We start from the raw sequence: 72,089 nt of genomic DNA, 5'->3' as shown, positions 1-72,089 counted from the left end.
GTCGATTGGGCTCCAGTATCAAGTCATAATTTAAAATAGCTTTGGAAAACTTGAGATGAAATAAGGCAAAAGGGATTGATACGATGCCAACGCAGTTTCTAAAATCGTTGTGGTAAATGGCAACCAAACTACTACTCTAACTGGTGTGTAGAATCGACGAGATTAGTGACAAAGCATCAGACTTCCGTAAAAATATCGAAGTGATTCAGAAGATAGCAAGAGCAGTTAAGTGAGAGAACTGTTACTCTGTCAGCTTGTTAAGCTTGCTGACAACATTACTATGCAGAAGAATTGAACATAAAATTGAGGTTCTATTAGATGATGATCAGTTTCGCTTCAGGAAAGGTAAACACATTAGAGAGTTAGCCATGACGATGCGCTCGAGAATGGAAGCTAGACTGAAGAAAAATCAAGACATCGTCGTCAGGATTTGTCGACCTGGAAACAGCGTTCGGTAGTATAAAATACTGCAAAATTTTTGAAATTCTGAGAAAAACAAGTATACTATATGTATAAGAACCAAGAGGGAACAACGTGAATGGAATATCAAGAATAAGGGTGTAAGACACAGATGCAGTGTTTCGCCTCTACTGTTCTATGTATACGTCGAGTAAACGACAGAATTTGAGGAATGATTCAAGAATGAGATTAAAATTCACGTTGAAAGAATATCAGCGACAAGATCTGCAGATAGGAGTGCTGCCCTTAGTGATGGTGAATAGGAATTACAGGATCTGTTGAATGGAATGGTCAAAGGAAAACAGAATATGGGTTTAGAGTAAACCGGAGATTGCGAAAGTAATGACAAGTATAATAAACGAGGATAGGGAGTAGCTTAACATCAAAATTGCTGATCACGATACAGATGAAGTCAAGGAATTACGCTACCTTGGAAGTACAATAACCCACGGCGGGTGAGGCATGGAAGACTTACAGGCAGACTACAAGAGGGAAAGAGGGTATTCATGGCCAAAGAACTTTACTAGTATCAAAAAAAAGTGTTAACTTATGGACGAAAAATACTGAGAATGTACGATCAGAGCACAGCAGTGTATGGCATTGAAACAGCAGCGGAAGAGAATCGAAGCGTTCGACATGGGTCGCTACAAAATATTTTTTTTAAATTTAGGGAACTGAAGAGGTAGGGTATGAGCAGGTTCTCTGCAAAATCGACGAAGAAATGAATATGCGGAAAACGCTGACAAGAAGAAGAGAGTTTTAAGACATAGGGAAATAATTTATTTGGTACTAGACGGAACTGTAGCGAGTAAAAACTGTAGAAGGCATAGATAAACAACTGAGGACGTTGAGTCAAGTACTATACTGAGATGAAGAGGTTGGCACAGGAGAGGAATTCGTGTCGGGTCGTATCAAACCAATCAGAAGACTAGTGGCCAAAAACGGGGCCTGGGAACAAACATCTCAGGAACCGCACAGCTGACCGGCTGTTTGCATGCTACAGTGGTGAGCATCAAGGGAAAGTGGTTGAAGGACGGCAACAAGAGTTGGAAGTCTACGCTTCATCACAGACCGTGGACATCGAAAGCTTGTCCACTCTGTTAAGCAGGGTAGGCGGCGACCTGTGCCGAATCTTAGGACGGAATACAATGCCAGTGTAGGCACAAGAGTTTCTAAGCATACTGTTCGCGGCGAATTTTCGAACATGTGACTCTAGAGCAGACGACCACTATGTGTTACCACGTTACTACAGCGACATCGTTAGTTAACATCGCCTGGTCGTTTGACTCACGTGATGTTTTATGTCAGATCGAAAGCTGTGCCCAGATACGCCGTCACCCAGGAAAGAAGACTGCATCATGCCACTTTCGCCGACAGGTAAAGGATCTCAGTGTGTGCTCTATGTGCGAACATTATGAAAAACAGCTGTATTCGCCCATACTTGATGTCTTCCCGGAGGAGGATGCCATTTCCATCTGGACAACTGTCTGTGTAACAAGGTCAGAATCGTACTACCGTGATTTGAAGAGCATGTTACTGAACTCACGTTGACGTCTTGGCCACAACATTCGCTTGATCTGGATCCGATAGAACACATCCGGGAAAATATCGAGCGCCAACTCCACGCTCAAAGAACATCGGTCCGTAATATACGTGAACTGTGTGGTGCATATGTAGACGTATTTTCGAAAATCTACCAAGGACTTGTAAGTCTCTGTCATACAGAATCGCTGCAATATTGCTTCATTACATAAATACCACGGCATACTAAAGATGGACAAAAATGCTGTCAATCAGGTGATCATCACATTTTTGCTCGTAAAGGTATGTACATTTCTCTATAAATTATTAATACAGGAACTGATACATTGAAGCATTTAAACTGAATATTTTTAAAATACAGGAAGTGGACGACAGTTTCTTTTTTAAATCTAACGACACAGTTTTTATACTGGGTGGCCAGAAACAGTATGAGAAGCTTATACGGGTGTTGAAGAGTATGTTGTTCTGAGAAATAAGTGTTATAAAAAAATCAATACGTTGCGTTTCTTACTAGTTGATTAGCATTGAAGTTAGCGAAACACGCCGTTGCGCTTGCAACTTCAAGTGGCCTGCCAGATACAACAAGTGTTAGTTGTTCTCATGGGGTAGACGACGTCGCACGAGAATGCTCAGCTTTTACCTCGTGTTGGATCCTTATTACCGTAGCATGCCCAAAATTCGTATCGCTCTCTTGTTCGGTTTGTGGAAACCAAACGGAGAACACGTTTGGCGACACTACCTGTGCTGCTTGAATTTGCGAGCGCAATGCCCTGATTGGCTGATTTCAATGTTGGTTAACTCGGAAACTTCGCCGCATATCGCATTTTTTTCTTAACAGTTATTTCCCATCACAGCCTGCCTTTTAAAATCCTTACAGGTTTTTCAGACTGTTTCTGACCACCTTCATATTGCACGCGCAGAATCGTGACAGCAAAACCAATTTTCGTTGTTACAGCATAATGTTTAGGCAAAATAGTAATAGAGTCACAAGGCGATTTGTGAAAAAGTTTCTCCGAAAGGTATTAACAGTGGAAAAAGGTAGTCAACATCACAACCAACGTGCCAGCATGTAATTTCAACAATGACCTAACATGCATGATGGAAATTATGAATGTGGTCGACACTGAGATTGAACCACCTGTTACAACTTCTGCACAAAAGCGGATGAAGAGCGTATAGAGCGAGCAGAGAAGCGAATGGCAGAAGCTGACATGACCACAAGGTCACCATGGTTACAAAGAAAATGGAGGAGCTTTTGGACCCAGAAAGATTGCTAAGTGGTCCATGTATCGCTGAGTACAGATATGTTTAACTGAACTACGAATAATGTAACCCACAACTTGAAACGTGTTTTTCTCCAAACCATATTTTTCAGATTGCCGGGGAAACATAACTTGAGAATGGTACTTAAGGTTCTGATTGGAATTTGATGTCAGCTTTCTAAAGTTAATACTCTGTCACCGTACGTAGCCCTTTTGCGATAAGTTCAAAAATTTATCTTCGGCGCACGCTTTTGTCTCGACTTCCTGGACGACGGAAATGTCATTTGTTTCAAAACGCCAGTATTCTGTTGAACTTAATTGTTTTCAATTATACAATGTATGCAGATAGAGAATATATCGAAAATGACATACACAATTCTTTCTTTTCTTTCGCTATCCGTCACAACTACCATAACAGTCATTCCCTAGCGGCCACTAGTTTCGGACCGACATGTCCTTTTTCAGACCAAGGCCTTAGACGTACCGTAAGTAAAAGTATACAGTTCCCACCAATGTAGTGTAAGTAAAGAAATATTCATTGTTGGTCATAGTTCGACTGGAACGATATCAAATTGTATACCAACAAGAAGTTATCATTTTGTATTTCTCTAATCATTATCAGTGAAGGATACTGAATATTTGTTTACTCACACGTATATTGGTGGGAACTATATGATTACATTTACGTCTAAGAATGCAGTTGAAAATGTTCCAAAACCAGTAACTACAAAGAATTTACCCTTTCGCCACTGCGACCGATAGTGGGAGAAAATAAAAATATAATACCGAAGTTGTTGCTCTTGCCCTCCATCAGTACGTTGGCAGTTCATAAATTATAAAAAATGGTTTTGTTACAGCTCCAAAAGGAGCGCTTCAGGAATTCTCGCCAGTGAGGAATGTTTCGGTTGAAAGGGGTATTTCCACAGAGTGTAGCGATTACAAGGAGAGTCCGAGTGCACACAAAAATGATTCCTTAAAGACAAGAGTGTAATAAATAAAACTATATCATCGGATTTACCATTACATTTCGTTTTTCTTTAAAAAAGTCATTAAAATCATCTTTTTTGATGCATTCAAAGAGGGCTACCCCATTAACTCAGCAGTAACATCCTGCTGGCATATGAAAAGGTAATTTAATGACTGTGCAACTACACCCGTTTCAGTTATATTTCATGATTTGCCTTAGAGTATTTTTAAGTTTACAGACTGTTGATATTTCTACATGTATGACTTGAAAAATGTAGAAAATGTCTGCCGCAACTCCGCCGCTTCTTGGGTAGCGCTGTATATCTATAAGCCGAGTTGGAAGTTTTCGCACCGTTAAGGCACAGTTTTAATTCAGCTGACACTAAATGTTACTTTACAACTTCCGAGCATTGCATTTCTTGAAATGAGTGAGAGACAACTTTTATTTATACTGGTTTCGGTATTTTACCGTTATCTCGGTATGAATAAAATCCGTTATAATCACAATTATGCAGTATCATTTAACAATATGAAGCCATGTAATGTATGCCCTGTATACATATTTAAAGAAAACTGACAGTTTTCTTGGCAGGAAAGATTATGTGGACCATTGGAATTCACGCTCACTACTCTCAGTTTTCGTGAGAACATTTGTTGCAATTCTTTAACTTTTTTCTTTTATCTTACTATAATTCATACCATTTGTCCTTCTTAGGCTCCTTTATCTTAATTGCAAGTGTAATAAAGGGAGTAGGGGAAAACGGTTTTAAGTGAATATATTAAGCGCTCTAGACGTTTTTAGTCACACAAGTCGACAATGTTTTCAGGAATTTCATTTCCCGTTTTATTGTTTTTAAGAAATTGTGCACTTAGTTTTGCAACATTTACAGAAAATGAATGTGTCAAAGGATGGAGAAAGCTTTGGAAAAGATGTGGGATAAAACATTTGGGGACGAGGACCCCGAACCAAGAATTTGGAAAGGGAGGGAGGAAGCTTGGAAAGGGGTGCGATTATTGAAGGCCTGATACGGAATAGAAGAGCAGTATTCTGTTAAAGACTGGAAAGAGAGGCATACTAACATAATTTCAGATGACGGAGAAACAAACACACTGTTGACACGTCTCCTATGAAAGAAGAGATGCTGCAGTATATTTTACGACATATCAGAAACATCCCAAAACTGGATCCCAGCGATCTGACTGGAGATTACACGCGAAGTCGGTCTCCGCCGCAGACTATAGTTTCCAGCTAAGCTGCGCGCGAGATTGTTAGGTCTGTAAATTGTTATCTCGATACGGCCAGTGGCTTCGCTTCTTGCCACCGCCCCCGCCTCCCACGCACAGTGCGACGCCTGCCGATGGCGCCGGCGTCGCCGAGTTAGCGACCGTAAACAAGCGCATCACGTCGGGCCACTCGTAAACACTGGGCGCTGTTGCCGGAAACCTGTTGGCCTGCGCCGCGTGTTTTGTGGTCGTCATAAACTTTGTTACAGCCGATGGATTTAGTGGCTGCCGGCGCGCCGTTTCTCTCACTGTGCTCCGTGTGGGGTGTCGCCGCACCGCCGACTCCTGCTCGGACGCGCCAGTCGTCGTCTGTCGCCGGAAGGGGCGAGGACACTCCATCCAAACTACCCTCCTCACTCGTCTCCGACCCTCGTTATTGTTACTGGATTTTCTCCACTTCATCTCACTTTCGATTCGCCAGGATAAAGTAAGATACTTCTTTGTCACTTTCAAACAACGATGCGCTGCATCATCATGTTCTTCTACACCACATCAACACCACATTCTAAAGACGGGAAAATACGTCTGTGTAGCGCAGCAAGCGTGAGCTCCATGTGCGATTCAGGACGGTAGGAATATTTCGAAATAACTCGTCCGATTTCACAATATCTTCTACACAGAATGAACATAGAGGGTGACGCGTAAGTCCCTGTTTCCTAGACTTTTTTTCTTGTTTGATCCATACCACCACTCTGAAAGTCTGTCGGTGGTGTTTTTCTCCGCCCTATTAGCTACTGGTCATGACTTGAACCACTCAGTAGAATCGGTGTGAATTTTAAAAAAATCAACTCAATTAAAATTTTACCGTGATAGTGGACATACACTCAGTTAACTGAGAAAGTCATCAGCAGGTGTCAGGCAGTCACAAAAACGGAGGGTGGTTCCACATCATATTAACGTCCAACAAATGGGTTTTCGAATACTTTTGATCAGGCAGTGCATTAGGAGAAAAGCAGAAGTCAATCATTCTTTCGAACAGAGTTGTGAATCATGCCAAAATAAGTATATTAATACGAAGCTCAGAATTACTATTAAACTCTAATATCCACATCCTGGGCACGAAACTGCACGACATGTGGAACTGTACGTACTTTCCACTCCCTCTCTCATGCGCAGATGAACTTCTGTGAAGTTTGGAAAGTATGAGGGAAATACTGGCAGGACTTAATCTGTAAGGCAGTATTCTATGTCAAGTCTGAATGGCTGAATCGGAGAGGTCATTGTCCTCGATAGCCGAGGTTAGAGCTTGGAGTCCGAGTACGGCACACTGTTTCAATCAGCCAGGATATTTTGAAACAGCACAGAATCAATTTTTCTTTTGTCATCAGTCTTCTGACTGGTTTGATGTGGAACGCCACGAATTCTTCTCCTGTGCTAACCTCTTCATCTCAGAGTAACACTTGTAACCTACGTCCTCAATTATTTGCTGGATGTATTTATTCCACTCTCTGTCTTCCTCTACAGTTTTTGCCCTCTACAGCTCCCTATAGTACCATGGAAGTCATTCTCCCATGGTTTAACGGATGTCCTATCATCCTGTCGCTTCTCCTTATCAGTGTCTTCCACATATTCCTTTCCTCTCAGATTCTGCGCAGAACATCCCCATTCCTTACCTTATCAGTCCACCTAATTTTCAACATTCATCTGTAGCACCGCATCTCAAACGCGTCGAATCTCTTCTGTTCCCGTTTTCCCACCGTGCATGTTTCACTACTATAGAGTGCTCTATTCCAGACGTACATTCTCAAAAATTTCTTCCTCAAATTAAGGCCGATATTTTATCTTAGTAGACTTCTCTTGGCCAGCAATGCCCTTTTTGCCATTGCTAGTCCGCTTTTGGTGTCCTTCTTGCTCCGTCCGTCATTGTTTAATTTACTACCTAGGTAGCAGAATTCCTTAACTTCATATACTCCGTGACCATCAATCCTGATGTTTTCTCGCTGTTCTCATTTCTGCTACTTCTCATTACCTTCGTCTTTCCTCGATTTATTCTCAATCCATACTCTATACTCATTAGACCATTCCGTTCAGCAGATCATGTCATTCTTCTTCACCTTCACTCAGGATAGTAATGTTATCAGCGAATCGTATCACTGATGTTCTTTCACCTTGAATTTTAAATCCACTCCTGAGCCTTTCTTTTATTTCCATCATTGCTTCCTCGATGTACAAATTGAACAGTAGGGGTGACAGGCTACATCCTTGTCTTACACCCTTTATAATACGGGCATTTCTTTCTTGGTCTTCCACTCTTATAATTCCCACTTGGCTGTTGTACACATTGTATATGACCCGTCTCTCCCTATAGCTTACCCCAACTTTTCTCTGAATTGCGAACATCTTGCGCCATTTTACATTGTCGAACTCTTTTTCCAGGTCGAGAAATCCTATGAAGGTGTCTTGGTGTTTCTTTAGTCTTGCTTCCATTAATAACCGCAACGTCAGAATTGCCTCTCTCGCGCCTTTAAGGTCACTGAAGCCAAACTGATAGTCATCTAGCGCATCCTCAATTTTCTTTTCCATTCTTCTGTATATTATTCATGTAAGCAACTTGGATGCATGAGCTGTTAAGCTAAAGTGCGGTAATAGTCGAACTTTCCAGCTCTTGCCGTCTTCGAAACTGTGTGGATGATGCTTTTCGGAAAGTCAAGTTGTATGTCGCTAGACTCATACATTTTACACACCAGCGTGAATAATCGTTTTGTTGCCACATCCCCCAATGATTTTAGAAATTCCGATGGAGTGTTATCTATCCCTTCTGCATTATTTGATATTAAGACCTCCTAAACCCTTTTAAAATTTGATTCAAATACTGGATCTCCTATCTCTTTTGAGTCGACTCCTGTTTCTTCTTCTAACACATCAGAAAAATCTTTCCCTCATAGAGGCTTTCAATGTATTTCCATCTATGCGCTCTCTGCTCTACATTTAACTGTGGAATTCGCGTTGCACTCTTTACCAGCCTTACTTTTAATGTCCTGTATGCTGAGTCTGTCCTCCTGACAATAATTTCTTTTTCGATTTGTTCACATTTTTCATGCAACTATTTTGTCTTAACTTCCCTGCACTTCCTGTTTATTTCATTCCTCAGTGACTTGTACTACTGTATTCCTGAGTTTCCCGGAACAGTTTTGCTCTCCCTACTTTCATCGATCAATTTAAGTATTTCTTCTGTTACCTATGGTTTCTTCGCAGTTACCTTCTTCGTACCTACGTTTTCCTTCCCAACTTCTATGATGGCCCTTTTTAGAGACGCCCATTTCTCTTCAACTGTACTGCCTACTCAGCTATTCCTTATGGCTGTATCTATAGCCTTAGAGAACTTCAACCGTATCTCGTGATTCCTTAGTGCTTCCGCATCCCACTTTCTTGCGTATTGATTCTTCCTGACTAATGTCTTAAACTTCAGCCTACTCTTCTTCACTACTGTATTGTAATCTGACTCCATATCTGCTCCTGGGTACGCCTTACAATCCAGTAGCTGATTACAGAATATCTATCTGACCATGATGTAAACTAACTGAAATCTTCCCGTATCAAACGGCCTTTTCCAAGCATACCTCCTCCTCTTGTGATTCTTGAACAGAGTATTCGCTATTAATAGATGAAAATTGTTTCAAAACTCAGTCTTTCTCCTCTCTCATTCCTTCTCCCAAGCCCATGTGCTCCTGTAACCTTTCCTTCTACTCCTTCCCTACAACTGAATTCCAGTCTCCCATGACTATTTGATTTTCGTATCCCTTCACATACTATATTACCCTTTCAGTATCCTCATACACTTTCTCTATTTCTTCATCTTCGGCATGTATACATGAACTGTCGTTGTCGTTGTTGGTTTGGTGTCGATTCTGATAAGAACAATCCTATCACTGAACTGTTGACAGTATCACACTCTCTACCCTACCTTCCTATTCATAAACAATCCTACTCCCGTTATACCATTTTCTGCTGCTATTGATATTACCCTATACTCATCTGACCAGAAATCCTTGTCATCTTTCCCCTTCACTTCATTGACTCCTACTATATCTAGATTGAGCATTTCCCTTTTCAGATTTTATAGATTTTCTACCACGTTCAAACTTCTGACAGTCCACGCCCACACCCCGACGTTATCCTTCCGTTGATTATTCAATCATTTTCTCATGGTAACCTCGCCCTTGGCAGACCCCTCCCGGAGATCGTAACGGGGGACTATCCCGGAATATTTTGCCAATGGAGAGATCGTCATGGCACTTCTTCAATTACAGGCCACATGGCACGTTCCTTTAATGCAGTGATTTCCATTGCCTTCTGCATCCTCAAGCCGTTGTTCATTGCTGAGTCTTCCGCCTTTAGAGGTAGTTTTCCACCTCTTGGGCAAGAGAGTACCCTTCACTTCTGTCCACTCATCCGCCCTCTTTGACAAGGCCGTTGGCAGAATGAGGGGTGACTGCTTATGCCGGAAGTCTTTGGTAGCCAATGCTGATTATTAATCAAAATTTGAGCAGCGGCGGGATTTGAAGCGAGGACTGGAGAAGTTTTGATAACGAATCAAAGACGCTACCCATAGACCACCCCTAGACAATCCAGTTAAGGCTGGAAAATACACTCGGGGTTGTGTCAATCCCCAACACTGTGGAAAAACCATTTCTCTGCATCATACTTTCTTGTAAGATGTATTAACTGAATTTGGAATGGTGAATAAGGACAAACATCAGCTGTAGAATGGAATGACAACAGTTAAAATTAATGCCGGCCCAGGATTCGAGTCCCGATTTCTCGCTTATGGCGATCGGTTGCTTTACCACTCATCGTTCATCCGTTCACTCAGTTTTGTTTTATCACAGCGGGCAGCTAACCTTCTCAACGAACACGCTGAACTACCGTGCTGCCAATATCATTCGGCTATCTGTGCACGACGCATGGTCAGACCCAAATCTCCTTACGTCGTCAATCATGCGTCTACGACTTGTACTCGTACGTCCATTCATATATTCCCATACAGGTCAGACGTTGTATTTGAAAGTTACTTGCTCAGTGTAGGTAGATAAATACGATATTGCAGTGCGTGTGTTATTCTGGTTACGATGCAAAGTTCCTTTCAGCATGCATGCATGTCGAGAGGAACTTTGCATCGTAATCAGAATAACACAGGCACTGCAATATCGTATTTCTTTGTAAGAGTCCCAGTCAGCTTCGGTGAAGTTTAGAAGGCAGAAGAGATTAGCAGATGCGAAACTGTGAGAGTGGGTCAAAACTTGTGCCTAGGTAGCTCCGACGTTAGGAGCACTACGCACAGAGGCCAGCACCCAGTTATAATCACCCAAAACGTTCAGAAACAGCATGCACTCAGATGAAGAGTAAAATCATTGCATATGTCATTGTGGAAACTATACATGGGTAGGTCTGAGGGTAGGGGTAAAGCATCTCGTCAGAAAACAAGATTCGCACCATAAAGCTTATAAGCCAATTAACATCATGCTATAAGCTGCCAGGTGCTAATAATGAGTCTATAATCTTGTCTAGACGAAAGAAATTGAAGAATGTAACTCTTAAAAAATTCAGGACGTTCGTGTAGCGCATCAGTAGCCATATCCCAACATGAGGAGAAAATGAAATAAACATGGTGACAACAGATGTAGGTGGTATTGGAACAAAAAATAAATTATTTGGAAAAAATGTTGAATGAATAACAATTAACAACTTCAATATCTGTATGAAGCACTACATTATTTTGAGAACTATAATCACTTAAAAGATCGCAGTTGCATATTAGGGGAATGTTGAGAAGAAAATTAGTGATCGCCACTCAATAGAATCAAAGTGCACTCATAATTGAAAAGAGAAAATTTTCCTAGAAGTAGAATCCAAGAAGACTGCACGAATCTGTTAGCAGGGAAATTATAATTTTTAATTCAATAGAATAGCAAGTGATATCTGCAGTGCAGAATGATCACCTTTACCACCTCACAAAATGTGTCATTAGAAAGCGATGAAGCTCATATGAACAGGACTGACGCCTGCCCAGAAACATTGTGTTTTGTGAGATATAGCCCATTAGCTTCACGTCAAATTAAGGTACGGCAGAGATGTAAAACATGATAACTAGGAAGCAAATGCCAATATAAATGTCATTGTTGCAATAAATGATTGGGCTATGGGTTATCGGTTAATATCGTGAAATTTTGGTTTGTAGTGGACATGTCGCTATTACAGTGATGGGTTTATAATACTGTAAGTTTATGTCCTATCATGTGATTTGTGGGTGGAGTATTTTAATTGGATTCTTTGACTAAATGAATAGGGCCCAGTATTTCTGACATACGTAAATGGTAATCGATCAAATTAATGATGAAGAAATTCATCTAACTACGAAATTCGACAAATATCTCAATGATGTCAGTTTATGACCCACGTACACTTGACAGCACAAAAAGTGGGCCACCCCTGAATTCCAAAGTGTACGCTGCACCTGACTGTATGCAACCAACATAGCATAGCTGTGTCACAGATCCTCTAACCATCAGCAGTACAGTCGTTTGGCTAGATAGAACGGGCACCACAAGAAACTGCTAGAGAACATTCCTGCTAACGGCAGTCAGTCCAGATGTAAACCAGTACCATCATACAACAAATATTAGAAAACATTTTATTAGATAAAAGACAGTCCTTAAGGCTTGCAAATTAAACTTTATTACAATAGTGCAGCCCTCCCGCCGAATGTTCGATTTCTCCCTCCGGCATGGGTGTGCGTGTTGTTCTTATCGTAAGTTAGTTTGAGTTAGCTTAAGTAGTGTGTAAGTCCAGGGACCGACGACCTCAGTAGTTTGGTTCCTTAGGAATTCACACACATTTGAACATTTCATTACACTGTAGGAGTCTTATTATATTCATTAAATTACATGATGAGTTGTTATTCATGGTCTGAATTTGAACCCACTATTAACGAAAGGAATCTTGCTTGTCTGATCGAGACTCAACTAGGCATAAAGACACGTAAAATATCACCAGTATCAATTTACAAGGCCGAATGTCGAGGCTGGAAAGAACTGACAATACGTTGTGTACTGAACCAGGAACTCCAACGAAGCTTGTCTTCCCCTTGAGAAGTAACCTTGAAAAGTGTGTAATAGAGTGCAACGCACGAGTGTGAAACACCATGTAGTAAAGTTGCAGTGATGGATGAGGAGTAGAGCCCAGTACCAATATGGATTGTTTACTAAGTGCAAGTAGATGTTAGATATTAAACACGTTCACCAACAGTGTGGTATAGGAACCTGAAATGATGAAGCAAATGATTTTTCCCTGGCAGGGATTCGAACCCAGCACCTTTCGTTATTGTCTAATAGTTACGAATAGACATGAAATAAAACTTCCTGGCAGATTAAAACTGTGTACCTGACCGAGACTCGAACTCGGGACCTTTGCCTTTCGCGGGCAAGTGCTCTACCAACTGAGCTACCCAAGCACGACTCACGCCCCGTCCTCACAGCTTTACTTCTGCCAGTACCTCGTCTCCTACCTTCGGTCCGGCACACAGTTTTAATCTGCCAGGAAGTTTCATATCAGCGCACACTCCGCTGCAGAGTGAAAATCTCATTCTGGAGACATGAAATATTTATTGTTTCTTCAGTAGTAGCGAGATGTGCATTTTCCGCTAGTGGTAGCGCAACGACTAGTTATGTGCTTCCTGGGACAGTAAACCGTGCGTAGCGTCATTCTTAACCCTACAAAAAGAGGTGTCGACTATCAGATCCTTTTTCAATAGTAGTTAGGATTACGCCATTCATAGAGATCTGGAGGAGTTTGGCGTCGTGAAGAAACAACGAAATGACGCGACAGTATCATCTTGAAGGGTTCAAATCCTGGGGAAAACTGGAATCGAAACTCTAATCCCAGTCCAGTTCCAATAAACATATACACTCCTGGAAATGGAAAAAAGAACACATTGACACCGGTGTGTCAGACCCACCATACTTGCTCCGGACACTGCGAGAGGGCTGTACAAGCAATGATCACACGCACGGCACAGCGGACTCACCAGGAACCGCGGTGTTGGCCGTCGAATGGCGCTAGTTGCGCAGCATTTGTGCACCGCCGCCGTCAGTGTCAGCCAGTTTGCCGTGGCATACGGAGCTCCATCGCAGTCTTTACCACTGGTAGCATGCCGCGACAGCGTGGACGTGAACCGTATGTGCAGTTGACGGACTTTGAGCGAGGGCGTATAGTGGGCATGCGGGAGGCCGGGTGGACGTACCGCCGAATTGCTCAACACGTGGGGCGTGAGGTCTCCACAGTACATCGATGTTGTCGCCAGTGGTCGGCGGAAGGTGCACGTGCCCGTCGACCTGAGACCGGACCGCAGCGACGCACGGATGCACGCCAAGACCGTAGGATCCTACGCAGTGCCCTAGGGGACCGCACCGCCACTTCCCAGCAAATTAGGGACACTGTTGCTCCTGGGGTATCGGCGAGGACCATTCGCAACCGTCTCTATGAAGCTGGGCTACGGTCCCGCACTCCGTTAGGCCGTCTTCCGCTCACGCCCCAACATCGTGCAGCCCGCCTCCAGTGGTGTCGCGACAGGCGTGAATGGAGGGACGAATGGAGACGTGTCGTCTTCAGCGATGAGAGTCGCTTCTGCCTTGGTGCCAATGATGGTCGTATGCGTGTTTGGCGCCGTGCAGGTGAGCGCCACAATCAGGACTGCATACGACCGAGGCACACAGGGCCAACACCCGGCATCATGGTGTGGGGAGCGATCTCCTACACTGGCCGTACACCACTGGTGATCGTCGAGGGGACACTGAATAGTGCACGGTACATCCAAACCGTCATCGAACCCATCGTTCTACCATTCCTAGACCGGCAAGGGAACTTGCTGTTCCAACAGGACAATGCACGTCCGCATGTATCCCGTGCCACCCAACGTGCCCTAGAAGGTGTAAGTCAACTACCCTGGCCAGCAAGATCTCCGGATCTGTCCCCCATTGAGCATGTTTGGGACTGGATGAAGCGTCGTCTCACGCGGTCTGCACGTCCAGCACGAACGCTGGTCCAACTGAGGCGCCAGGTGGAAATGGCATGGCAAGCCGTTCGACAGGACTACATCCAGCATCGCTACGATCGTCTCCATGGGAGAATAGCAGCCTTCATTGCTGCGAAAGGTACTAGTACCGACATTGTGCATGCTCTGTTGCCTGTGTCTATGTGCCTGTGGTTCTGTCAGTGTGATCATGTGATGTATCTGACCCCAGGAATGTGTCAATAAAGTTTCCCCTTCCTGGGACAATGAATTCACGGTGTTCTTATTTCAATTTCCAGGAGTGTATTTGATAAGTGGATGACACGCCGAAATGGAATTTATTCAGGATCTTTAGATAGTATAGCACAAATACATCAAGTGAGTCTTTCAAGATCACAGCGTCACCAGGCATATTCCACCATGTTCTCGAGTCCCTGCCATAGTGGTTTCAGGGAGATTTTGTTTGTCCAGGCAATGTCTTTCTTGACTGGGCTGACAATTTAGGAGCGCATCTTGTCTATTAACAATGCAATGGCTTAATTACATTTATTACGACATCATAATGAGTATTCTAGTATTTAAGTATTATTGCTTTCATTGCTAGGGAGAAGAAAGTTGCTCACTCCATCGCAATACATATAAGAGAAAATAATCGTAAGTAACAAATCCATTTCATTGACATCGTCATGTAACAGGACGTGAGAACAAATATTTTGTTCCAACGTTTTGAGATACCCCGAAATATATCACCTACTGACATCAAACCAGCACGGTGTTGGAAAGAATCACTCTAGTGAGACACAGCTGGCACTTTACTAGCATGACGTACAGTGTACAGTGGCTCTCAAATTGATTCCGTACTTGTAGAGCTCCAAAAAGGCTTTTGATATCATTCCTCATATGCGGCTTCCAAACACATTGCTTTCCTATAGACTGCCGTCTCCGTTGTGCGACTGGATCCATGATTGCCTATCTGAAATGTCACACATCTCAGTAACTGAACGGACGTCACCTAGTAAAACGGAAGCATGAGTGTGACTCCGCAAGTAAACTGATGTAGACCTTCTGCTATTGCCAATATATACAAACTATTTAGCAAACACTCAGAACATTTCTCTTAGATTTGTGGCAGGTAATGCTGTCGTCTAGTAAACTAATCAGAAGAACAAAGCGAATTGCAAAATGACGCTGAAAATATATCGTCACAGTGCAAAACTCTACAACTGGGCGTAAAAATAAAATCTGTGAGGTTCTTTACATAAACAGCAAAACAATCCCTTTAAAGTTCGCTTACGCGATACATCAGTCATATTTAAAAGTTGTCGATTCAACCATCTAGGAGCTACGATCACCAACTTAAACTGGAACCGTCATATGGTAAACATTGTGGGGTTGTTGTTGTGATCTTCCGTCCAGAGACTGGTTTGATGCAGCTCTCCATGCTACTCTATCCTGTGCAAGCTTCTTCATCTCCCAGTACCTAATGAAACCTACATCCTTCTGAATCTGTTTAGTATACTCATCCCTTGGTCTTCCTCTACGATTTTTACCCTCCACGCTGCCCTCCAGTACTAAATTGGTGATCCCTTGATGCCTCAGAATATGCCCTACCAACCGATCCCTTCTTCTAGTCAAGTTGTGCCACAAATTTCTCTTCTCTCCAATTCTATTCAATACCTCCTCATTAGTTATGTGATCTATCCATCTAATCTTCAGTATTCTTCTGTAGCACCAGATTTCGAAAACTTCCATTCTCTTCTTGTCTAAACTATGTATCGTCCACGTTTCACTTCCATACATGGCTATACTCCGGAACAATACCCGAAGACAACCTTTTATTGGTAGATGCAACAAATCAATTGAAGTGGTCACTTGCAAAACTGATTTCCGTCCTCTTTGTGAGTATTCCTGCGCGGTCTGGGATCCCTACAAGGTAGGACTGACGGAAGACATCGAAAACGGTCAAAGAAAGGTGGCTCTTTTTCTATTATCACGAAATAAGGGTAATTGTTTCACGCGTATAGTAAGCGAGTTAGGATGGAAATCAATGAAACGTAGACGTCTTACATTGCGGCGAGGTGTTTCCACTAAATTCGAATTGCCAACCGCCTCCGCTGAATGCCACTATATTCTGTTTACCCCTACATACACAAGTGACATGAGCATTGTGATAAGAAACAATAATGCTTGCACGGTGAGGTTTAGTTATTCATTATTTCCACGCGCTTTTTGGCAGAGTAACGGTAGAGAGATAATGTGACAGTGATTGCGTTATCTCCAGTTGAATGTGTCAACATCCCGCTACTGGTGCAGAAACATCACATGTTTCACGTCTGTTCGTACCTGTAAGACAATAGCGAAAGGTGTCGGGTTCTACTCCCTAACAAGTAAAAATCATTTCTATCATCTTTTCAGGTTCCAAGACCACACTGTTCATTGGATAGGCAAAATAATGTGAACAGTGATAGTAAAGGGATGGTTGTATTTGACGGTCAACAACACAGGTAAGACACCTGTCGCCCTGGACTGTACGTGTTCAGTACGGACTAGGCATCAGTGCAGGTTGTTTACGAGTAGAGCACACTTCGTATTTGCATTCAGAGGCTGAGGTCGATGTGCAATGAAAGACCTAAAAGAGTTCCAAAGGGTGCATATTGTGGGGGCCTAATTAGCTGGAGCATCAGTAACCAAGACAGCCAACTTATTGAATCTTTCAAGAGCAACTCTTTCAACAGTCGTGACAGCCTACACAAAACAAGGAAAGACAACATGGTGAAAACGTAATACTGGGAGCAAATCGAAACTAAATGATAGAGATCGTAGTACGTTAACACGTATTGTGTCAAAACAACACCAAACTATTGCGGCTAAAACACTGCAGAGCTCAATAGCCATCTTCGAGACGCCGTATTTATCGACACTGTCCTCCGAGAACACCTTAAGGGGCTCCGGAACGCCCTATACTTGCAATGTTAAAATAACGCTTATAAATTACATCTTTCCTCACTAAGTATTTGAGGTAGGAAGTTGAACTTTTTACAGATTATGTATTGGAATATGGGCTACAACTTAACACAGGGATTTTACAAAATTTTAGTTCAGTTATTAAAGATGATTTTTTTCAATTGTAATGAAAATTCACAACATTTTTTTTTGCAATTTTTATTTATATATTCAAAAATATACAGTTTTTTGGAAAAAGGCTGTGTTAAATTATGCAGAAGGTACTGTGTAACATTTACTGAAAGTTTGGAACAAATATGTTTGGAAGATCCTTAGAAAACATGTAATTAGTATGAGAAAATAAAAGTTTTGGGAATCGAGCGACAAAGATTGGATTAACTTTTTAGTGCATTCCAGGTCCATAGGATGGATTATCTTCATGCTCTGCAAACTCCTCCTCCAGCTTCCTCTTGTTCCTCCTCCTGTTTACTCTTGCTTGTATTTCTAGACTCTTTACAGCCCTGTCTGCAGCCCGAAGGCGTTCCTTGTCTAAAGCAAGCATCGCTCGTACCATGTTAGAACCTATCTTCATTCCCATATTTCTAAATACCTTGCACCTTACAATGTTGCCAACATTTCTCCTTTTCTTAAGAACCTTCAGAGGATTTCTAATTACTTTTACTCATTATTATACTTCAACAAAACAGAGACTCAAGAAACAGAATTAATTACGAATATTTTCGAGATAACGACATAGTAAATAAACATGAAACAATCGACAATCACACCAGCGATATATATTGAACCATCACAGGTTAGCCACAACACATACTTTATCTCACATCACTAAAATGTACCTGATGAACACGGACGTTAATAATAACACCATTTGACAGCAGTTTAACAGCGCCACAGTGGGTCACGCCCATGTAGAACACATTTCAAAAAAATTTAAAAATAGTTGTAGTCTTCGGAATTGAATAAATTATATATCTATTAAAAGGTAATAGTCTGCAGATTCAGAAAACGCAAAAAAGTAAAAATTGAACTTTTCATGATTTTGAGCCTTTCCGGAGCCCCTTAAAGCGAATAATCATGGATGAGCTGCTACACCGAAACCATTAGAGACGACAATCAACACGAAGAAGCGTAAAACGTGGTGTCAGGAGCATAAATCCCGGACGGCTAATCAATGGAAACACGTCCTATGGTCGGACGAGTCAACGTTTTAGTTATTTCCCACATCTGGCTGGGTTTACGTCTGGAGAACGCCAAAAGAAGCCTACAATCCTGATTGCTTGATTCGAACATTTAAGCGCGGAGGTGGAAGTGTGATCGTGTGGGCAGCCATATCATGGTATTCTGCTGGTCCCGGCATTACTATCAAAGGCCGTGTTACAGCCACCCTTGCGGGTGGTATTTGAGCACAGACTCCGGAGCAGATTCCCACCACCCTCGTCATTACAACATTTAGAAGAGGTTCTGATAGAAGGGTGGGGGGTCCAACCACTTATTAATAAACCGTTCCCAAGTAAGTACTGGTGTTCACGTTGATTTGCCTACCCCCTGTTGGTGAACATATTTAGTATCTGACATCTAACTGTACAGTTAAAATTCATATATATTCTGGGTTGTACTCTCCATCCATCACCAAAACTATACTTCGTACAACTTCACACTTGTACATAGCACTTTATTACATAGTTTTCATGGTTTCTTCTCACGGGCAATATAAGCTTCATGGGATTTCTGGTCCTGTGTAAAAGTATCGTCATTTAGTTACAGGTTCGGACATTCGGCGTTGTAAACTGATACTGGTGAAAACTTGAAAATGTTCTCTTTATGCCCAGTCAAGTCTCGATCAGACACGCAAGCTTTGTGTGCTAAACAGTGGGTTCAAATTCAGATCACAAACCAAAACTCATCATGTCATTTAATTGGTGTGACACGACTTCTTCAGTGTCATTTATTGAAATGAAGTTTAATTTACAAGCGTTAGGGACTGTCTCATATCTAATAACGTGTTTTTCAATATTTGTTGTAGTATTAGCCAACATATGGACTGACTGCTATATTGAGCAGATTTCTCTAGTTGTCTCTTGTGGTAACTATTGTGTATAGTCAAACCACTGAACCTCACAGGCTTTCGACATTTAGAGGACCTGTGACACAGCTATGTTATGTCGGTTGCATTCAGTAATGGCCCACTTCTTTTGCTGTCAATCGTATATCATCAAATTCACAATAAAGAAATGTGACACACATTACAATTGTTGGACTAACGTCTTGGCAATTTGGATCGGGTATCTCTAATGTGATTATAGTAAACATGTATCAGGACAAAACATTTACATTCGCAGAAGTAATATGTTGTCCGACTCTTCCCGGGAAGTACTCTATCGAAATTTCCACTGTAACTCTCTCCGTGAAGCACAACGTGTTTCTTGCACCGTCTGTCACTGGGATTTGTTAAGCATCTCTGCAACGCCCTCGCGCCGACTAAACGATTCCGTGACGAAACGCGCCGCTCGAGTTCGGATCTTATCTATTTCTTCTAGCAGTCCTCTCCCAGACTGATGAAGAATACTACAGAATCGGTCTAACAAGTGCCTTGTAAGCCAGTTCCTTGGTCGATGAGTTACATTTCCTTAAGATTCTTCCTATGAATGTCAGTCTGGCATCAGCTTTCCCTACAATTTCTTTTGTATGGTCTTTCACTTAAGGTCGCTCTGGATAGTTACTCCTATATACTTTTCGGCATATACTGTTTCTCGTCAATAGTGTGACGGTACAGTAGTGGATCTCTTTTCCTATGTATGCACAATATTTTACATTTCTTTACGTTCAGCGATAAAGCACTCATGCTCAAATCGTTATAGGCACTGAAAGCTAGCTGAAGCCGGATATGAGCTCAGCCGAAATTTTTGCGTAGAATCTAACGGTGTTCCGAAAAGATAGGCTAAACAAGGTTGGCGGTGGCATCTTTGTTGCTGTTTGAAGTAGTTTAACTTGTCGCGAAATTGAAGTAGATACTTCCTGTGAGTTAGTATGGGCAGAGGTCATTCTTGGCAACCGGAATAAAATAATAATTGGATTCTTTTACCGACCTCCCAGTTCAGATGAAACAGTTGCTAAAAGGTTCAAAGAAAACTTGAGTTTGATTTCAAACACGTACCCGACTCATACGATAATAGTTGGTGGTGACTTTAATTTACCCTCTATATGTTGGCGAAAATACATGTTTAATTCCGGAGGTACCCATAAAATATCGTCCAAAATTGTGCTGAACACATTCTCTGAACATTATTTCGAGCAGTTAGTTCATGAGCCCACGCGAATAGTAAACGGTTGTGAACACACACTTGACCTCTTAGCAACAAATAATCCTGAGTTAATAACCAGCATCAAAACCGATATAGGGATTAGTGAACACATGGTTGTCGTAGCGAGATTGAATATTGTAATCCCCAAATCCTAGAAAAATAAGTGAAAATATTTCTATTCAAAAAAGCAGATAAAAATTCACTTGACGCCTTCCTGAGAGACAATCTCCACTCATTCCAAATTAATAATATAAGTGCAGACGAGATGTGGCTTAAATTCAAAGAAATAGTATCCGCAGCTGTTGAGAGGCTTATACCAAATAAACTAACAAACGACGGAGCTGATCCTCCTTGGTACACAAAACGGGTTAGAACACTGTTGCCGAAACAACGAAACAAACATGCCAAATTTAAGCAGACGCAAAATCCCCAAGATTGGCGATCCTTTACAGAAGCTCGAAACTTACCGCGGAGTTCAATGCGAGACGCCTATAGCAGTTTCAACAACGAAACTTTGTTTTCGAAACCTGGCAGAAAATCCAAAGAGATTCTGGTAGAATGTGAAGTATGTTTGCGCCAAGAAACAATCAGTGCCTTGTCTGTGCGATAACAATGGCAGAAACTATCGAAGACAGTGCTGCCAAAGCATATTTACCAAACACAGCCTTCCGAAATGCCTTCACAAAAGAAGACGTGGTAAATATTCCAGAATTCGAATCGAGAACAGCTGCCAACATGGGTAACGTACAAGTAAAATCCTCGGAGTAGTGAAGCAACTCAAATCACTTAATAAAAGCAAGTCTTCTGGTCCAGACTGTATACCAACTAGGTTCCTTTCTGAGTATGCTGATGCATTAGCTCCATACTTAACAATCATATACAATCGTTCGCTAGAGGAAAGATCCGTACCCAAAGACTGGAAAGTTGCACAGGACACACCAATATTCAAGAAAGGTAGTAGGAGTAATCCACTAAATTACAGGCCCATATCGTTAACGTCGATATGCTGTAGGATTTTAGAACATATATTGTGTTCGAACATAATGAATTACTTTGAAGGAAACGGTCTATTGACACACAGTCAAAATGGGTTTAGAAAATATCGTTCCTGTGAAACACAACTAGCTCTTTATTCACATGAAGTGCTGAGTTCTATTGACAAGGGATTTCTGATGATTCCGTATTCCTGGATTTCCGGAAGGCTTTTGATAGTGTACCACAGTCCGCCCCCGGTAGCTGAGTGGTCAGCGCGACAGACTGTCAATCCTAAGGGCCCGGGTTCGATTCCCGGCTGGGTCGGAGACTTTCTCCGCTCAGGGACTGGGTGTTGTGTTGTCCTAATTATCATCATTTCATCCCCATCGACGCGCAAGTCACCGCAGTGGCGTCAAATCGAAAGACTTGCACCAGGCGAGCGGTCTACCCGACGGGAGGCCTTCGTCACACGCCGTTATTATGCTGTACCACACAATCGGCTCGTAATAAAATTGCGTGCTTATGGAATATCGTCTCAGTTATGTGACTGGTTTCGATTTCCTGTCAGAGAGGTCACAGTTAGTAGTAACTGACGGAAAGCGATCGAGTAAATCAGAAGTGATTTCACACGTTCCCCAAGGTAGCGTTATAGGCCCTTTTCTGTTCCTTATCTATATAAACGATTTGGGACCAATCTGAGCAGCCGTCTTCAGTTGTTTGCAGATGGCACTGTCGTTCATCTACTAATAAAGTCATCAGAAGATCAAAACAAACCGCAAAACGATTTAGAAAAAATATCTGAATGGTGCGAAAAGTGGCAGTTGACCCTAAATAACGAAAAGTGTGAGTTCATCCAATGGGTGCGAAAAGGAATTCGTTAAACTTCGGTTACACAATAAATCAGTCTAATATAAAAGTCGAAATTCAACTAAATACCTAGGTATTACAATTACGAACAACTTAATTTGAAAGAACACATAGAAAATGCTGTGAGGAAGGCTAACCAACGGCTGCGTTTTATTGGCAGGACACTTAGAAAATGTAACAGACGTACTAAAGAGACTGCCTACACTACGCCTGACGGTCCTCTTTTAGAATACTGCTGCGCCGTGTGGGATCCTTACCAGGTAGGACTGACGGAGTACATCGAAAAAGTTCAAAGAAAGGCAGCACGTTTTCTATTATCGCGCAGTATGGGAGAGAGTGTCACAGAAATGATACAGGATTTGAGCTGGAAATCATTAAAAAAAAGGCGTTTTTCGTTGCGACGGAATCTTCTCACGAAATTCCAATCACCAACTCTTTCCTCCGAATGCTAAAATATTTTGTAGTCACCTACCTTCATAGGGTGGAACGATCACAACGTTAAAATAAGGAAAATCAGAGCTAATACGGAAAGATATAGGTGTTCATTCTTTCCGCGCGCTACACGAGATTGGAATAATAGAGAATTGTGAAGGTGGTTCGATGAACACTCTGCCAGGCATTTAAATGTGTCTTCCGGCGTTTGCTACTTTCTCATGGCAACCACATCATCTGCGAATAGTGTTACATAACTCCCGACGCTGTCTAATAGAACATTTACATGCATTGTAAACAGTATCTGCCCTTTCACAGTTCCTTGTGGTACTCCATAAATTACATTTGATCAGTATATTGTGTTCCATTAAGAGCCACCTGTTGAGTTCTATCTGCTAGGAAGTCTTGAATTTATTCAAAAATCTGCTGCGATAATCGGTAGGCTTGTGTATCTGTAACTAAACAGCAGTGCAGGAAGGTGTCAAATGCCTTCCTGAAGTCAAGGGACACGGCATCAATTTGAGCGCTGTCGTTATTTGTATCTATCCTAATACTCTCCTTAAAATGAGTATGACCTGCGGTTTTCTTCAATCGCCAGATATCCTTCGTTGCTCCATCGATGTACGATAAACTGCTGCTACGAGGGGACAAGTTCTTTCACACTATCTTTGTACAATCTTATAACTATCTCACCAGGTCCCGATTTCTTTCCACTATTAAACGATTGTAGTTGATTTTCTATTCTATGATCGGGTATGTCAGTATCTTACATTTCGACGTTTGTACAATTATTGAAAATGGGGACCGTGTTACGATCTTCTGTGGCGAAACAATTTGGGAAGACCGAATTCAGTATTTCGGTCTTCTCTCTGTTACTTGTTCGTGCTTCAGCCAGTACATGAGGACCTCTGTAAGCACTGCGGCAATACTTACTCCCACTTCTGAAGTATTTACGTGAGACAATGGTATCCGTTTTTACATTTCCATAACTACTTTGCTTTGGCGGCACCTGGGCGAGGTGTCGGTATCTCATGATCTTCAAAGGAGCCCTAAACTTTCTGTTCCTGTTCGCCTTTCTAAGATGTTATCGTAACAGCCCGTGTTTTAAGGTGCTCGAGTTTCTCTCCACTGTGGTAGCTTTTCTGGGACTCTGCCGTTTGGAGGCATGCATGACGACATAATTGCGAAAAACAGTCGCTCTTGGCACGCATATCCTGGAAGTATGTGTATAATCTGCATTGTTTCATTTCGGACGTTCAGCGCCAGGGCAGATTCCTTTTCAAAACACAGCCCAGCGGAACAATATATCTGCCTGGAGTTTCCTTCCGCACGGAGGCGAACAGGGATTCAAGGAATCAAGGTAGGGTCTGACTCCCTGCAGTTTATGGTTCTTCGGCGCTTCCCTCGTTGTCCGCGGAGTTGAACTTGCTTTCTCAGCGGCTTCTCATTTAGCTATTCATGCAATTCAACATAGGATATCTCAATGTATTTAAATATTGGCAATCAGTACCTGATTTACATTCCATTAAATTGTGGAGATTAATCTATTCCGTTTCGATTTGACTCTTTCTTCTGGGTTTGACTTGTATTACAGGACAGTCCGTTAAAAATTGTCACATAGCAGTACCTATGGTATGAACAGCCTCGTGTACAGCAGTTAGCGGCTGTTGGAGCTCGCAATATGACCACAGTAAACGATGAAAGTTATTTACCGTGCATGGCAGTAATTGACCGGACAGCTCTATCCAGTGCCGATGTGACCCTGGCGCTCTCACCTGTCTGAGTCGACACCTCGACACTGTCTGCTGCGAACTAGAGTATCTGCACGGATACTATTTTCTCACCAAATATGTCGTAAAATCACATTACCTCGGACTGCAAAAAACAGGCAATCGACGCCGCTGGCCTACTGTGAGGCAAATGTCCGCTCTATGACAGACTGCAGCACGTCTAGTTGATCGACATATGGTGGCAGAGGCGTCATCAGATACAAGGAGAGATATTGATTCCACGCCTTTGCCGCAAAGAAAACGAACTGCTAGATTTTGAGGTCGTAACACTATCCCAGACAACTCTATGCCGCACGCTGGCATTTCAACACATGGGTCTGTGCAGCGAGGAAAGAGTGCTCAGGCACGCACTCGTCAAGTTCTTCCAGAAACCACTGTTGGTAAGTTGTGGTCTCACATAGGAATGACGTTCAGGGAATTCACCAAAGTTACATCCACTCTCAGCATACAACGACTTTTATGGTCTTTGATTGCCGCTTTTGCAAGCCCCACAACATACCGAATTACTTCTACGTCTACATCTACATCTACATGACTACTCTGCAATTCACATTTAAGTGCTTGGCAGAGGGTTCGTCAAACCACAATCATACTATCTCTCTACCATTCCACTCCCGAACAGCGCGCGGGAAAAACGAACACCTAAACCTTTCTGTTCGAGCTCTGATTTCTCTTATTTTATTTTGATGATCATTCCTACCTATGTGGATTGGGCTCAACAAAATACACTCCCGGAAATTGAAATAAGAACACCGTGAATTCATTGTCCCAGGAAGGGGAAACTTTATTGACACATTCCTGGGGTCAGATACATCGCATGATCACACTGACAGAACCACAGGCACATAGACACAGGCAACAGAGCATGCACAATGTCGGCACTAGTACAGTGTATATCCACCTTTCGCAGCAATGCAGGCTGCTATTCTCCCATGGAGACGATCGTAGAGATGCTGGATGTAGTCCTGTCGAACGGCTTGCCATGCCATTTCCACCTGGCGCCTCAGTTGGACCAGCGTTCGTGCTGGACGTGCAGACCGCGTGAGACGACGCTTCATCCAGTCCCAAACATGCTCAATGGGGGACAGATCCGGAGATCTTGCTGGCCAGGGTAGTTGACTTACACCTTCTAGGGCACGTTGGGTGGCACGGGATACATGCGGACGTGCATTGTCCTGTTGGAACAGCAAGTTCCCTTGCCGGTCTAGGAATGGTAGAACGATGGGTTCGATGACGGTTTGGATGTACCGTGCACTATTCAGTGTCCCCTCGACGATCACCAGTGGTGTACGGCCAGTGTAGGAGATCGCTCCCCACACCATGATGCCGGGTGTTGGCCCTGTGTGCCTCGGTCGTATGCAGTCCTGATTGTGGCGCTCACCTGCACGGCGCCAAACACGCATACGACCATCATTGGCTCCAAAGCAGAAGCGACTCTCATCGCTGAAGACGACACGTCTCCATTCGTCCCTCCATTCACGCCTGTCGCGACACCACTGGAGGCGGGCTGCACGATGTTGGGGCGTGAGCGGAAGACGGCCTAACGGTATGCGGGACCGTAGCCCTGCCTCATGGAGACGGTTGTGAATGGTCCTCGCCGATACCCCAGGAGCAACAGTGTCCCTAATTTGCTGGGAAGTGGCGGTGCGGTCCCCTACGGCACTGCGTAGGATCCTACGGTCTTGGCGTGCATCCGTGCGTCGCTGCGGTCCGGTCCCAGGTCGACGGGCACGTGCACCTTCCGCCGACCACTGGCGACAACATCGATGTACTGTGGAGACCTCACGCCCCACGTGTTGAGCAATTCGGCGGTACGTCCACCCGGCCTCCCGCATGCCCACTATACGCCCTCGCTCAAAGTCCGTCAACTGCACATACGGTTCACGTCCACGCTGTCGCGGCATGCTACCAGTGTTAAAGACTGCGATGGAGCTCCGTATGCCACGGCAAACTGGCTGACACTGACGGCGGCGGTGCACAAATGCTGCGCAGCTAGCGCCATTCGACGGCCAACACCGCGGTTCCTGGTGTGCCCGCTGAGCCGTGCGTGTGATCATTGCTTGTACAGCCCTCTCGCAGTGTCCGGAGCAAGTATGGTGGGTCTGACACACCGGTGTCAATGTGTTCTTTTTTCCATTTCCAGGAGTGTATTTTCGCATTCGGAAGAGAAAGTTGGTGACTGAAATATCGTAAATAGATCTCGCCGCGACGAAAAACGTCTTTGCTGTAATGACTTCCATCCCAATTCGCGTATCATATCTGCCACACTCTCTCCCCTGCTACGTGATAATACAAAACGAGCTGCCCTTTTTTGCACCCTTTCGAGGTCCTCCGCCAATCCCACCTGGTGAGGATCCCACACCGTGCAGCAATATTCTAACAGAGGACGAACGAGTGTAGTGAAAGCTGTCACTTTAGTGGACTTGGTGCATCTTCTAAGTGTCCTGCCAATGAAACGGAACCTTTGGCTCGCTTTCCCCACAATATTATCTATGTGGTCTTTCCAACTGAAGTTGTTCGTAATTTTAACACCCAGGTACTTAGTTGAATTGACAGTCTTGAGAATTGTACTATTTATCGAGTAATCGAATTCCAACGGATTTATTTTGGAACTCATGTGGATCACCTCACACTTTTCGTTATTTAGCGTCAACTGCCACCTGCCACACCATACAGCAATCTTTTCTAAATCGCTTTGCAACTGATAATGGTCTTCGGATGACCTTACTAGACGGTAAATTACAGCATCATCTGCGAACAACCTAAGAGAACTGCTCAGATTGTCACCCAGGTCATTTATATAGATCAGGAACAGCAGAGGTCCCAGGACGCCTCCCTGGGGAACACCTGATATCACTTCAGTTTTACTCGATGATTTGCCGTCTATTACTACGAACTGCGACCTTCCTTACAGGAAATCACGAATCCACGGTCTGCTCGGCGCTATTCGAGAGGAATAGACTGTTTAGCTGGCTCAGTGATTCACACTCTCCTTTCCTTCATCTAGAAAATATTAACACGTATGTAACTTTGACCGACAGTGTATTGCCATGTATCTTGCATGAGGACCAAAGCCGATGTAATGTTGAAAACGTTCCAAAGTCTGCTAGTTGTGATGTAAACAACGGTCTGTATGGAGTGGTGAGGAAATGCTTGGATGTAACCTGCCTTCGGAGTCGAGTCGCTAACGCACGCCTGGGTGGTGGCGACTCGCTCGGAGCTTGGCGGTTCGAATCCAAGTGCTGGGAGAAATTTTCACCACCATTATTTGGTCTGTAAAAGGAGGAATGGTGGTGACGCACAGTTCCTAATCACCAGTTTTGCTTCAATGTCTTGGATTAAGCTTCAAATTCTTTCTCTGTGTCTCATCAAGAAAGGGCAAGTCGGACTGGGTCGTTATGCTCAGCGGTCTGTTCGGCGCTATTCGAGAGGAATAGACTGTGTAGCTGGCTCAGTGATTCACACTCTCCTTTCCTTCATCTAGAAAATATTAACACGATACGACACTAGACACAGACACACATTCCGTACTGTCAACTAGGCTCATTACTTACACGTAAGACACAGCTGTTACACGCCGATTGGAATGCATTTCCGATTGGGCAGCTAAATAAAACTTCAAGGTCTCCAATCTAGCAGTGCTACACGGCTCTCCTTTTATATCAAGACAGAGTGCTTCTTTATTTTTTCTTTCACTTAATTTTGGAAGAGGTATAAAATGTTCAGACCGAAACAGCATGCACATATTACGCATTCAGCTGTGGCACACGAATACTTCACAGGGTTTTGCAGAACAGTTTCAGCTTAAGACATGCTTTACACGTAACGTACTTCTCTACAAAGAAGGATTACCCACCAAGAAAACTCAGTTGAGGATAATACGGCGTCTAATAGGGGGCAAGATTTGATTAACGGGGCTCACATCTTAAACATACCGAGTAAAATAATAACTTGATATAATTCCAGTATATCATAGGCAACTTAAAAAATTAAAACACTTGTTATTTGGCTATTTTATAAAACTAAAAGTGTTGTGTAGATTTTGTTTACATCTATGTTTATTTTCTTCTATGATCTCAATGAAAGTGTTGAGTTGTGCATGTGCATTTAGAGTACGTGTTTTCTATTTACGATATGATTCCTCAGAACTCTGACTGACTGTTGGCAGTTCATGTTGTGTGTGGCTTGTGTGGGTAAGTTATTGAATTTATTGTACCTATGGTGATCGATTCTAAAAAGGATGTGTGTGTGTGTGTGTGTGTGTGTGTGTGTGTGTGTGTGTGTGTGTGTGTCTGTGTGGAGGGGTGAAGAAGGAGGTGGGAGGTGTTATTTGTTCCACGTAATGTAGAAGCGCAATTACTCGACTGCCATTCACTGCACGGCGAGTGGCTTTAGCAGAAGCGTGACGGCGTTTCGCCACCCACAGAGCTCTTGACCGCAGTGGAGTAACAACCTTCACGGTACTAGTTGCTGCAACGATGCCATGTTAGCAGCTGGTGCTACTATGCACTTGCTGTGGCTCAGCGTAGACGGAGAGAGTGTGTCTTCATTACAAACTCGACAACTTCTCTGTCATTATACTTACGATTTTGGGAAAAAAATCACACGCTGTTCGTGGAAATTAAGTGATTTATTTATTAAATGCCAAAGTCATATGCATATTTCACAATGCCTTCGTCTGAGGATTACTACTCGCTTTCCGAAAAAGTAAAAGAACCTGAAATGTAAGTTGGGGAAGTGTTTGGGTCTTTGCTTCCTTACTCTTTAACGTATTGAGACAATGAGCGTATCACTTACGAAAGCGACTGAAACGTTTGCTGATACGAGTCACTATATACACTCCTGGAAACTGAAATAAGAACACCGTGAATTCATTGTCCCAGGAAGGGGAAACTTTATTGACACATTCCTGGGGTCAGATACATCACATGATCACACTGACAGAACCACAGGCACATAGACACAGGCAACAGAGCATGCACAATGTCGGCACTAGTACAGTGTATATCCACCTTTCGCAGCAATGCAGGCTGCTATTTTCCCATGGAGACGATCGTAGAGATGCTGGATGTAGTCCTGTGGAACGGCTTGCCATGCCATTTCCACCTGGCGCCTCAGTTGGACCAGCGTTCGTGCTGGACGTGCAGACCGCGTGAGACGACGCTTCATCCAGTCCCAAACATGCTCAATGGGGGACAGATCCGGAGATCTTGCTGGCCAGGGTAGTTGCCTTACACCTTCTAGAGCACGTTGGGTGGCACGGGATACATGCGGACGTGCATTGTCCTGTTGGAACAGCAAGTTCCCTTGCCGGTCTAGGAATGGTAGAACGATGGGTTCGATGACGGTTTGGATGTACCGTGCACTATTCAGTGTCCCCTCGACGATCACCAGTGGTGTACGGCCAGTGTAGGAGATCGCTCCCCACACCATGATGCCGGGTGTTGGCCCTGTGTGCCTCGGTCGTATGCAGTCCTGATTGTGGCGCTCACCTGCACGGCGCCAAACACGCATACGACCATCATTGGCACCAAGGCAGAAGCGACTCTCATCGCTGAAGACGACACGTCTCCATTCGTCCCTCCATTCACGCCTGTCGCGACACCACTGGAGGCGGGCTGCACGATGTTGGGGCGTGAGCGGAAGACGGCCTAACGGTGTGCGGGACCGTAGCCCAGCTTCATGGAGACGGTTGCGAATGGTCCTCGCCGATACCCCAGGAGCAACAGTGTCCCTAATTTGCTGGGAAGTGGCGGTGCGGTCCCCTACGGCACTGCGTAGGATCCTACGGTCTTGGCGTGCATCCGTGCGTCGCTGCGGTCCGGTCCCAGGTCGACGGGCACGTGCACCTTCCGCCGACCACTGGCGACAACATCGATGTACTGTGGAGACCTCACGCCCCACGTGTTGAGCAATTCGGCGGTACGTCCACCCGGCCTCCCGCATGCCCACTATACGCCCTCGCTCAAAGTCCGTCAACTGCACATACGGTTCACGTCCACGCTGTCGCGGCATGCTACTAGTGTTAAAGACTGCGATGGAGCTCCGTATGCCACGGCAAACTGGCTGACACTGACGGCGGCGGTGCACAAATGCTGCGCAGCTAGCGCCATTCGACGGCCAACACCGCGGGTCCTGGTGTGTCCGCTGTGCCGTGCGTGTGATCATTGCTTGTACAGCCCTCTCGCAGTGTCCGGAGCAAGTATGGTGGGTCTGACACACCGGTGTCAATGTGTTCTTTTTTCCATTTCCAGGAGTGTATAAACAGATTGAACTCCTGAATCAATGGGGCATGTATGTTATACGTTTACGATTGCGGGCAGCCTTTGGCATTGTCTACTAGAGTAAACGACTCATAGCTTTTGGATGTCTTTCATTCAAAAGATTAACAAAACCTGAAGTATAGCCCATCTACAGAAATTTTCTTTGCCTATAGTAGGCTGTCCTTTATTTCTTCCCTGCTACGGTCGTCATGCACGATTTTCTTTCGGAGGTGGTAGAAATCCGTCCCTTCTTCTACCCCGTGGTCTCCAATTTTGACGTTAAGATCATCACTACTCTCATTTCTACTACTCCTCATTACTTTCGGCTTATGCATTCTTTCCGAAACCCATAGAGAGCACTCCTATTATACTGTTCATTGAGTTCAACAGGTCCTGAACACAGCAGTATTCTCAATGAATTACACCTCTGATGCCCTTTCATCCTGATTTTTAATCCCACTCTTGAGCCTTACACCTCTGATGCCCTTTCATCCTGATTTTTAATCCCACTCTTGAGCCTTTGCTCTTTTTATATAGTGGTGGTATTTTTTCACAAACAGCTCGCTTTTCTGGTATTTTTAAGCAAAAATCGCTCCTCCTTGAAGAAATTTTGTCTCATGGAGAATATGGAACAGAAATGGAACTACCAAAGGTTGAGAATGCCGCTTCAGTTGTAAAGTCCTTTTGTTATCACACGACCGGTTTCGGGCTCTTATAAGCCCATCCTCAGGTGTCGTGGTTTGGTTCTCTGGCCCCCGAGCGCCGCGGTGGACGTGTACTAGGCGCGGTGTGCTACCGACGAGCGCTGAACGGTTTTCGGAAACTGCCTCTTCTGCGCTCGTAGGTAGCATACCGCACCTAGTACACGTCCACCACGGCGCTCTGGGGCCAGAGAACCAAGTCACGACATCTGAAAATGGGCGTCCGAAGTCGGCCATGTGACAATAAAAGAACTTGAAAGCTGAAGTGGCATTTTCAACCTCTGGTATAATGCGCAATTGCGGACGTTCCTCGAAAGGGATTGTTTGTGGAAATGGAACTGATAATTTCCATTTGAATAGTGCAGTTAATCTTCCTTTACTGAAGGTATTTGTCTGCAGTGTAGCTTCGTACGAAAGTGAAACGGAGACAGTCAACAGTTCAGACAAGAAGGGAACAGAAGCTTCTCAAATGTGGTGCTACAAAAGAGTGCCAAAGATTAGATTAGTAAATGGGATAGCTGATGAAGTGCTACTGAATCGAATTGTGGAAGGAAAGAGATTTAAGGCATAACTTGGCCAAAAGCAGTAGAGAAAGAGAGTGAGAGAGGATTTTGCGGAGGGAGTTCAAGACTTGACAACAAAAAGCAGGTTCAAATGTATGTAGGTTGCAGAGTGCTCATGCAGAGAGGAAGAGATATACAACGAATGGTCTAGCATGAGGAGCATCATCAAACCATCTTCGGTCAGAAGACAGCAGCAGCAGCAACATAGCGCAGTTAAGTCAACTGTCAATGAAAGTGGCGAATGTTTCCTTTTTTCTTAGGAAATATGTAAAGCAAGGAAATATTTTGTCCTCCGTCCTCTTTTGTACTTCAAGTTCGCCAAATACAGTTTTGGTTTAGGTATTCCCGCCTGTTCCAATTTTTATAAGACTACAATTGATCTTTTCAGCTCCACATAGAACGCTCAACATTTTGTATATTAATTTAGTTATTCGTTCAACTGACATGTTTTTCACGTGTTTATACCAGACAGGGCCAAATCTTCATTTTAGCGTTTATTATTTTCCGTTGCGCACAGTCATTTGACACCCGCCTGGAGTAACATCTTGGACTTTTACCTCTTGTTTTCACGCATTTTTGTAAATATTAATAAATTCAATATGCTCAACATTACTTCGGTTTATTAGCAGTGCAAGTAATGCAAAAATTGAGAGTAAAATAAGGGATCCACCTTGGAACACGAGCCCACGACCGTTGCATTGCCATTCTGCCTCTTTAAACTACGCCTAAGGACTTCTGGAAACCGTGCTAAAATAAATGGCTCGAACCTCGCACCATCCATGCAGAAAAACGTTATTTTTTAGGATTCCGTGCCTCAAACTGCAAAAACGAAACCCTTATAGAATCGCTTTGTTTTTCATTTGTCTCTCAGCATGTCTGTCTGCCTGTCCGACTGTTAAGAATGCTTTACCCCAAGTTAAATTTTAGCCACATATTGAGCGTTATGGTCTCTTGGAGGATGAAAAAATTAAAGCTTCCAAATCAATTCAGTCAAAACATCCGGCTATTTATGTCACATATTGTGAGACTCGCAGACTCACTCATCCAAACCTACAGCCTACTTCCTCTTGACCCAGAATCATGAATTTTGGTAAGAGTCTATGTTTCACAGCTCAACTACAGCAGAAAATCCTAAAAGTGTAAAATGTTGTCCATTTTTATCTGGCGGTCTGTCCGTTCATCTATTAAGACCCTTATTTCTCAGAAAAGGCTAGACGTATCAAGTTGAAATTTACATCAAATACTAGAATCTATGATCGGTTGATGTCATATACTTTAACAATCGAAAACTCACCTATCAAAACCTTAGAATCACGAAATTTGTCAAGAAGAAAGACTTTACAGTGAAAATAAAGGAAAAGATAGTAAAATTGAGAATTTGTAATTGTATCACACGAAAAATTTTTTTGTCATCTGTTATTCATCTGTCTGTTAAGACGAAATTTTCCTCAGGAAATGGTACACGCATTTCGTTGAAATTTGTCACATGTTAAGATCTATCGTCCCTTGGCGGTGAACCAAACCCAAGCTTCTACGTTGATGCGATCAAAAGATATTCCATTCGTGTGACATTTTGATACTAGGAAACTCATTCATGAAAACTTATAGCGCACTTTCCGTTGACCCAGAATCATAAAATTAGACTAGAGGCAAGGTTTAAAGCCAAAAAATTGCGAAAAGTGTTCATTTGTAATTATAGAATATGGAAAACTTATTTTTTGTTATTTGTTATTCCGTTGAAAACTTGAAATTTAAACGTTCTTGAAAATTCTGGAATTCCAGCGACTGATATCTTGCCAGTATTAACGTCAGTAACGAGCAAATATAGTAGAGATTCTCTATTCATGAGATGAATGAACTTTCTGTACAGGATAATTAGGTTTTTACGGAACCATCAGAGCACGGGTTCCACTCGCAGCTGGTCAAATACTTCAAAATGCTGGGCCATCTAGAGCTCGCTTTCATTTCTGACCCAGCGTTTGATATACCATAAATTAGGACGCTATCGATGACGACGCGGTCCCTTTGTGAGTCCACCCGTTGTTTGCTCGGGCACTGTGAGTCTCGCAGGCGAGGCATTCAGGTCGCGCAGTAGTCCGTAGCGGCGCCTACGTGAGAGGGGCGAGGCGTGCGAAGGCGGCCCAGTAGCGGCTTCTCAGCGGCCAATGCCATTGCCGGCGGTACCTGCTGCCCGCTGCCTCTGCTCTGGGCTGGGCTGGGCTGGGCAGGTCGGCCTTGCGGACCGAGCCTTGACCGCCAGGTAAGACCGGTCCGGTCCAGCGGTTCCGTCCACAGGGAAAGCCGTCAGCGCCGTGGCCGCGGTCACGGGGAAAACTGCCGCGGAGAAAGTGAAACACTGGTATAATAAGAAGGCCCGCCCCCCAATACAGCCATTCTGCCGGTGAGAGGCCGCTGCCGCAGCTGGACTGAAGAACTAGAGAAGGCTCCCTCTTCGTCTCACCATGAGGACCGTCGTGACGGTGAGTCGGCTACCTTCACCGCCTCTTTCTGCACATCACGTCCTTCTCCATCGAGATCGTACGTTTGCCTTTCGCGCATACCGTTATCGGACTTGTATCAACTACGTCGAGTGCTAGGGTTAAGTATCAGTAGGTGAATGAAAGCTGCAGTGAGAGGCAGTGAGTAACACCGAAGATTATACTGCGTGAGGGGGAGACGTTTCTTGTAAGACAGCACTGACAAGCTCTGCTGAATTTACACGTGTAAAGGATTCTGCCTTCGAACAAACTCAATTTTCTTTTTCTTGAGCACACATGTTTCGGTGAAGTTTCACCATCATCAGTTGGTTCATTTTCTTTTTTTTTAATAGCACATACTGATGTTCGTATAGATATCTGTCAGCTACACTACAGTAGCGTGTCATCTGCAATTTTAGTGGGTTCCTGGTTTTCATAACTCTATGAAACTGTTCTCGCAAACATACACTGTGCCACTGTTTACTGAGCACACAGCCCTCATGAACGGCTGTACTATGACGGCGATCACTGATACAGGAGTGAGTCGAAAGAGGAAGGAAACTTTCTTACCTGAAAGCAGAATCCTTTTGCAAATCATATTTACTTGAAAGTGGTCGTGATGATCTAGCGGCTAGAGCTCTAGACTTTGGCCCTCGAGGTTCCATGTTCAGTCCCCGGTAGGAGCGGAAACTTTCCCTCTTTCCACGACGACCCAATCTCCGCCTAGACTCCTATCCCACTGAGGACTGTGGATCTTTTCAGGAGGTTACTGACAGGCATGGTGGTGGGCTCATCATCCTCCCGCTCCCAGTGCCTTACCGCACGAAAGGCTAGTATTCTACCTGCAGTCACGCCAGAGCCCTGTTCACAGGTTGAGAGCTACAGATTACTCATTTTGTTTATTTGAAAGTAACCAGTGACAAGTGAATTACTTGCACTTACGACTACTAAGATGATGCCAATGAAATGCAGTTAAAAAAAGTAAAAACGTTTCACAAACCTACATACAGCTCATCAAGCACTTCTTACTGGTCAACATAGAATCTACTGTGCGAACTTATTTCCTTTTGTGGTCTGCAGTTACAGAAATCAGGCGTACTAACTATAAATATGGAATTTTTGTGTTTCAAGTAAAAAAAGTATTTTCCAATAGCTTTTATTATGCCATGTATTACAGCATGGTCGGTTTCGGAACATAAATTTCGTTATCAAAATTTTTTTTAAACTTATTAAAACTAATTCAGTGGGTCTGATTACGAACTGTCTGTTCCAGAAGCGGTTATGATGTTCATCTTTCTGGTGATAATCTTAGGGTCAGTGACTGTACGCTGATTAGTTTTTTATAAAAATATGATTTATTTATTTATTTATTTATATATTTATTGTTCCGTGGGACCACATTTAGGAGAAGTCTCCATGGTCATGGAACGAGTCAGTACATTAAACTATAACACGATTGTAGAAACAGATAAAATGAAATATAAGAAACATATTCAGGCGACAAGTCGTTAGTTTAAATAAAGAAATTCAAGAATGAAACACTGGAATTTGCTTAATTTTTTAGCTCTTCCAGGAGCTCCTCGACAGAATAGAAGGAGTGAGCCATGAGGAAACTCTTCAGTTTGGACTTAAAAGTGTTTGGGCTACTGCTAAGATTTTTGAGTTCTTGTGGTAGCTTATTGAAAATGGATGCAGCAGAATACTGCACTCCTTTCTGCACAAGAGTCAAGGAAGTGCATTCCACATGCAGATTTGATTTCTGCCTAGTATTAACTGAGTGAAAGCTGCTAACTCTTGGGAATAAGCTAGTATTGCTAACGACAAACGACATTAAAGAAAATACATACTGTGAGGGCAATGTCAAAATTCCCAGACTATTGAATAGGGGTCGACAAGAGGTTTTCGAACTTACACCATACATAGCTCGAACAGCCCGTTTTTGAGCCAAAAATACCCTTTTTGAATCAGAAGAATTACCCCAAAAAATAATACCATATGACATAAGCGTATGAAAATATGCGAAGTATACTACTTTTCGTGTTGAAATGTCACTTATTTCAGATACTGTTCTAATGGTAAATAAAGCGGCATTTAGTTTCTGAACAAGATCCTGAACATGGGCTTTCCACAACAGCTTACTATCTATCCGTACGCCTAGGAACTTGAACTGTTCCGTCTCGCTTATAACATGCCCATTCTGTCTGATTAAAATGTCAGTTCTTGTTGAATTGTGAGTTAGAAACTGTAAAAACTGAGTCTTACTGTGATTTAGCATCAAATTATTTTCCACAAGCCACGAACTTATATCATGAACTACATTATTTGATAATGTTTCAATATTATAGACAAGATCCTTCACTACCAAGGTGGTGTCATCAGCAAACAGAAATATTTTTGAATCACCTGTAATACAGGCATATCATTTATATAGATAAGAAACAGCAGTGGCCCCAGCACCGACCCTTGGGGAACGCCCCATTAAACAGTGCCCCATTGGGACTGAACATCATTACCACTCTCAATATTGCGGAGGATTACCTTCTGCTTTCTGTTCTTAAAGTAGGAGGCGAACCAATTGTAAGCTACTCCCCTTACTCCATAATGTTCCAACTTCTGCAGTAATATTTTGTGGTCAACACAGTCAAAAGCCTTCGTTAAATCAAAGAAAACACCTAACGTTCACAACCTTTTATTTAATCCGTCCAAAACCTCACAGAGAAAAGAGACTATAGCATTTTCAGTTGTTAAGCCATTTCTAAAACCAAACTGTACATTTGACAGCAAATTATGTGAATTTAAATGCTGCAGTAACCTTGTATATACAACCCTCTCGATAACTTTAGCAAACACCGATGGCATAGAAATAGGTCTATAATTGTCAACATTATCCCTGTCTCCATTTTTATAAAGTGGCTTCACTACCGAGTACTTTAATCGGTCAGGAAACCGACCACTCCTAAAGGAAAAGTTACAGATATGGCTAAGTACTGAGCTAACATACGTGGAACAACACTTCAGTATTCTGCTAGATACCCCGTCATATCCATGAGAGTTCTTGGTCTTTAGTGATTTAATTATTAACTCAATCTCCCTCTTGTCAGTATCATGGAGGAGCATTTCAGGTAACAGTCTCGGAACACTTTTTTCTAAGAGCGCTATATGATTCCCTGTTGGGACTAGGTTTCTATTTAGTTCACCTGCTATATTCAGAAAGTGATTATTAAGTACTGTACATAAATGCGACTTATCAGTAACACGGACATCCCCACTACGCACTGATTCTATATTCTCGACCTGTCTCTGCAGACCAGCCACTTCCTTTACGACTGACCATATGGTTTTAATTTTATCCTGAGACTTAGCTATTCTATCTGCATACCACGGAAATGATGAAACGGAATAGCCTGTACTAGATTAACTGTATTAATCAAGCGCATAAAAAATCTTCAAAAAGTTGCTTCAGAATGTCCACTCACATTTGCAGATGAATGTGCCACTGATAAAGTATGAGCAACGCGGCGTAGCGCAACGGAGCATCGACGCACCTTGCATGCAGTATTGGGGATTATCTTGGCATTAACATTTCCAGCGACAGTTGGCCGTTAGCAGTAATGTATTACGACCAGTCCGGTCATCAGTCATGATACCAACGGTATTCTGGAGTCCTGTGTGTGATATCCAGCTGATACTCGAATCAGCTGATCGCTGGACCACTCTCAGTTGTTGAAGCCGTAGTGAAATGTCATAGAATGCAACGGCTAGTGCGCGTCGCTTGACAGTTTCTATGCACACGATGTTAAAACAGTCGTTTAAAGATAATGAATAGCTCCCGACATCAATCTATGTCGTCACAGTCCGTATGATATAGTCCTGCAGACATGAAATGTGTAACGTGTCCATCTATTTGTGGAGAGTGGCGAGCCACTGCATACCATGGGCTCCTAGTATCAAACCATTGACCGAACATCCCTCAACTACATTTAAAAGCTGCACCCTTTAGTTCGTTATTATCCTACACTATTTCCCCTACTGCTTATTGCGTCAGAATGCCAACAGCATTAAAACCGAGAATATCATACAAGCATGCGTCACATTCAGAAAGTGTACAATACACAGTTTTAACAATAATTTCGCGAAACGCGTTCTGCTGGTTACAAAGAAGTGACTGGTGTAATACATTGACTCCTTTTCAAATACATACAGCAGCGTATATTCCAAAAAATGAGGAAGAATGATCGAATGAAAATACGTTACTGTTACTCGATCTTTTAAAATGTTCCGCCATTTTCGGTGTCTTATTTTGTCAGAAATAAATTTTTATGTCATATATCTGTCTTTTTGGTATAGTAACAACTGCTTCGACCACAACCTATCTTTTCGGAAATCAATTTATTCCTCTCAGCTGTTAGGTGAAATCTTTTCTATGGTAATTTGAACTTAAATAATGAAATAAATTAACAGTGAATTTGACGATAAAGTTTTATCTGCGTAGTACATCTGACACACGGTGTGAGCTACGCTCATATCCCCCTCCCCTCTATCCCTGTTTCCTTGCAATTCTATTAGTAGATAGCACGTGGGTAGAGCGACTGGTGTTCCCCTCTTATATAATTCCAAATACCCCTGTTTCTACCCTTGTGATCATCATGTAAAACGTATATCGGAGAAATTGATACGGGTATATCACTTGTGTTTGATCCGTAGCCGTTGAAATTTTCAGAGTGAAGCTTTTTACGATACACGGTGGTTTTCTTTTTATGCCTACCACTGGATTTTGTTGTGCACTTCTGTAATGATATTTCGCAGAATAATAACAACCTTGATGAACTGCGCAGCTCTTCTTTGAAGGCGAGCGAAGCGATACCGTTCTGAGACACTGGGCTCGCAAGGGGAAGGACCGTGGTTCAGACTTAGTTTTTCAGAGCTTTCATTAATGTCGAGATCTTTTGTTGGAAAACAAAAGGGCCAGTTGCTTTCCCTACTACGAGCTTGTGCCCTGTCGTTAATGACATCACTCTTGAGCGACCGTTACCATAAATCTTTCTTTTTGTTTTTAAAATCAAAATCATCTTTTCGTCAATATAACTTGCTAGAGATCCAAAACTGACAAGGAATGCGTAGGACTTGATGGAACAATATTTTCATCCTTCTCCACAGATGAATTATCCCACTGCTCTAGAATTTTTACAACACATCCCAATGTAGGTATTGAGTACGCTAACAACATTTTATATGACCATTCCTTGTCAGATGGGTAGACTCAGAGATTACAGTGACAAGCAGCTGATCGTGAAGCCAAATAATATGCATTACATTGATTAATGTCAATTACAATTGACAATGCTACCACCAAGTGCTGACGGCCTCATGTCTTGCTACGTTTTGTAACAAATTTCTAACGTTGTTACACAGTACACACCTACAAATGGGACCTTCAACAGCAAAATGAATTTTTTTCCTTTATTACTATAATATTTCACGAGCTGAAAGCTAATGCCTCGGAATTTCTTATGTGAAAACTCATAAGAATGTTGAAGTCAAACAGCATTATTCAGGGTTTCTTCATATTTACAGCCTTCTGCTCTAGAGAGCTCTAAATTGTAAAGTGTAACGTGGCGGTGTGTAACGTAACTATATAGGAGGGTGAGTAACAGGGTACTGCAATGGGAGTTTCGAATTCGAGGAGTTAGTCCACCCTCAACGCATCCACTCCTTTCGCATGACGATTGCAGACCACACATCAGCACTGTGACACTGCAGTAATCCAACTCCTTCGGTTCACTGTCACCGATCATCATACATACAGTCCTGAGCTGACCCCATCCGATTCGCATCAGTTATAAAAACGTCAAGAACACCTTTGACGGGTCCAGTTGAATAGTGATGAAGCAGTACATACAGAGTTGAGGTTGTGACATCGTCAACAAATTCAAAGAATCCACTGTGGCAGTATCAATAAACTCGCCTCTGGTTGGGAGAAATGTGTTGGTCGCAATGGTGACCATGTCGAAAAATGGCTATGTAGGCGCGGAGAATAAAGATGTAGGATGTTAATAGCGTTTGTTTTATTTAAAAGGCTTAAGAGTTTTCACATAAAAAATTCAGAGGCATTACTGTTCAGTTTGCTCTCGTGTGTCCAAATTATCACAAGTAGTTTCACTATCGAATACATAATTACCTCATAATAAGACATATACGATTAGTAATTAATTTTTATATTTGTTAATTTTTTATTGAAATGCGTTCGACCTGATCAATAATAAGTGTAGTGGACTGACAAGGCAGCCAGTCCACAGTGACGGGTAACCGAAAGGCACGCGTACACACACGCCGACTGTCGTTAAGTCTGAAACAGGATACGTGATGAAAGCTATAAAGAAAAGAACGGAGCTTCTCGTATACTTAACTTTAATTCATTGTGGTACATTTCTCTTGATAATACAAGTGAGACTCTCTCCAGATATGGTAAATGGCGCCTTGCTAGGTCGTAGACATGGACTTAGCTGAAGGCTATTCTAACGGTCTCTCGGCAAATGAGAGAAAGGCTTCGTACGTGTAGTCGCTAGCAATGTCGTCCGTACAACTGGGGCGAGTGCTCGTACGTCTCTCTAGACCTGCCGTGTGGTGGCGCTCGGTCTGCGATCACACAGTGGCAACACGCGGGTCCGACATGTACTAATGAACCGCGGCCGATTTAAAGCTACCACCTAGCAAGTGTGGTGTCTAGCGGTGACACCACAATAAGTAGGTTTTATTGTTAGTGGTCTATAAAGAAAAAAGTACTGATCTGTACATTAAAATAAAGAACTGTTTAATAACAATGATACGTTCTCAGGGAGTTACAAGTGTAAAGTGATGTTTCTCTTGAACGCCAGTACACCACTATGTTAGATACAAACAATAACTCTCTACCTGACGGCGGCACGAGTCGTGGAATGGCATCTACTACACAGAGGATCTAAATTGCTGACGGGAATCTCAAACGGAATCCAAAATTGAAAGATATTTTTGGGGTGGGTGTTGTTCAAGGGCTCGTTCGTTGGCATCCCAGATGTTCTCAGTAGGATTGAAATCATGTGACCGGGTTAAGCACATAAGCATCCCCATTTCTCTTGAGTCTTCCGCAACAATAGTAAAATATTATGGGGGCGATGTCCGACCCTGGTAGCTGAGTGATCAGCGCGACGGAATGTCATACCTAACGGACCGAGTTCGATTCCCAGCAGGGTCGGAGATTTTCTCAGGGATTGGGTGTTGTGTTGCCCTTATCATCATCATTTCATTCCCATCGACACCGTTGTTATTCAAAACTTACAAGTGGCTTCATTTTATCGCATTTAAACAACTCCCTGATGAGAGTAGCTCCACTACCAACCTGAAAAGTTTGCAGCTGGCTGACATTGGTTTCCGCCTTTATGTTACTGGTGGAGTGTACTAACACATAGCGCGACTCACTAGTCTGGGTAAACCTTTTGATTTTTTGAAACGTAGTTTTACGAAGCAACAGCGGTGGTAAAACCCTACTAAAATTGTTGATATAATTACTAAAACAGTGTAGATCGAGTACAGCAATTTTATTTTATGATCGGCGACCAGTTCTTATCAGTGGTTGATCATTTTCAGCGCATCTCCTCCTCACCCCATCCTAGATCCGTTCATGATCCGTGCCACCATCTCCGGCAGTCAGCATGGACTAACCGTCTAAAAATGATCAAACACTAATCGAAACCGGTCACCGTTTATAAAATAAAATTTTGTATGCGATACACACTGTTTTTTATTACATAAAAACTTGTTAAACCTTTTGATGCTTAGAACGTCCTATGGTAGCGTTCCTGCGCACTAGCTAATCTCCGTCCTCTTCAGCATTCCTTGAGCAGGGCTACGTATGTCGGATAGTAATTTCAGTACCATTTCACGAGGTATTGCCTGTGGTTAGTAAGACTAGCTACAGGTGGCTGCATCACTGATTGCAGTGCTGCGCTGTCTCCTCTCTAACAATTTCCGATTGTCAAGAACATCTGATTCTGAGCGTGACAGGTATATCCGAATACAAATAGACACTCATTGTGTGATATGAACTACTTCAAAGATAGTGTGTCCCATACGTCGGGGAGCTACGAAGGAATTGCGATCGTGACCATGAATGTCGAACCTCCACTCGCCTAGTCCAAGTAGTAATGACATCCTAGTCACGTACAGCGCTGATTCACTCCTTTCGCTGAGGCGGCAGTAGCTTTCTCTTTCCAACGCAGCATCTCTACTTCAGTTTCTCATGGTAGTATACTTATTAAATTTTAACGACCCTTTTGCTTTTCCTAGAGTTAAGCACGATATATACCCCTTGAAAATGAGGTACTGAATTCTGTTTTCTAACATTCCTCTCTCAAGTCGGGTATTTGGATAAGTTTTCCATAAGGCTGCTATGTTGGGCGGCTATAACGAAATTCAGGAAGACCTGTGGAGGATCGGTTATTGAAACAGATCCTGGAATTTCACCCACAAATACTACGTATTGTGAATAATTACAACTTTTTGTGAATAAATAAAAGAAGAAATCGTGTAAGGGTTGATCACCCTTCTGTCGACATATCACCGGTAACAATAACGACAGTAAAATACTAAGGAGCTACCGACTAAAAGTGGGATTACCACATAAAGCTAACTACAGGAAAGGCAGGTGTCCGACTAAGATTCAAATAGAAGAGAGGTAAAAACATGTAATTCATTCACAAAGAGAGTAATTATTACGCATTCGTCATTAGTCTGGCACCCTTGCTAGAATGCCTGAATACAAACAGATAAGATTCAACAAACAGCTACACGCTTCGTCACGGGCTCGTTTAGTAAACAGAAGGGCGTTACGAAGGTGCTCAGCAAACTCCAGAGGCAGTTCTTACAAGTGAGGCGTTGTGTAGAAAAGCGAGTTTTATCATGAATATTCGCAGAGTCTGCTTTCTAAGTAGAGTCAGACAACATATTACTTCCTCCCAAATATGTCTATCGAAACGATCACTATGAGAAAGATAGACAAATTACAGATCACGGCAGGCTTAGCGATAGAGGTTTTTCCCATGCACCATTTGCGAATGGAAGATGACAAGGGTGAGATGGTAGTACCAGCAGACGCAAGTTTCGCCACACACTGTAATGTGGCATGTGGAGTATAGATATAGATGTAAAGAAGCAAGTACTAAATTCAGCAGAGTACGGAACTGAGCAAATAGCTATCTGGCAGATGGGAACCACACACACATACTGATGGGATCTGGTACCTATTAGTTTCTGGATGTTTTGGCCGAACAGAGTCCTCGAGACCTTGCAAGAGTAGTTTTTGCTCCTACAGGCAAGTCCTTGCTCTCCACATATTTCGTCATTCAAGAGCGCAGTCTATGTGCCATGGTTCTATAGTCTTCCACTTAACGATATCTTGCTCACAGTTGGTGGATTAGACAACAGTTTTGACCGACATTTTCTAACCAAAATGATAATCCGTCATCTACCACAAGACTTTAAGTGACCATTGGCAGCTCTCGTCAGGGTGCGACAAGATATTGGTTTTGATTATGACTCATTAGTGTCGAAACAGGCTAAGTGTCAAATCCAGCAAATGTTGTTACGACGTTTATGAAGAAAGAGAATTTCTAGTAGATCGCTTCATGCTGTAAAAATCGTAGCGATTGAGATCGGTCTATAGTCCTGACCTTCGACGCATCATAAAGACTGGAACAAACCGAGACATTTTCGAGTCCCCCGGAATCTTACGTTGTTCCTGTGTACATAAGGTAAACTGATGTTTGTAAAACGTAATGGCGCGGGAGGGATACATAATGGTGCGTTATGGTTTAACAAAAACAGGCGTAGTGCGGCGAGCCTGAATTAGTTAAGCGACAACCGATGGGCGTTGAACCCTGCACCCTGGCGCGCCGGTGTGGACGCGCCGCTATAATAAGCACTGCTCGAAGAAGCAGCCCGGTAGCGAGCGGCCTTGCCAACCAGGGCATATCAAGCGGCTGGCTCTTGATAAACCACGATGGCGTGGCGGAATGGAGCAGGCCAGTAGCCAGCCAAGCAGGAAACGCGGACGCTTCAGGATGACGAACCCTGATCTCCTGGCTGGAACGCTACATCCGGCAGCGTCGAGCCCCAGCGGCTTGGCGTTAGGAGGGCCTCAGTTCGTACCTTGGACCATGAGGCGGGGGCAGGATGCCCAACTGGCGGTTCTGAGGAGACAGTGGCGGACTGAATGCGGCCTGATGGCTAGGGTGGCAAAAAGCGGTAGTTGGCTTGCATCTTGGCTGCGCCGATGATAGCTGTGTCGGAAGAGCGTGTGCGATTCCACGGCAGAGACCAACACACGGCGACGTCGATGCATACCTCAGCCTTACCGATTACCTGCTCGGCTGGCCAGGTCGTATATGTACCGTGTCCCATGAGGAGTAACCAATATTGAGAGATATACAGCAACGATTATTTGAAGCAGAAAACCGTCATATGAACATACGCCCTAATCCGAATGGTTTCCTTGGATACATTTAGTGTAAAAAATATTCCATTCCATTGTGGCAGGGTGCTACAGCTACCAGTTTCGAATTATTTCAGAATAAAAACAGTCTCGGTTGAGAAATTATTTAACATCAATGACGCGTTTCGCCCTTTCTGGGGCATCATTTGATTGTCAATAAAAAAAAAAAAAACAAGAAACCAATCAACTAAAAGCAAATGGTTGTATCTTGCACGACTACGCGAGTAAATTGAACTAAAAGTACTAGAAACTTACACAAAAGTGGTTGGATATGTAACCCACTGTTATAAAGCCATGTAAAATGGACAATCGACCCAGCTGTAACTGGACATATAATCCATTCATCACAAAAACATATAAAATGCAAGGTGGACCATGCTAAAAGAGAAGGAAACCGCCTTCAAGAAGAGACAGAAAGGTGGCGGCTAAATTTCAGCGACTATCGCATGTTATTTCGGCTTACCAGCTTACTGCGCCACAGCAGCGCAAAATAGGGCCACGTTTACAAAATAAACGCGGTACGAGCTGTACGAAGCATAATATCCGTTTGCTTACACAAAGCTACCGCCTTCCTCTGTCTTCTTAATGATGTACTGGCAGTTTTCTTTTCTTTTCGCTATGTCCACCTTGTATTTTATACGTTTTTATGACGGATGAATTACATCTCTGGTTACTCTTATGTCCGTTTTCCATTTTATATGGTTTTATCACAGGTCGTTTACATATTCAGCTACTTTTACGTAAGTTTCTATTACTTTTAGTTCATTTTTCGTGCCTAGTCGTGTGAGATAGGACAATGCCCTATCCTCTGTTTGTTTCTAATTGATTGATTTCTTGTTCTTTATTGACAATCTGATTATGCCCCAAAAGGATGAAACGCAACATTAATACTAAATAACTTCGCAACCAAGATTGCTTTTAGTCTGAAGCATTTTAATGTACATTGTTATTTATTTTATGTATTACACAATACTTTCTCATTGTTTACATTGTACCACAGAAGTTTAGACAGAGGAAGTCGAGACCAACAGTTTGATATGGGTCACTTATGGTCAGTCAAGTCAAACTATCTTAAATCGTACAATTCTCCATTGTCTGTGTTTTACAGGTTCGAATCCTGCCTCGGGCATGGATGTGTGTGACGTCCTTAGGTTAGTTCGGTTTAAGTAGTTCTAAGTTCTAGGGGGACTAATGACCTCAGCAGTTAAGTCCCATAGTGCTCAGAGCCATTTGAACCATTTTTTGTGTTTTCCAGTGCACTGTACAATATCCTTCGCACATGCACACACGCCGGCCGGGGTGGCCGAGCGGTTCTAGGCGATACAGTCAGGACCCGCGCGACCGCTACGGTCGCAGGGTCGAATCCTGCCTTGGGCATGGATGTGTGTAATGTCCTTGGGTTGCTTAGGTTTAATTAGTTCTAAGTTCTAGGGGACTGATGACCCTAGAAGTTATGTCCCATAGTGCTCAGAGCCATTTGAACAATGCACACACGCATAGATGACTGAAAGACATTCCACAGTACACCGTACAACACATTAATGTATGTCAAGAAGACATTGCGTAGTACTAAGTAAAACACAAGCACGCATATCCGAAGGACATTGCATAGTAAACCATAAAACACGGGCATTACAAAATAGTAGTACATGCCTAGAAAGGCGGCGATAATAATAAGTTAGTGGGTCCGTATGAGAATATTAACAACTGTGCGAATACAGGACGTGGACACACGGTGACATATGGAGATTTGGGTCGGCGCAGGAAGCGCGCCCGGAAGACCAAATAGATTTAGGCGACCGCTTTAAGCGCGATATCCGGGTTCGAGTCCCAGTGCGGCACAGCTTTTCATTTGTCATCAATAAATTATGCAGCTGAAGTCTAATCGTATTCTTCTATTCTGAATTGGCCTACAAAAACTACCTAAGTTACCGCGCATGCGCGTCGCGCTAGATTTTCAGTAGTCTTTCACTCTCTTCATGCAGACTGTTAGTCCTTGAGAAAAATATGAAAAGGACTTTCGTATAGGAAATTCAATGTAGTTTAATTTTGTAGTGCGACGAGTTTTTTTATAAAGGCTGCGGTTTTCGAGTTATTCAAGGAACACGTGCAACAGTGACGTTAATAATGTGCTGCATCACGAAATCCATTCGTAATAACACCGAGATTTTGGCATGCACGTCCAGCTATTGGGACAGTGATATTAGGGAGGCAGTTGAGATTAAATTAGCGAGCAACCTCGTTAACAGGGATGGAGGTTTCTGTTTAAACTCTGTTTGGAATCCGGCTCTCTCCCTTGTCAAGAAACAGAGGGACAGAGTCAATGCTACCTCACCTGCGAATTCATAGTTTCACTATCGATAGCTGTGACTTTGGTCATCTTTGGTGACACTAGTGTCCAGTGTGTGTTATCTTTCCTGCTTCAGTCCGAGAACCGAGGTTTGAAATTTGCATGTACGCCGCCTGTCCGTTGCAGTTTGCCTTGAAAATGGCGGGGTGTTCTCCCGCCGAAATATCGGCGGTCGCTTAAAGTGTTACCTGGCTGAATTCCCGGAAGTTATTTGAAAGCCATTCGTAATAGTCCGTATGTCCAGACGCGCGTTCCTTCATATCTATGAATAATGGCTATTCCTTCTAGGACACTGTACACGACCAAAAGGGGCTCGTTAATGCAGAAGACAAATACTGCCACACAGTCTAGTTCCTCTCTGAAAGACGGTACTTGCCCAGAAAACTGGTTCGCTATAGAGGATGCTGCTGGCAAGGCGAAATGCTGTGCTGACTGGCTGCAACCTACGCCCTACATAAAGCACCAGCCTCGTGACTAGGCCCCTACCGTTACAGATAGTTTCATTTTCCAACTCCCTGGCTCGACTGGTGACGAGCTGCTCACTGGGTTGTCGTGTTGCAGTTGCTCCTGCTGGTTGTGGCGGCGCTGGCCGAGCCAATCCAGGTGCACGAGGAGCCGGACGAGAAGCCCGTGGAGAAGCGCGGCCTGAGCGCCGACGGTGGCTACGCGTCTGCCGCCGGGGACTACGGGGGCGGCGCCGGTGACGCGGGGGCGGCAGCGGCAGCAGCAGTGGCGGACGTGGGGGCGGCGGCGGCAGGCGCTGGTGACAGCTACGCCCACGCCGCGGCGCTCACCGCCGACTACGGCGGCGTCGCCGACGTGGGCGGCTCCCTGGCAGGTGAGCAGCTGCCGCAGAACTGCCAGGAGAGTGTCGTATCTATGAGTGCTCTTTACAGGTGCCCCGAAAATCGTATCCCAGCCTCCTCTTTACGCCACCCCGCTGTATAAATAAGAAGTAAAACATTTACATATGGAGGCTCATAAAAACCGTCCATGAAAAAAAAGGCAGTCAAATAACTATAGATCAAATCTGTGCATGTATAAATAGAAGTCCCCCGCTTGCTTCTAACTGTATGCTCAGGTTAATCACAGTAACTACTGTCGGGATATCGATAGGATTTTAGTTAAGGGTACACTGGTGCACGAGGAAGTTTCGTATACATAATTTATAAATATTTCGTTGAAACTGGTTGAACTATGAACTGTCCGCCGCTGCATTTCCAGAGAGCAGCGAAGCTTGAGTGCAACCCAAGTCGGGCGTGGTGGTCTGGCTCTGGCAGTAAAAAGTTTGCTTGGAAGCTGAAAGGACGCGGGATCGAATACCGGTTGGCCCACGGATTTTCCAAACTGTCTTTCAAACCAGCATTCACATTTCAATTAAGTGGACAGTCGCCAGAAGGAAAAGAGGTACGGATTCCACGTTAAGCCGCAGGTTACCTTTCTCCGGTTGGATAACTACCTAGGGAGACGACTAACTGAAAGATTTGCAAAGGGCCGGCAGGAAACTGTATGTATATACATACACCCTCCTTCTGTACACGTTATAAATTAAAGTCAGTGCCATCTTTTTCTGCCTGTATGTCACAACTAAGCTCGGGAATTGCTGTAAGGATTCTGATACTGTTTACGCAACTATGTACACTGATTCACGAGGAAGGTTCGTGTATATCTTCTATGTACGTATGATAGATTAAATTTCCTCGTAGTGGTTTTGGTCTGTGGATTCGGGTTAATCTCAGGAACTGTTCTAGGGATTGTGATACAGTTTTCATTAAAAGATAGACTTATTTGCAAGAAAGGTTTCTTTATATCTCAACATGTTATAAATAAGTCGTCTGGTTGTAGATACCCATTGCCATCTGTGTGAAGCCGTGATGCATTTCTAGCTAATCATAAAATGCGGGTACAGACACCTCTAAAAGTGGCTAAATTACTGTGGCTGGGTGCCTCCTCAAAAATGATCGACGCACCCAGGCATTTTGCTGACACTAAAACCTCACAATCTTTTAGGTAAGGGAACTGAGTCACAAAATTTAAAACCAAGTACCACACTCGTCTCTGTGTCATTTAAAGTAGAGACCGTGTCCTGCGGAAAACAAACATTTGCACTCTAAGCATCAAATAAAAGAAGCTCAACCAATTTATGCAGCATCGACACACTTGTTTGTCATCTTTGACACAGTAGTGGTACCTCCCTCCACAACAGAAACACTGCTTTGTAGCGGATATCGTCCAAGTTCTCTTCTGTAGTCGACTACCCTCCCGACAAATGTTTTCAGAAACTACTTGAAATCACTTTAATCTATGTTCGATGTTTTCTTTTCTTTTCTTTTTACAGAAAGCTTTACTTGCTATTACCAGCCTCCATTTTGTATCCTCTCCTGACATCGGCAGTCATTTTCCTCCTCAAATAGTAAATGTTCTCTATTCAAAGTTTCATTTAATCAGATTCCCGCTGATGGGGACGAACAATTAGTAAATTGTCCTACAGATCGACTACGTACTCTTTGCTCGCACATTTAACTGAATTCGGCATCGGCCGTGATAGCCCTAAGACTATCTGTCAACTTCAAGCGCAATTCAGGAGTGTTCCTTGATAGCCGGCAGCGGTGGTCTCGCGATTGTAGGCGCGCAGTCCGGAGCCGCGCGACTGCTACGGTCGCAGGTTCGAATCCTGCCTCGGGCATGGATGTGTGTGATGTCCTTAGGTTGGTTAGGTTTAAGTAGTTCTAAGTTCTAGGGGACTGATGACCACAGACGTGAAGTCCCATAGTGCTCAGAGCCATTTGAACCATTTGTTCCTTGATAATAAGGTGCCATTCCTGAAATATCCTGGAGCTCGATATGTAGAAACGGAAGATTTGAACAGCATGATGGATTTCAGAGGTTTACCTCAAACCTTGTAATCTGATGGTAGTTTCTCTTTGCTTGCTGACATTTGCTCTCTACCTTTTCCTTCTGTATTACTTACGCCTATGTTTGCACAGTAGTGCAGTAGGAGCGTACTCTGAAGAGGGTTGTCAGAGTATGTGTCGGTTTTCAACATCGACATCCAAATGAGTTATCTGTAGTTCATTATTAAGTGTCTGGCAGAATGTCCATATTATTTTTCAACCGTTCCACACTCAAAAAGCAAATGCAAAGTGGACACACAATTGTATCCATGTTATCTCTGATACCTCTACTTTTATTACGATGGCCATTTCTCCCTTTTGTTGTTGTAGGCTTCATCCAGAGACTGGTTTGATGCAGCTCTCCAGTTCTTCATTTCCAAGTTACTACTGCAACCTACATCCTTCTGAATCTGCTTAGTGTATTCATCTCTTGGCCTCCCTCTATGATTTTTACCCTCCAAGCTGCCCTACAATACAAAATGTTTGATCCCTTGATGCCTCAGAACATGTACTCACAACAGATCCCTTCTTCTAGTCAAGTTGTGCCACAAATTCATCTTCTCCCCAAATATATTGAGTACCTCCTCATTAGTTACGTTATCTACCCACATAACCTTCAGCATTCTTCCATAGCACCACATTTCGAAAGCTTCTATTTTCTTCTTGTCTAAACTACTTATCGTCCATGTTTAACTTCCATACATGGCTACACTCCATACAAATAATTTCAGAAATGACTTTTTGACACTTAAATCTATGCTTGATGTTGACAAATTTCTCTTCTTCAGAAACGCTTTCATTGCCATTGCGAGTCTACATTTTATATCCTCTCTATTACGACCATCATCAGTTATTTTGCTCCCCAAATAGCAAAACTCATTCACTACCTTGCCTCATTTCCTAATCTCATTCCCTCAGCATCACCTGGTTTAATTCGACTACAATGCGTTATCCTCGTTTTGATTTTGTTGATCTTCGTCTTAGATCCTCCTTTCAAGTCACTGTCCATTCCGTTCGACTGCTCTTCCAGGTCCTTTACCGTCTCTGACAAAATTACAATGTCATCGGCAAACCGCAAAGCTTTTATTTCTTCTCCATCGTTTTTAGTTCACACTCCAATTTTTTTTGTTTCCTTTACTGCTTGCTCAATATACAGATTGAATAACATCGGGGATAGGCTACAACCCTGTCTTAGTCCCTTCCCAACCACTGCTTCCCTTTCATACCCCTCGACTCTTATAACTGCCATCTGGTTTCTGTACAAATTGTGAATAGACTTTTACTCACCGTATTTGACCCCTTCCACCTTGAGAATTTGAAGGAGAGTTTTCCAATCACCCTTGTCAAAAGCATTCTCTAAAACTACAAACGCTAGAAATGTAGGTTTGCCTTTCCTTAATCCATCTTTTAAGATAAGTCGTAGGGTCAGTATTGCTTCACGTGTTCCAAGATTTCCATTTGCTGCGAACGAAAAAATGTTTCATTGATTTGCACTGACATTTCTCCTTATGTCAGTGCAAATCAATAAAACGTTGTGTCGTTGGCAGGACAAAGGTTATGGTTGAAATCTAGCGCAACTGAAATCTAGTAAAAATACACTCCTGGAAATGGAAAAAAGAACACATTGACACCGGTGTGTCAGACCCACCATACTTGCTCCGGACACTGCGAGAGGGCTGTACAAGCAATGATCACACGCACGGCACAGCGGACACACCAGGAACCGCGGTGTTGGCCGTCGAATGGCGCTAGCTGCGCAGCATTTGTGCACCGCCGCCGTCAGTGTCAGCCAGTTTGCCGTGGCATACGGAGCTCCATCGCAGTCTTTAACACTGGTAGCATGCCGCGACAGCGTGGACGTGAACCGTATGTGCAGTTGACGGACTTTGAGCGAGGGCGTATAGTGGGCATGCGGGAGGCCGGGTGGACGTACCGCCGAATTGCTCAACACGTGGGGCGTGAGGTCTCCACAGTACATCGATGTTGTCGCCAGTGGTCGGCGGAAGGTGCACGTGCCCGTCGACCTGGGACCGGACCGCAGCGACGCACGGATGCACGCCAAGGCCGTAGGATCCTACGCAGTGCCGTAGGGGACCGCAACGCCACTTCCCAGCAAATTAGGGACACTGTTGCTCCTGGGGTATCGGCGAGGACCATTCGCAACCGTCTCCATGAAGCTGGGCTACGGTCCCGCACACCGTTAGGCCGTCTTCCGCTCACGCCCCAACATCGTGCAGCCCGCCTCCAGTGGTGTCGCGACAGGCGTGAATGGAGGGACGAATGGAGACGTGTCGTCTTCAGCGATGAGAGTCGCTTCTGCCTTGGTGCCAATGATGGTCGTATGCGTGTTTGGCGCCGTGCAGGTGAGCGCCACAATCAGGACTGCATACGACCGAGGCACACAGGGCCAACACCCGGCATCATGGTGTGGGGAGCGATCTCCTACACTGGCCGTACACCACTGGTGATCGTCGAGGGGACACTGAATAGTGCACGGTACATCCAAACTGTCATCGAACCCATCGTTCTACCATTCCTAGACCGGCAAGGGAACTTGCTGTTCCAACAGGACAATGCACGTCCGCATGTATCCCGTGCCACCCAACGTGCTCTAGAAGGTGTAAGTCAACTACCCTGGCCAGCAAGATCTCCGGATCTGTCCCCCATTGAGCATGTTTGGGACTGGATGAAGCGTCGTCTCACGCGGTCTGCACATCCAGCACGAACGCTGGTCCAACTGAGGCGCCAGGTGGAAATGGCATGGCAAGCCGTTCCACAGGACTACATCCAGCATCTCTACGATCGTCTCCATGGGAGAATAGCAGCCTGCATTGCTGCGAAAGGTGGATATACACTGTACTAGTGCCGACATTGTGCATGCTCTGTTGCCTGTGTCTATGTGCCTGTGGTTCTGTCAGTGTGATCATGTGATGTATCTGACCCCAGGAATGTGTCACTAAAGTTTCCCCTTCCTGGGACAATGAATTCACGGTGTTCTTATTTCAATTTCCAGGAGTGTATTTCGGATTTTAAATACATTCCATCCCGACTCGTTTATCATATCTCCAACTCACATCGTGCAGCAGTACTCTAGAAGATGATGCAGTCTTTTAGTAGTGTTCTACCAGTAAAACATCGTTTTCCGTTATCTTTACCTTCAGCAGTACGCGATGGTTCCAGTTGAATTTGATATTAATTGTAATCCTTTGGTTTTTAGTTTAGGTTCAGCTGCCACTTTTTGCGCCATGTAGAGATCTTTTGAAATTAGTGTTGATGTACCGATGACATTACTAGACGGAACATGCATCATCATCATCTGTAAATAATCTGAGAGGGATGCTCAAATTGTCTCTTAAGTCGTTTCATAGGTATAGCATAGCAGAGGGTCAATAACTTTTTCTCGTGGATTAGTTCGCTAGACGACTTTATGTCCCCTAGTTGTACCAAATGAGAGGAAATAACAAATCCCGTCGCTGAATTAAGACGATATTCGATACGCATGAGATTTGAATTGAAACTATTTGTGACGAACTGTTTCTGAAGGTTTCTAGAAATATAGAAATATCGAATCAAGTCTAGATTCCCTGTCGATAGCATTGATTACTTCACATGAGTAAAGAGACACTTGAGTTTCACGAAAACGGTGTTATGCGAATGTGTCTGGTTTTGTGTCAATAAATCTCTCCCTTCAATTTCATAATACTGCAACACAGTGTATGTTCCAGAGTCCTATTGCAAATCGATGTCATTTATATGGGTTTATAATTCAGCAGGTTAGTTCTATTTTGTTTCCGGTGTAATCGTGTGACATCTGCTTATGCTGAATGTGACATGCTCTTCCAAGGTCTTGCACTTAAATAATTAGAGTTATCCCCCCTTTTTTCTTCTATAATTCTCTCAGTAAAGAAACAAACTTTTGCTCAATGACAAATCGAGTTCCACAGAAGGCAACCCCCTACGACCACATGAACTTGTCTTTACGTTGCAGCAGTCCAAACGTGTCTCTCTATTGAATTGACTCAACATGACTCACTATTACTTCATCTCTTCCCTCTCGACAAGAGGTGCAACATAGATAGTAGAACTGTAAGCAAACACTGCCATCATTTACTTATATGGAGACAAAAATATTTAAATTTGCTTAACACAATTATTTACGTAAATATTACAAAATTTTTACAATAAAATTACCTGTATCAAATCAACACATGTAAGTTTCTTGTTAAGTAATTACAAAACTGTTCAGTTCACATCAAATGAAAGCAGTAGTTGACAAAGTATATCGCTCACATAGAAATCGATTTCTAGAGATATTATTTTTTTAAGGTTCCATATCCCAATCGGTAGAAACGGACCCCTTACAGGATCACTTCATTGTATGTTACTGGCCGCTGTGGACGATTGGTTCTAGGCGCTACAGTCTGGAACCGCGCGACCGCTACGGTCGCAGGTTCGGATCCTGCCTCGGGCATAGACGTGTGTGATGTCCTTAGGTTAGTTTGGTTTAAGTAGTTCTAAGTCTCGGGGACTGATGACCTCGGATGTTAAGTCCCACAGTGCTTAGAGCCATTTGAACCATTTGAACGTTGTCTGTCCCTCTCTGTATGTCCATCTATTCAGATCCATTTCTCAGAAACAGGAGGAAGTATCAAGTGGAAATTAACGTCAAATACTAAGGTCTACTGTCCTTTGTGGTGTACAAAATTTAAGCTTTTAACTGAATGCAATCAAAGTATATACTATGTCACATATTTTGATACTCGCAGCCTCACTCATCATAACGTGTGGATTAACCGTATATACATATTAATTTTTCACGGAGTGCACACTTGTCCGATTTTATACTATAAATGAAAATATCGATACCCAATGGTATCGAGATTGATACCCACCGGTATCGAAGGTTTCGTAAAGTTCATTCTACATGTACATCTAGATCTACATCCATACTCCGCAAGCCAAAAAAATGGTTCAAATGGCTCTGAGCACTATGGGACTCAACTGCTGTGGTCATAAGTCCCCTAGAACTTAGAACTACTTAAACCTAACTAACCTAAGGACAGCACACACATCCATGCCCGAGGCAGGATTCGAACCTGCGACCGTAGTGGTCGTGCGATTCCAGACTGTAGCGCCTTTAACCGCTCGGCCACTCCGGCCGGCCCGCAAGCCACCTGACGGTGTGTGGTGGAGGGTACCTTGACTACATCTCTCGGTTCTCCCTTCTATTCCACTCCCGTATTGTTCGTGGAAAGAAGGATTGTCGGTATGCCTCTGTGTGGGCTCTAATCTCTCTGATTTTATCCTCGTGGTCTCTTCGTGAGAAATACGTAGGAGGGAGCAATGTACTGCTTGACTCCTCGGTGAAGGTATGTTTTCGAAACTTCAACAAAAGCCCGTACCTAGCTACTGAGCGTCTCTCTTGCAGAGTCTTCCACTGGAGTTTATCTATCATCTCCGTAAGGCTTTCGCGATTACTAAATAATCCTGTAACGAAGCGCGCTGCTCTCCGTTGGATCTTCTCTATCACTTCTATCAACCCTATCTGGTACGGATCCCACACTGCTGAGCAGTATTCAAGCAGTGGGCGAACAAGTGTACTGTAACCTACTTCCTTTGTTTTCGGATTGCATTTCCTTAGGATTTTTTCGCTGGACTACATGGTAGGCGCGCGCCGTGTTCACAGAGCAGAACGCGGTGGGCGACGTGGGCTTCGCGGGCACGGCGGGCGGCGAGGGCCTGGGCAAGACGGTGGAGAAGCTGCGGCCGTACGCGGTGCCCGTGGTGAAGGTGGTGCGCGTGCCGGTGGCGGCGCCGGTGCCCGTCGCCGTGCCGCACGCCGTGCTGGTGCCCGTGCCGCAGCCCGTGCCCGTCCACATCCGCGTGCCGCTGCCCGTCCATGTGCCCGTGCTGCGGCAGGTGCACGTGCCCGTCGAGAAGCACTACCCCGTCGAGGTCGAGAGGAAGGTGCGTGCCCCCGCTTCTGCCTTCCGCCCACACCGTCTCAGCACCGTTACATTCGTTCTTCCTCCACAGCATTGCTGCAAAATCAAATCCAAATACACTACATCTACATACTCCGCAATCCACCATACGGTGCGTGGCGGAGGGTACCTCGTACCACAACTAGCACCTTCTCTCCCTGTTCCACTCCCACACAGAACGAAATGACTGCCTATCTGCCTCTGTACGAGTCCTAATCTCTTATCTTATCTTTGTGATCTTTCCGCGAAATGTAACTTGGCGGCAGTAAAATTGCACTACAGTCAGCCTCAAATGCTGCTTCTCTAAATTTCCTCAGTAGCGATTCACGAAAGAACGCCTCCTATCCTCTAGAGACTCCCACCCGAGTTCCTAAAACATTTCCGTAACGAAACTTCCTGGCAGATTAAAACTGTGTGCCAAACCGAGACTCGAGCTTGGGACCTTTGAATTTCGCGGGCAAGTGCTCTACCAACTGAGATACCCAAGCACGACTCAGCACTTGCCCGCGAAAGGCAAAGGTCCCGAGTTTGAGTCCCCGTCCGGCACACAGTTTTAATCTGCCAGGAAGTTTCATATCAGAGCCACACTCCGCTGCAGAGTGAAAATCTCATTCCACATTTCCGTAAAACTCGCCTGATGATCAAACTTACCAGTAACAAATCTAGCAGCCCGCCTCTGAATTTTTTCTATGTCCTCCCTCAATCCGACCTGATAGGGATCCCAAACGCTCGAGCACTACTGAACAATATGTCATATTAGCGTTTTATAAGCGATCTCCTTTACAGATGAACCACATCTTCCCAAAATCCTACCAATGAACCGAAGACGACTATCCGCATTCCCCACAACTGCCATTACACGCTTGTCCCACTTCATATCGCTCTGCAATGTTACGCCCAAATATTTAATCCACGTGACTGTGTCGAGCGCTACACTACTAGTGGAAAATTCAAACATTGCAGGATTCTTTTTCCTATTCGTCTGCATTAATTTACATTTATCTATATTTAGAGGTAGCTGCCATTCTTTACACCAATCCTGTACAACTCATCTTGTATCTCCTACAGTCACTCAATGACGACACCTTCTCGTACACCACAGCATCATCAGCAAACAGCCGCACATTGCTATCCGTCGAGCTGCAGGGTCAAAATGCCATTGGCCCCTCTGACAGCGAACAACTCGTGGCATGATCATAATAAAGCTCTAGCATAATGTCTTTCCCTCATTACAAAAATTTATTTGGAAGTGCACGCACTTTTAAATACAGCCAAATGGTTTCTTCCAGAAGATAGCTCAACTCATAAGTTTATATCTATAGACCTCTACTTGAGCTCTGATAGCATCTCATTTCTTTACTTTTTCTCTCTCTCTCTCTCACACACATACACACACACACACACACACACACACACACACACACATATGCACACACACACACACCACATACACACACATTCTCTTTACGAATAACGTAATTTAGGAATGCTGCTCTCACAATGGCACCCATTCAGGAGAAAACGCGACATGTTTTTCGGATTCGTGGAACAGACCTGCAGTGAGAGACTACACTGTTGATAACCCTGCAGACCACATTTCAATGCAGTCCGACAAAATGGAACGGTGGCTTTTCTAGAGGAAACAGCTGCATTTCCATTCGTAAAACATGTTGCTATTGCAAGCTGCGTAGTCAGATGCTACGCGCAGTCGTGATGAGTTTACTAGAAACCCTGGAATGAATCAGTTGCCATGACTACCTTAGTAAAGTTTGTTTTTCCTCTGAAGCGACTTTTTACTTCACCGCGAAAGTAAATAGGCATAATGTCCAGATCAGAGGTTCGGAGAATCTATACATTGGGGTATACCAGATAAGGGACAGCCCTATAGTGAATGTGTGGTGTGACTTACTTCACTAGTATTGTTGGATTATTTTTTCACCGAGCGTACAACAATGGCAACAGTTTAGTGGAACATGTGTAAACTCTACGCTGCTCCTCAGTCACAGGCATTACAACTTTTCAGCAACATGGTGTACCGCGACATTGGGGGTTATTTGTTCGCCAGTTTTGGATGAAACCTTTCCTGACAAATGGATCTGAAAAGTACACCACTGCACAGGGGCAGCATAACGTCTATCCCTGATTACAAAAATATATTTCTAAGGAACCATGTCTGATACAGTTATGTGGTTCCAACTCAAATTCAAAAAACTTGATGGATCCACTTCCACACAACCTCCGTTGGCTGCGCGTAAAAATGGGAATGAGTGTTTGGCGTCATTGGCCGGGAGTCCCCTTGCGGTGCAGGGCTTATTACAAGCGACGCCACATTGGGCGTCCTGCGAGCCGGATAGGGATGAAACGATGGTGAACACAACACAACATCCAGTCCCTGAGCGGAGAAAATCTCTGACCCAGCCGGGAATCGAAACCGGGCCCCGTAGGACGGCAATCCGTCAGGCTGACCACCTTTTTTTTGTCGTTGTGTACGTCACATGACATCCGTTAAAGTTCGTTTATTGATCCTTCCACTCATTTTTTTTTATTACATAGGCTAACCAGCTCTCTGACCGAACACGCTGAGCTACCGTGCCGGCACCACTCAGCTATTGGGACGGACTGCTGCGCGTAGAAGGTCTATGGGACACTCAATTTCTCTCCACGTATTTTCCAACATCTCTTCGATCAGTGCTTTGACAGTACCTTCTATTCCTGCTGTAAGAATCTGCACATTAGGATTGTTAAACTGAACACTTTGTCCTTAATGTACCCCCATAAAAACTGGATTAGGTTTAGTGAAGGTGATGGCCACGATGCTGTACCGACTTCATCGATCCATCTGTCAGGAAAGGTTTCATGTTGTCGAAACACTGTCCACGGTTGTAATCCCTGTAACTGCGATATAACGTAGAATTTGAATATGCTCAAGTAAACTGTTGCGATAGTGCCTGACTCAGTGATGAATAATCGTACAATACGTGTGTTGTGCCCTCAGCCACACTACACATTCACTGTAGGGCTGTCCCTTACCTAGTGTACCACAATATACGGGTTTTCAAATCTCTGATCACTACGGTATGCCTATTTACTTTCCCATTGATTTGGAAAGTTGCTTCAAAGGAAAAACAAGATTTATTAAGATAGTCATGGAAATGCTTCATTCCATCGTTTCCTAGCAGACTCAGCTCGACTCGGCGTATCGTCTGGCTACGCAGCTTGCAGAAGTGACATATTTTACAAATGGAGATGCAGCCGCCTCTGTAAAATCTCCACCACTGTGTTGAGGTATGTATGACTCCTTCTCTACAAAAATCATATTTCCGTTTGCACCGACTGCACTGAAATATTCTAGTCACGTATCAACAGTGTCGTCACTCGCTTCAGGTCTGTTCCACGAAACTGAGAAACATATCGTATTTTCTCTTGTACGGACGCCATTATGGGAGCGTCATTTCCAAATTACGCGCCATGTAAAAAGAGAGAGAAAGAGAGCAAAGAAATGAGATGCTATCAGAGCTCATGTAGAAGTCTATAGAAATAAACTTATCACTTAAGCTACCTTTTGCACCAACGCATATGGCTGTATTTAAAAATGTCCGGGGACTGATGACCTCAGAAGTTAAGTCCTATAGTACTCAGAGCCATAAAAATATCCCTTAAAAATAAATTTTTGTATTCAGGGAAAGACATTATGCTCGTGCTGTACTATGATCATGCCAAGAGTTGTCCGCTGTCCGAGGGGCGAGCGGCATGCTAAGACGAAAGTGGAACCTGAGGATGCTCTTTCAAATTACTGTTCACCTCATAATTTATAAAATTAATCACTTTATTAAATAAATGTGTTACTCATTTGATTTTTGAAGCAAATACCCTAGTAATATCCCCACATGTAGTCGTTGGAGGTAGTAACTTTAGAAAGATTTACTCAGGTACTTATCTACGTACTGTGAATGATCAATTGGCCTTTGGTCCGTAAAACAGAAATAAAATGACGTAGTATGTTACAGTTATATGTTAACTGCATCAGGTGAAAAGCAAGAAAATCATACAATATTCCAGAACATTTTAAATAAGAGACTTTTTGACGGTGTGCCAAATTCAGCACCGTATTGAGCGAAATACAAATCAACACTGAATCACGAGTCCACAGGCCGTATGATATTTTTAAATTGCTGACATGACAATGTACATATTTTCATTCTTTGTTATCACCTCAATCTGAATTGGTATGGTGGTATAATATCATTACAGAATTCTCGCGACAGATTCTTGGCATTACTTAACTAACGCAATTACAATAATACCATGTTGTTAACATTTCTGTTCCTGCACAGCTGCATTGCTTCATGTCTCCTACCACTTCTGTTCCTTCTCTTAACCCTCCAAAGTTCATGCGTTCTTATACCACATCTTCTGCAATCCATCTGCTTTCAGTTCCCTTACTTAGAAAATCTGCTTATTAGTCTTATTTACGAAATATGACCAGTAACGCCGATCGCCAACATCTTAAAAAATTTTTACGACGATACATTACTTAATCAAGCTTAAGAAAGTTTAGATTACTACACCTATTTTTCATTAACTGATTTAATCAAATGCTGAGCCCGACACCATCACCTGTGACGCCCCAAACCCCGCGCTGGGGAACGTAAGTAACATACGAATAATGTTGTTTTTAAAATAGTTTACAGTCCGACACAGTCACATAATATTTGAAATATAAATGCCTGCTTCGCCCGTCCTGACGTCTCAGTCGCTATGAAAGGGTCTATGACTCGCAGAGTTCGTTTTAAAATCGTTTATTGTCCGATGTAATCGTATAAATATGCAAATGGAGGTCGCTGGTTTCGGACATCACTGCTCATTTCAGAGAAAATAATTCTCCCACTGTGCGGGAATTACTGCTTTCTCGTACGATCTGAAGCTGGTTATTGGCAGACTTTTCCTTCACAACTGAACTTGATAAAAGATAGTCGCCATCTGTTCCTCCAAAATTGTTCTCATTTTTCACGTGCGTAATTCAGAAGCAACAACTAAGAATTCGCAGGGATAAACCGATACCGTTTCTAATGGGATATGACCTACTACTCGTAGACATTTTTTCGAGAATGTATACCTTTACCATCAGTGCTTTCATTATACAGGTTTTCTTCGTTTAGACAATTATCGTGACGGCCCATCTCAGCACTTGTTTAGTAGGATAGCCATTTTAGGACTTTTAATACAGATATCACGCTGCTATTTTCTTTGTAATCGATTTCATTATCGAGGTCATTAGCACAAATTCCGGTGACAGAAATCTTCAAGTAACTATGTCTTCTCCTAAACTGAATATTTCTTCCACTAATAGCATTCAAATCGACTACATTCGTGTCGAAAACAACTCAACTACAGTGCATTAGAAACTTGGTTATTAATTTGGATACTTTACAGATCTATGGAGTGGGCAGTAAACGTATTTTTGTGACAAAATTATCGCAGCGGTGATGAATATGTAAGCTATTAAAAACGATTTGAAAAAATACGTAGGTCACACTAGCCACTGACTGCGCTTCTCATATCAAATTTCAGCCATTCTGTTCGTTTCACATTCAATGTTGGTATCAACTTTGCTATTATCCTTCTTCTCCTAGTTCCCAATACAAGATAAAATGTGTTTTCATGTATCATGTTTTTTCACATATCATTATATTTTCATATACATCCGTAGCGTACTGGATGAGTGAGTGCAACTGCACTTTTTTCTGTTTGTTCACAGTTGAAAGGGATAGACTTTAGAACTTTAGAACTCAAATATTTCGGAGTAGTACAATAAACAACGTGTCTGCTCTATTAGAAACAATTTTACAAACGAGGTTTGTTGTAGAGCTTCAGCAGCTTTGTAGCGGTGTTTATACATTTTTATAATTCTATAGGATATGAGATGTTTGGAAAAAGTATTTACGTGAACTTCTCTGATTGTGGTTGAACTACACTACTGGCCATTAAAATTGCTACCCCAAGAAGAAACGCAGATGATAAACGGGTATACACTGGACAAATATATTATCTAGAACTGACACGTGATTACATTTGTCGCAATTTGGGTGCATGGATCCTGAGAAAGCGGTACCCAGAACAACCACCTCTCGCCGTAATAACGTCCTTGATACGCCTGCGCATTGAGTCGAACAGAGCTTTAATAGCGTGTACAGGTACAGCTGCGGGGATCGAATGAAGGGTAGAGCCACGGGTCGTAACACATCTGAAATGTAACGTCCACTGTTCAATGTGCCGTCAATGCGAACAAGAGGTGACCGAGACGTGTAGCAAATGGCACCCCATACCCACACGCAGCGTGATACGCCAGTATGGCGATGGCGAATACACGCTTCCAATGTGCGTTCATCGCTATGTCGCCAAACACGGATGCGACCGTCATGATGCTGTAAACAGAACCTGGATTCATCCGAAAAAATGACGTTTTGCCATTCGTGCAACCAGGTTCGTCGTTAAGTACACCATCGCAGACGTTCCTGTCTATGATGCAGCGTCAAGGGTAACCGCAGCCATGGTCTCTGAGCTGATAGTCCATGGTGCTTCAAACGTCGTGGAACTGTTCGTTCAGATGGTTGTTCTCTTGCAAACGGCCCCATCTGTTGACTCAGAGATCGAGACGTGGCTGCACGATCCGTTACAGCCATGCCTGTCATCTCGACTGCTAGTGATACGAGGCCGTTGGGATCCAACACGGCGTTCCGTATTACCCTCGTGAACCCACCTATTCCATATTCTGCTAACAATCATTGGATCTCGACCAACGCGAGCAGCAATGTCGCGATACGATAAACCGCAATCGCGATAGGCTACTATCCGACCTTTATCAAAGTCGGAAACGTGATGGTACGCATTTCTCCTGCTTACACGATGCATCACAACAACGTTTCACCAGGCAACGCAGCTCAACTTCTGTTTGTGTATGAGAAATCTTTTGGAAACTTTCCTCATGTCAGCACGTTGTAGGTGTCGCCACCGGCGCCAACGTTGTGTGAATGCTCTGAAAAGCTAATCATTTGCGTATCACAGCATCTTCTTCCTGTCGGATACATTTCGCGTCTGTAGCACATCATCTTCGCGGTGTAGCAGTTTTAATGGCCAGTAGTGTACTTTCTCATTTGTTATTATTTCAACCATTCTCAGTTATACCAGTCACGTAGTGGTCATAGCTACTGAACTACTGATGAATTTCGTATTGTAGCTTCTTAGCTTCTACCTTTTATTATGATCGTGCTTCTTTAATGTGGTTTTGCATAACTCCTTATACGATGTTTGGGTTCCACCAATTTGTCTCCCTGCTCATCCCCAAAGGAGACCTGACGTTCACAAGAAAAGTGCCGTGAAGCTCCTGTGAGTGACTAGAGCGGACCCCTGTTGACAGGTGCCGTACGCGGTGGACAAGCCGGTGCCGATCGCGGTGGCGCGCCACGTGCCGGTGCCCGTGCCGCAGCCCTTCCCCGTGCACGTGCCCGTCTACAAGCACATCTACCACATCCCCAAGCACCACGAGCCGGTGCTCCACCACGCACCGCACCACCACCACTGAAGCCGCCGCCGCCGCTGCCGCTCCCAGCTGCCGGTGCCTTACCACACTGCCCATAGACTGCTTTAACTGTTGTTGTTGTTATCTGTTTCTCTGTTGATACATTTGTAAGTGATACAACTCTTTTGTAATAAAATGTTCACAACCGTCTTCCTGTACATCATTTAACATACCAGATGGGTATTCATGACACACAATTTCCTCTTATTGTTGCTACTTCGACGCACTGGTCAACTAGAAGTATACACTCTATGTTCTGGAAACAATCATCAATGGCTTAAATCATGAGTTATAAACGAATTCTAGGGAAGAGTGTTCTAACAATCTGTTGGTGACAAAATGGCTTGTATCCTTTACTAAGACATTTAATATGGCATTTCAGCAGGGTCGTAAGTATCAATTTTATACACAGGCATTAAATAGTCCGCCATTTTAATATTGTAAATTGGATTGTTACGGATGATTTTTAGGAATGGAAAATTTTTTGGAGAAGGTATTCAAACCTAATCTACTGTTGTGCAGACTTACTTTGCGAAGTTCAGTATAGAAACGACTGTCCAGGGCAATTATGGACTCGAAGTGCAGGATGCATGGAATGAATAACGTTGATACATTCTACGTTTAGTTTCTTACGAGGCAACAAAATTATTATAGCAGGTAGTTTACATTGATTATAAGGTAATGATAATAATCGACAGGCTGTATCTGTGGCCGAGCTGTTCTAGGCGCTTCAGTTCGGAACCGCGCTGCTGCTACCGTCGCAGGTTCGAATCCTGCCTCGGGCATTGATGTGTGTGATGTCCTTAGGTTAGTTAGGTTTAGGTAGTTCTAAGTCTAGGGGACTGATGACCTCAGATGTTACGTCCCATAGCGCTTAGAGCCATTTGATTTTTGATAGGCTGTAGTTATCGGAGGGGACCTCTGGTCAGTACCTTCCCACTGTTAACTACACGGGGTAAATAGCTTCAAACATCTCTGCTGAGGGTGCGGGATGTAAAATTAGGCCTGCAAAAGATCTCTCAAGTGTATCATATTTCGTTTTGGTGTTCATAAGTGTCCACATGAAAACGAAGCCAGCAAAATTGATGTGTATATCTGCGTCAAACACAAATATTATTTAGCGTGCTGGACAGTAAATTTATTTGCTCCTCCTAACATCTTTTTTCATATCACTGTGACTGTTTGGCGGAATTGTGCACATTACATTTGCTAGGTATGATATCGAGTAACAGCTCTGTAGGGTTATGTGTACATCTGATGGGGGTTGTGTTAAAGCAAGAACCTCTTTTTACATGAATGATTTTTACTTCATCCTACTTGTCTACCACGATAGACTATCATGATATTGCACCACTGCTTTAAATGTTTAGCAGATCCTGACTTCAATTAAATTGCTACGCGAAGTATAAAACCACTTCCCCCCGTCCATTCCTAGTTTTATGCTGTGGATGTATGGAGGCATCGTAATCTTCGGAGATTCCTGGTTCAGTCTGTGGGAAACAGAGAGCACACCCCAACAGTACTTCCTTATAAGTAAATGTATACGTCAGTAATAGTTCCGCAAACGAACGTAGGAGGAAGTTTTAAAATGGAATAGATTTGCAGAGCTATCCTAACGATTCCTAACAAAACTGAAAAAACACAAAAATAAGTTAAATGATAATGAAAATGAGGGTTATATGTATCCAGAGGAAACAAGTGTAGCACATAAACAAGGATATAGAACTTATACACTAACATCTTGCTAAAATTATACTTAAATCAAATAGTAGGAATACAGAGGCAGCGCGACACTCAATTAGCTTGATGTTAAGCCGTATCCACAAAAACCTACCATTCAAGAACGTATGTTGTTTCTGCATCTTGGTAATGTTCCAGAACATTTTTTTTTTCAAGTCGGAATGTGTGTGCAAATTAAGTAACATCAGTTCCCTCATCGTTCATAAGTATGCAGTAGAAAATAATTGATAAAGTTGAAGATGAAACAAATGTAACTTAGCAATATGATTTGATTATTGAGTTCAATAGAACACGAGTTGAGCGCGAAACTATTGTAAGAGAGAGCTGCTGTCAGTTATGGTAACCTTATTACTGTTTTTATTGTTATTATCTTGAGATACATAAATGACAAATACGAAAAACAGAGTAACGACTGAGAAACTGCCATCTGCATTGAGGTTTTCATTACGCTAGTTAGAGACTAATGGACATAATTCTCCCTGCCGTTAGCTAGACGAGCATTACACTGTTGGATACTCAGTTCAGTACTCTCTTATCTCATACTACTGTATGACGAACAGCTGCTGTATTAAGTACTTTGGCAAACATTTGAGAAGAATGAGCTATTCCCAAAATGATAAGGGTAAATGTCAGAAATGGTGCTACATCGTTTTCTTACAAAATGAAAGGTACCACAAAACAAGTACTAATGCCTACATATTTTGACTAGTAATTTACTACTGAAACACAAACGCTGGAAATAAAACATCTGCTAATTTTCTGGGTCTACTTGGAACACTAACGAAAACAAATCAGCAGAAAATGTCTGTATTCTGCTAAATGACACTGACCAGAGATTTATACCAATATCACTTTATTCCTGTGTTCATAATACCTTTAGAAGGTATTTCTTCAAAGAATTACTTCCCTGAAATGATGACTAGGAAAATTTCGTCTACGACAAACGTCTCCTAGTTAGAATATACTTTTCCACGAAAAATTCTCTTACATTCTGTACCTCCTGTTATGTCTCAGGCTATTAATAAAGCGTTTCTTGATGTTCCGCTCCTTCTGAGCTATAGTATAGCCTTTTGTATACAATAATTACGCATACGGAGGATATGTTTTACCAAAATTTTCCGCTGAAACGGATGCAGGCTATTAATAAAGCGTTTCTTGATGTTCTGCTCCTTCTGAGCTATAGTATAGCCTTTTGTATACGATAATTACGCATACGGAGGATATGTTTTACCAAAATTTTCCGCTGAAACGGATGCTGTGACAGGAAAGCCGAGACGCTCCAGTGGGCTGGTGTCTGTGGACGAGGGGAAGAAAATGTGCCACGAGTGGCATTGACCTCGGCGGTAAAAGTGCTGTTACTGGACCCAATCAAGTGAAAGTTGTCGGATGAAAGTTGCTCTGCTACGAGAAACGTCTCAGAGAAGAACCGGTAAGGGCAGAGAAGAACACTTGCCGCTTTTATGTGAGTCAAGCTGCCACTACAGGACTGCGGGAAAGTGCTTCGTCTGAGCTCTTTCGTACTTCATTCACGATGATTCCCACGCATACAGCAATGTTTTGGCCAGAGCAACTAGGCAACAAATAAGGGATCATACATTACCTAATGCGGTATAACACATGAAAGGATGTATTTTCAGTGCAGTACATAATGGAGTGGGCCGCCTCCGTAGCCGAATGGTTAGCATTGTTGCCTCCGATGTGGAAGACCTCCGGTTCGATATAGAGTACCTCCGGTGGTTTTTCTGCAGCAGGGAGGTCTGCAACGGGGTCCAGTCAGCATCATGATAAAGAGCTGCTTGAATAAAGAAGAGGTGGCCTTATCAGGATTTATCCACTGGCAATAACGGCTGGAGTGATTGACGATTTGATGATTACGGGTCCCACGATCATAGATCACTCCCCATACTGCCTTGTAAGCAGGAGTCCGTCAGTCAGAACAGGCCTAAGGACGTCGGTATACATCGAGCGTGGTAGCGCAGTGGTTAGTACACTGGACTCGCATTCGGGAGGACGTCGCTTCAAATCCGCTTCCACCCGTCCTGGTTTAGGTTTTCCGTGATATCCCTAAATCGCTTAAGAAAAATTCCGGAATGATTCCTTCTTAAGGGCTGGGCCGCTTTCCTTCTCCGTCGTTCCCTAATCCGAGTTTGTGCTTCGTCTCTCATGATCTCATTGTCGACGGAACGTTAAACGCTAATCTCCTCCTCCTCCGTCGGCACACTGGACCAGTTAGCTAACGTTGATGTGGCGCTCTACTAGTTTTGTGACGTCACTTCCTGCTGCTTTACGTTGAGGATTCGTTTCGTCACGTGAAACATAAAATAAGTTCTGCGATACTTCGGCGGCGTGTCACGTAAAGAAGAACTAGTAGGAAGCAAGAATGCTCCCTACGTCACAAGCAGAGAGCTTGAGGCCCGCAGGCAGCAAGACGCCATATTTTACTTGTTCAGCAGAAGCACGTATTTGGTGAATTTTACGCTACACTTGACACCCAATGAATAAACGCTGTTTCGGAGCACCAGCGCATTGAACATCTCGAGAATGAATTGTTATTGGGTTAATGTCATAATGGTGTTTAAAGGATTTTCGTATTTAGTTATTAGCTCGCTATATTTCACATGTTAGCAGAGTAAGCCGTTTTAAGGCAACAGCACGTTAAAGGTGCATGAGAAATGTGACGTTCTTGTTACGATATAATTAAAGGTAAATTAGTATCGTATCGATGCTTAAAGCCTACAGAAGACTATAAATAAGACTCAAAGCCTCTTATAACTAAGCTTCAACTCAGTTTAGTGTGTAGAAGCACCATTTTATAGTGCAGAAGTTAGGTGGTCATAAAGTTCGTGTCCTATTGTATCTAATCTGTTCTTTTCTTTTTTTCATCTTCACTGTCTGTAAAAGGTTGTGGGACTTTCTTATGAAATTAACAGAAATAATTTCTATAATATTAATGTTATATAAATGTAAGAGTGTTCTCTGGCATGAGTAAGTTTGATCGATTTGGTGATATTTTGTAAGCTGATGTCCTCACTGACTCGGACATGTATCTTTCTTGTTTGTCTTATTACATGCTCACGGACATGCTTTTATTTATGTAGAAGAACATGACCAGCATATAAACAAAGGAGAGAAGGGGCGTTTTAATAGACCTAACGTAGGAATTTTAGGTGCATTCATTTCCGTGAACAACTGTACTGTTTGCGTGCAAAGTAAAGCCGACACCTCCGCTGGAGAGAGCTAAGAGTCCAAAATCACGTTAAGCAGCTCGTCCCATGTGGCGACAGCGCTCACTCTGTGTCGTGACGTTGGACACCCTGGGTGCGAGCACGTCAACGTTAGATGCCTCGTCCCGTGTGACGACGCCTAAAGGCCTAATCCGTGATTGATGGTGGCGACATAATGGAGTGTAATGATGCGGACGCTACAGAATTCTTGTTCAGTGAAATGTCTGATTGCAGCCGGATGACGAAGACTTCTTGCCGCGATATATGAGCTGACAACCATTCAGCCATCTTCAGCTGAGTGTTTTGCGCTGGAGATCGCTGTTTCACATCGCTAATGTTACACCAATAATTGATTATCCCAAAAATTGACCCTGCAAAGCATGCACACTGCAGCCGCTACTCGAGTAACCTCTGCGCGGGCTTCCAATAGTGCTCCGCCTATGGCGCGCAGACGCATGCGTAATGGTGATGTTGCAACCCCGCTCTCTCTCGGAATGCGGGATCGCGTAGTTAAAATTCAGATGTCAAACTGATAAAAGTTACCTGTCGAGACATAAAACATTTTTTTTTGAAGATATTAAGGAGATCACCGGAGTCCACGCTTTATGCTGTTGAAAGCTGCCATCACGATTAACAGACTCTTGTACTGAACTGTTTCCAGAATCTCAAGAGGATCTTGTCGAGGTCAAGGTTTCCGTGATGGAATGATCCATGGAATGTCGTATGGAGACACAATGTTTGGCAATGTCTGACTTACTGGGCTGCGAAAGACGAGTTTGGTCACTTATGTTCAACGCACTTTTCCCGTCCTGTGCGCGTTGTCTGATCAATCTAGGCCTTGTTCCATTGGCATTTTGTGTCTTTGCTGACAATACTACAGCACAGTTACTGTACAAACCACATATCGGAGAAATACATCGTGCAACACAAAATATTGCTACAAATATAGAAGGTGAAGGGCAGAGAAAGGAAAGGAAATGCAAGGGACTCTTGGTGTCACCTGCATCGAGACTTCATACAGAACCAGCGGCGACGAGTGAAAATGTGTGCTGGACCGGGACCTCTTGCTTAGTACGCAGTTGCCTTAACTGCTGCGCCACCCGGTCACAGTGTTTACAGCAATTGTTCAGACTATCTCGTCACGCCTCTCAGGCGACCCAATTTCAATCTAGCGCTACCTATCCACTGCCCCGTCCATGCCCTCCATGCTCGCTACCATTGAGAGTGTAGGAGGAGGCTACGCGTAATTATACATCAGCACTGAATGTGCTGTATTCATTGCCTATCGCGGCGAATCAATTACATGAATGCGTGGTGCCTGTTCTGCGCCGCGCTGACACAATTTTTACCGCAACTGTGCAGACTATCCCTGCACACCTCTATACCGACCCATACTGCCACCTAGCCACCTAGCCTCAGATCGCGTCCATGTCCTCCATGCTCACTATATTGAAATAACCGCAGGAGGCTGGGTGTAGTTGTGCATCCGCATTGAATGTTGTGGATTCAGTGCCTATCGAGACGAATCGTAAGAATGCGTGGTGTCTGTTCTATTGGACATGTCCTAAAGAACAGACACGAAGCATTCTTATAAAATATTACTGTCTCCTATAAAGGTATGTGGCTGCAGTGATGATCCCTATTACTTTTCAAGGCATGGCATGTGCCCACAAGCAATTTTTTTATTGGTTATGTCCGTAGGGATGTGCGGCCACCATTAGAAGAGTACTGTCCATTAAATTTTGGAAGCACCTAGTTGCTTGTGGTACTTATAACACTACCGTCTGCTACTGTTATACTATGACCTAAAAGCTGGAGGCAATTTGTACCACGTAATTATTAGTTAAGGCAATTGTAGTATAAAGAAGCAGTGCAGTGTTACCCTTTGAAAGGAATTTTGCTATGTTGACCTTGATATACCTAACGGAGGTGGCTTATCGGAAGTGAAGTCAGAATTACGTAAATATTTAGACAGTAACAAACAATAATTTACCTATCCACAGTGTCCAAATGATAATAAAAACGGTCGCCACCCTAATTAGGAACAAGAATGAGTAACATTCTTGTTCAAGAAATTGAAAGGGCAAACACAGCCTATACTTTGTCACACGAGAGTGCAATGAACTCTGGGACCTGCATATGTTCACGTTAAGGTTGGAGCTGATAGAGCAGAAAAACTATTTGTATAAATATAGCAGATAACGAAACACACTATTACCTTGAGGACTCAGTCAAACTGAACAGTCTCAATAACGTTGCTATTAATATTCACTGTAGAATCGTACATTGGACATAGGTTCATTATTACTTTTCAAACATATTCCTATTTGCATGAAATATGGATATGTTTCACAGCAAAATTAGTTATTGTGCATAAATTAAGTCTCTCACTACTAAACACCTTTCTACTTAGAATGAAAATTAAATGGAGTTCACTAACAAATTACTTCTCGCTGTCTTCTGAATAAAGATGTTACTGTTTTCATAGATAGTGGTCTTCCTATTAATCGTTATCTAGCATGATTACAATAGACAAACTGTGGATCCTGTTACACCATTGATATGCACATTTAATACACAAGAGGAACCCAATATTGTACAGAATTTGACTTAAATAGCAAGAGTAATTGGAACTATCTATAATTAAGTGACTTCATGCATTTGAACTACTTTCAATGGAGGGTGGCCCTTAATCTTAACCACTGTAGCAGAGCAAACTAAACACAATTTCAACAATTTTAATAAACATTTTTGGAACGGCAATCAAAACATTTTTAAAATTCAGCCTTGATCGCGCCACGTATGCTACAAGAACATTGGTGAACGGTTTCGGTGATACCAAATGACCATCATCAGATGGTAAGTGGAGCACTCTTCTTAGCTGCTGTGATGTCAACTGATCCACCAACTGCTCATATCTCGTTAGTATAAGTAGTCCT

General features: G+C 43.4%; 1 protein-coding gene across 1 annotated transcript; it reads left to right on the top strand.

The window, feature by feature from the left end:
* Positions 1–25,161: 25,161 nt before the first annotated feature.
* Positions 25,162–64,189, top strand: LOC126235335 (valine-rich protein-like). The gene is made up of 4 exons (XM_049944057.1): positions 25,162–25,230; positions 48,291–48,387; positions 56,310–56,590; positions 64,025–64,189. Exons 1-4 carry the CDS (start codon positions 25,162–25,164, stop codon positions 64,187–64,189), a joined length of 612 nt encoding a protein of 203 aa, XP_049800014.1.
* Positions 64,190–72,089: the final 7,900 nt, after the last annotated feature.

Source organism: Schistocerca nitens, chromosome 2 (genome assembly GCF_023898315.1).
Source record: "Schistocerca nitens isolate TAMUIC-IGC-003100 chromosome 2, iqSchNite1.1, whole genome shotgun sequence".
Taxonomy (NCBI): Eukaryota; Metazoa; Arthropoda; class Insecta; order Orthoptera; family Acrididae; genus Schistocerca; species Schistocerca nitens.
The sequence above is the reverse complement of the archived record's forward strand: the minus strand, read 5'-3'. Positions and strand labels throughout refer to the sequence as shown.

Excerpts from the sequence above, each read along its gene's own strand:
- LOC126235335 (XM_049944057.1), top strand. The coding sequence starts at position 25,162 with ATGGGTCTGTGCAGCGAGGAAAGAGTGCTCAGGCACGCACTCGTCAAG. Across the intron at positions 48,388-56,309 it reads GCGCGGCCTGAGCGCCGACG|AGCAGAACGCGGTGGGCGAC; the intron begins GTGGCTACGCGT and ends CCGTGTTCACAG. Across the intron at positions 56,591-64,024 it reads CCGTCGAGGTCGAGAGGAAG|GTGCCGTACGCGGTGGACAA; the intron begins GTGCGTGCCCCC and ends CCCTGTTGACAG.